Here is a 60,948-nt window from a genome sequence, read left to right on the forward strand (position 1 = left end):
TGCCAGCTGCAGACTGAGATGATAAGGTCTAATGCATTGTCTTCTTCTTCACCTCGTTTAGAGGTTGAGAGTTTCAGAGTTTCACCATTTTGCCATATTCAGCTTGCGCTGCATGTCGGCTGGTCTGTAGAGTGTCAACCATTTTAAGCCGTGGGGCTTCCTGGTCTAACCATTTTAAGCCGTGTAGCTTCAGCTTCACGCTTCCTGGTCTGGTAGAAATTCAACCATTTGCAACATCCGGTTTATACCGTAATCTGCTTGGTCTGAGATTACTTTCGTCAGGAGGGGTTTTATACCTGAGTAGAAAAGGGGGCGTTTCATCATGTTTGTGCTCATCTGGGCGTGGCCACTGACTGAGAACAAGTCAAAATGAAAAACAATCATCTCATCTAGAATGCTAAAATCACATTGTTATCTTCACAAAAGTATTATTATACTTAATCATTCGTTTTATACAACAATTAGATGCAAACCTCATAACTGGGAAGTGTACACCCCCGGAGATACAGTTATGTTGTTCCACCGTCTTTAATGACATCACAATATAGTAACAAATTCGACATGATTGTTCTTTAAGTCCCCACCGACCATTTCCCACATTCTTTGTGGTAGAAATATTGTTCAATTATCCACTTTTGGATGTTGGAGTTTTGGCGGGAAGAATCTCTGTGTTAACAAAGGGGTCCTTTCTCCCAATACTTAATGGCAAGGAAGAGAAAGTCTGCACAGTATTTACGACCAGTCATAAAACTGGCCCCCAGGAGAGGGGTTGTTCAAACCTTTGCCTAGCCGGCATCTTTGATCCTCAGCCCATGAGGGCAAGTCATGACACCATTGAGCAAGTTGAGAATCAACTGTACTAGTTGTTCAGGCTCTGGTCTTGTCCCATCTGGATTACTATCCAGTAATATGGTCAAGTGCAGCAAAGAAAGACCTAGCAAAGCTGCAGCTGACTCAAAACAGACCAGGACACCTTGCCCTTAACTGCACATACAGAACTAACATCAACAACATGCATGCCAGTCTTTCCTGGTTGAAGGTTGATGAGAGATGAATTCCAGATTGTCTGCATAAACAAATAACATTCAGCTCAGACACTCATACATACCCCACAAGTCCAAAACGAATTCACGGCAATGCACAGTATTATACAGAGCCATGATCACATGGAACTCCCTTCCATCTCCAATTACTCAAGCAAACAGAAAAATGACCTTAAAAAAATACATCTTATGGAACAGCGGGGACTGTGAGGGGACTCTCACACAAACAAACACGCACACACAGACACACATTCTTTTTTAGTTGTATTGTTAGTATTCTTTTTTAGTTGTACTGTTTGTATATCGTTGTATTTTAAATGTGTGTGACTCTCCTGGTCTATCAGTGTATCAGTGTTTTGTTACTTGTCATGTTTTGTGTTTTTTGTGGACACCAGGAAGAAAAGCTGCTGCCTCTGCAAAAGCTAATGGGGATCCAAATAAACAAATAAATGTCCATCCGGAAGATCGATAGGAGCAGAGCTTTTTATCGTGTCGTAAATCTGTGGACCCAATCAGCATGTTGCTCTGTCAAGCCCAAAAAAACGATCATAGGCCTTACCTATACATCAATCATTGTGGATATACTTTATGTGAACTGTTATGTATTGAGTTACATGCCCGGCTAGAAGGGGTTAATGGGGATGTGGTTTCGGGGTTACAGTTGACACTGTTGTGAAGTGATCTTACCCGACATGTGAATGTTATGTTGATCCAAAGTTCTTAGGAAAAATGTATAAAAGTTCATCATCTTCAGCTGTCTACTAATTGAGAGATGTTACTGCTCCAGCAGTTGGTGAGTCTGGAGAGGCAGAAGCAGGAGTCATTTCAGTGGAGCTTCCGAGGGGAAGCTGTGAGTTAGCTGGGATGGCTTTATCTGGTTATAACAGAGACCAGCTGGTTGTAATCAGGTTACATGACGTCTTCGCTGCCAGAAAACCAGTTCACAACCAGAAATTGACATCAATAAGACATGATGTGCCATATTTTGCTCGCTGGGTTACTTGTGCAGGTTATAAAAGACCGACATCTTAGTTCATATTACAAGAATCAGACTGTAATTCAATCGTTGCATATAATGGTATTTCTGCACTGGGCTTTCAGAAGTGAGTTTTTCAAAGGCTTTAAAAAGAAGGTTCAAAAGCTCCACAAAAGGACTCATGAGGCAAATGCATATAAAACACGAACTGAAAACAATCTGAAACTGCCACTACGGATGTAGGAATTACATTTGTATCTGAATTTCCCCCTCAGTCCAGATGTTCTTGAGATCAGAGTTGACAGCCAACCATAACTGCCCTGCGGGGCCGGCGCCATAACGAATCAGTTGGACGGGCATTTGATTTCTATAGGCGGGCCCGTTTTTTTCACTGGACCTCCTGTGTGCCTGCTCTTGCGTTAATGGGTGTTAGAATAAAAAGCATAGGCGAGGGTACCCCAACTGGTGTTTTTATTTGGCCCCCACAGTTTTATTTGCCCCCCCTCACCCCAAAACAAATAACAACACTTTTTTGTTTGTTTTTTCATGGTTGGACAGAACATACATGTGATCGTATACAAAGCAAGGTTTGAAATGATTATATTTTACTCAAACATATCTGTTTGGGCTTCTTGCGGTCAATTTGCAGTCTACAAATGATTTGTAATTATGTTCCGGCCACCCGACCATCCGCTCAAGAAAAAAATGTCTGTGACTGAATCTAGTTGAAGGTCCCTGCTATAGGCAGCTCATGAGTTTCACATTTAGGGAAGTTTACAATTTATCCTACCATTTCTATCTGCATGCCAGTTATGATTACACTACATGACCAAAAGTATGTGGACACCTGCTCGTCGAACATCTCATTTCAAAATCATGGGCATTAATATGGAGTTGGTCCCCCCTTTGCTGCTAAAACAGCCTCCACTCTTCTGGGAAGGCTTCACACTAAATGTTGGAACATTGCTGCCGGGATTTGCTTCCATTCAGCACAAGAGCATTAGTGAGGTCGGGCACTGATGTTGGGTGATTAGGCCTGTCTCGCAGTTGGCGTTCCAATTCATCCCAAAGGTGTTCGATGGGGTTGAGGTCAGGGCTCTGTGCAGACCAGTCAAGTTTTTCCACACCGATCTCGACAAATCATTTCTGTATGGACCTCGCTTTGTGCACGAGGGCATTGTCATGCTGAAACAGGAAAGGGCCTTGCTTCCAGATGCAGTTTGGAACTCGGTAGTGAGTGTTGCAACTGAGGAAAGACTATTTTACGCACCACGCTCTTCAGCACTCGGTGATCCTGTTCTATGAACTTGTGTGGCCTACCACTTCGCGGCTGAGCCGTTGTTGCTCCTAGCCATTTCCACTTCACAATAACAGCACTTACAGTTGACCGGGGCAGCGCTAGCAGGGCAGAAATTTGACGAACTGACTTGTTGGAAAGGTGGCATCCTATGACGGTGCCACGTTGAAAGTCACTGAGCTCTTCAGTAAGGCCATTCTACTGCCAATGTTTGTCTATGGAGATTGCATAGCTATGTGCTCGATTTTATACACCTGTCAGCAACGGGTGTGGCTGAAACAGCTGAATCCACTAGAGGGTTCTAGGTATAACCATATACAGGGGGTTCTTTGAAGAACCCTACATAAAGGGTTATAGATAGAACCCTCTGCAAAGGGTTTTACCCAGCACCAAAAATGGTTCCCTTATGGGGACAAATCTGAAGAACCCTGTATGGTTCTACTTAGCACCTTTTTTTCTAAGAGTGTAGGATCTTAATTTGAGACAGTTTGCTATAACAGGAAAATAATCCTGCAGCTACAGGAAATGTTAATTATTATGTGGATTATAATTCATGGACATTTTTGTAGGGGATACTACTTTTTTCATAAGGGAAAATCAAGTCTGAAATTTCAAAGTGGAAATTACACATTTCAGAAGATTTTTTAAATCTCAAATACACTACACGTTTAAAATGTCCTGCATTGCAGGAAAGTTCTCCTGCAACAGGGTGATCAAATTAAGATCCTACATCTGTACAGTATATTGATTTTGCCCAACATGGGACCTTGAACATGTGAAGGGAGGAATGTTTTATTTACAGTGCCTTCAGAAAGTATTCACACCCCTTGACTTTTTCCACATTTTGTTGTGTTACAGCCTGAATTTGAAATGGATTCAATTTAGATTTTTTTGTCACTGGCCTACACACAGTACCCCATAATGTCAAAGTTGAATTATGTTGTTAGAAATTTCTACAAATTAATTTAAAATGAAAAGCTGAAATGTCTTGAGTCAATAGGTATTTAACCCCTTTGTTATGGCAAACCAAAATAAGTTCAGGAGTAACAAGTCACATTATAAGTTGCATGGACTCACTCGGTGTGCAAAATTTGTGTTTAACATGATTTTTGAATGACTACCTAATTTCTGTACACCACACATACAATTATCTGTAAGGTCCCTCAGTCGAGCAGTGAACTTCAAACACAGATTCAACCACAAAGACCAGGGAGATTTTCCAATGCCTCGCAAAGAAGGGCACCTATCGGTAGGAAAAAAAGAAGAAAAAAAGAAGACATTATCCCTTTGAGCATGGTGAAGTTATTAATTACACTTTTGATGGTGTATCAATACACCCAGTCACTACAAAGATACAGGTGTCCTTCCTAACTCAGTTTACAGAGAAGAAGGAAACAGTTCAGGGATTTCACCATGAGGCCACTTCAAAATAGTTACAGAGTTTAATGGCTGTGATAGGAGAAAACCGAGGATGGATCAACAACATTGTAGTTACTCCACAATACTAACCTAATTGACAGAGTGAAAAGAAGGAAGTCTGTACAGAATACAAATATTCCAAAACATGCATCCTGTTTGCAACAAGACACTAAAGTAATACTGCAAAAAAATGTGGCAAAGCAAGTAACATTTTGTCCTGAATACAAAGTGTTATGTTTAGGGCAAATCCAATACAACACATTACTGAGTAACACTCTCCATATTTTCAAGCATAGTGGTGGCTGCATCATGATATGGGTATGCTTGTAATCGTTAAGGGCTGGGGAGTGTTGCAGTATAAAAAATAAACGGAATGGAGCTAAGCACAGGCAAAATCCTAGAGGAAAACCTGGTTCGGTTTGCTTTCCACCAGACACTGGGAGATGAATTCACCTTTCAGCAGGACAATAACATAAAACACAAGGCCAAATCTACACTGGAGTTGCTTACCAAAGACTGTGAATGTTCCTAAGTAGCCGAGTGACCGTTTTGACTTAAATCTTTTTGAAAATCTGTTAGGCCTACTGCTGCTAGGTAGCTCTCTCTCTGCTCTCCCCCTCCCCTCTGTCTGTTCTTGATTGCAGGAGTGAAGTCTGGTGTGCGGGAGTCAGGGTTCCAGCTGCAGCTCATTCACCATAATCACCTCAGCCTTAAAGACCCGGTCAAACTTGCCACTCATCGTCAGATCATAGTCAAGACAACCATGTTAGTCTCGCTGCTGAGTCCACCTGCTTGTTTTCGCTCTTTGTGTTTTTGGCCTGTTCTATTTACATTTCTCCTGTGCCACAGATTATTGGAACCTGACTCCTGCCTCCGCTTCACTCCTGCCACCACCATCCCATTTACCACTACTGGACTTCCCTTTTGGACTCACCCCGGACACTAGGACGTTACGGTACCTCTCCTGCTCAGAACCTGGATCTGTTACCCTCCCTGTAGACCTGGACTTGCTCTTCCCCCCTATTTTTGGAAACCTGGACAATTCTACTTTGTAATAAACCTGTTAAACCTTCTCTGGCTCGGTGTAGTTGTCTGCATTTGGGTTCATATCCAGTTAAATCATGACAAAATCAATGGCAAGAGTGGAAAATGGTTGTCTAGCAATGATCAACAACCAATTTGACAGGACTTGAAGAATTTAAAAATGAATAATGGCCAAATATTGTACAATCCAAGTGTGCAAAGCTCTTAGAGACTTAACGAGAAAGACTCACAGCTGTAATCGCTGCCAAAGTCAATTCTAACATGTATTGACTAAGGGGTGTGAATACTTATGTAAATTAGATATTTCTGTATTTCATTTTCAATCAATTTGCAAAAATGTCTAAAAACATTTTGTATCTTTGTCATTATGGGGTATTGTGTGTAGGTGGGTGAGCGAAAACAAATCCATTTAATCCATTTTTTAATCAGGCTGTAACACAACAAAATGTGGAAGAAGTCATGGGGTATGAATGCTTTCTGAAGGCACTCATATAGCCACGTTAGCCTCACCCTCATGTGGGTGCTAACAAGCTAGCTAGCAGGCATGCTAGGTATTGCTACGTATCAACAGCCATTGTCAGCCAATCCAGTAGGGGTTGGATGCTATGGTGAGCTTCGATTGGTCACTCGCATTGCGATATTGCAGAGGTTTTAAAGTTCAGCTTTCCCCAATATTAGTCAGACCGTTTTCAACTCCCTCGCCCATGCTTACATCGCTCAACGGTCCCCTGCCCACTACGCTTTTCTCGCTTTTGTTAAGTTGCGTCAATTCAAATCTGGTATAGGAACAAAAAGAGGTGAACACACGTCTAAGATTTACTAGTATTTTAATTAATGCAAAACACTTCAATGGTAAATATGATGTTCGTATTTACGGGTCCACTGAAAAACCACGCAGGGCAGACAGGGAACTGAGCCATTGTTATAAGTTCTTTAAATACTCTGACAGAGGTAGTTCCTGCTCCAGGCAGGCCTATCAGAGTAGAGGCTGGGCGTGGTTTAAACTTACCCAACCTATCGTTGGCGCTCAGGCTGGTCCCAGCCCCTTGGCGCTTCACTGTTGCCAGGTGTTAGTTGTTTTGCAACTTGTCTCGAGTCAGCAACCTCAGACATCTTTGTAGCAGAACACATGTCCTTGAGCGGTTTAACAAAGAGGCAGTGTGTGTGCGTGTGAGTCACAAGTCTTATCTTAGCCTACCCCCTAACGGTTCCCCACATTAATCACAGCTTGTTATACACTGCTCAAAAAAAAAAGGGAACACTTAAACAACACAATGTAACTCCAAGTCAATCACACTTCTGTGAAATCAAACTGTCCACTTAGGAAGCAACACTGATTGACAATACATTTCACATGCTGTTGTGCAAATGGAATAGACAACAGGTGGAAATTATAGGCAATTAGCAAGACACCCCCAATAAAGGACTGGTTTTGCAGTTGGTGACCACAGACCACTTCTCAGTTCCTATGCTTCCTGGCTGATGTTTTGGTCACTTTTGAATGCTGGCGGTGCTTTCACTCTAGTGTTAGCATGAGACGGAGTCTACAACCCACACAAGTGGCTCAGGTAGTGCAGCTCATCCAGGATGGCACATCAATGCGAGCTGTGGCAAGAAGGTTTGTTGTGTCTGTCGGCGTAGTGTCCAGAGCATGGAGGCACTACCAGGAGACAGGCCAGTACATCAGGAGATGTGGAGGAGGCCATAGGAGGGCAACAACCCAGCAGCAGGACTGCTACCTCCGCCTTTGTGCAAGGAGGAGCAGGAGGAGCACTGCCAGAGCCCTGCAAAATGACCTCCAGCAGGCCACAAATGTGCATGTGTCTGCTCAAATGGTCAGAAACAGACTCCATGAGGGTGGAATGAGGGCCCGACGTCCACAGGTGGGGGTTGTGCTTACAGCCCAACACCGTGCAGGACGATTGGCATTTGCCAGAGCACACCAAGATTGGCAAATTCGCCACTGGCGCCCTGTGCTCTTCACAGATGAAAGCAGGTTCACACTGAGCACGTGACAGACGTGACAGAGTCTGGAGATGCCGTGGAGAATGTTCTGCTGCCTGCAACATCCTCCAGCATGACCGGTTTGGCGGTGGGTCAGTCATGGTATGGGGTGGTATTTCTTTGGGGGGCCGCACAGCCCTCCATGTGCTTGCCAGAGGTAGCCTGACTGCCATTAGGTACTGAGATGAGATCCTCAGACCCCTTGTGACACCATATGCTGGTGCGGTTGGCCCTGGGTTCCTCCTAATGCAAGACAATGCTAGACCTCATGTGACTGGAGTGTGTCAGCAGTTCCTGCAAGAGGAAGGCATTGATGCTATGGACTGGCCCGCCCGCTCCACAGACCTGAATCCAATTGAGTACATCTGGGACATCGTGTCTCGCTCCATCCACCAACGCCACGTTGCACCACAGACTGTCCAGGAGTTGGCGGATGCTTTAGTCCAGGTCTGGGAGGAGATCGCTCAGGAGACCATCCGCCACCTCATCAGGAGCATGCCCAGGCGTTGTAGGGAGGTCATACAGGCACGTGAAGGCCACACACACTACTGAGCCTCATTGTGACTTGTTTTAAGGACATTACATCAAAGTTGGATCAGCCTGTAGTGTGGTTTTCCACTTTAATTTTGAGGGTGACTCCAAATCCAGACCTCCATGGGTTGATACATTTGATTTCCATTGATAATTTTTGTATGATTTTGTTGTCAGCACATTCAACTATGTAAAGAAAAAAGTGTTTAATAAGATTATTTCATTCATTCAGATCTAGGATGTGTTATTTTAGTGTTCCCTTTATTCTTTTGAGCAGTGTATTAAACAATCTATATCAGTACAGTACAAACCTATTATGTTTAATCATTAATGCTTTCTTATTAAGCTAACAGCACATCTAAAATATAAGAGAATAATTTCCCACACTTTCCTTCGTTGATAGCGAATGGCTTCCGATGTTTCACCGCACGATGCCGCTTCCTAGTGTAAAGGGACCGTAAGCACTCATCGGATTCCTCTCGGCCACACAGATCTAAATACTGTACTGTATATAACTTTCATTGCTCTATGATAAAGAAAGCGACCTACACACTTCCTTAAACCTAAAATGAGTAGGCCAAAATATTGCCTTCTTGCTAGATTGATGAATGCAGCAATAGCTCCACAATACTAACCTAATTGACAGTGTCATGTGTCAGTGTGTAGCAGTAGGACGGAGTCAGGTGCAGGACACAGAACTTAGTCAACGACGTACTTTACTTGTCACAAGTAAATAAACATACAGTGGGGAGAACAAGTATTTGATACACTGCCAATTTTGCAGGTTTTCCTACTTACAAAGCATGTAGAGGTCTGTCATTTTTATCATAGGTACACTTCAACTGTGAGAGACGGAATCTAAAACAAAAATCCAGAAAATCACATTGTATGATTTTTAAGTAATGAATATGCATTTTATTGCATGACATAAGTATTTGATACATCAGAAAAGCAGAACTTAATATTTGGTACAGAAACCTTTGTTTGCAATTACAGAGATCATACGTTTCCTGTAGGTCTTGACCAGGTTTTCACACACTGCAGCAGGGATTTTGGCCCACTCCTCCATACAGACCTTCTCCAGATCCTTCAGGTTTCGGGGTTGTCGCTGGGAAATACGGACTTTCAGCTCCCTCCAAAGATTTTCTATTGGGTTCAGGTCTGGAGACTGGCTAGGCCACTCCAGGACCTTGAGATGCTTCTTACGGAGCCACTCCTTAGTTGCCCTGGCTGTGTGTTTCGGGTCGTTGTCATGCTGGAAAACCCAGCTACGACCCATCTTCAATGCTCTTACCATTCCTCCTCTGGATCATCCAGATGGTCATTGGCAAAGTTCAGACGGGCCTGGACATGCGCTGGCTTGAGCAGGGGGACCTTGCGTGCGCTGCAGGATTTTAATCCATGACGGCGTAGTGTGTTACTAATGGTTTTCTTTGAGACTGTGGTCCCAGCTCTCTTCAGGTCATTGACCAGGTCCTGCCGTGTAGTTCTGGGCTGATCCCTCACCTTCCTCATGATCATTGATGCCCCACGAGGTGAGATCTTGCATGGAGCCCCAGACCAAGGGTGATTGACCGTCATCTTGAACTTCTTCCATTTTCTAATAATTGCGCCAACAGTTGTTGCCTTCTCACCAAGCTGCTTGCCTATTGTCCTGTAGCCCATCCTAGCCTTGTGCAGGTCTACAATTGTATCCCTGATGCCTTACACAGCTCTCTGGTCTTGGCCATTGTGGAGAGGTTGGAGTCTGTTTGATTGAGTGTGTGGACAGGTGTCTTTTATACAGGTAACGAGTTCAAACAGGTGCAGTTAATATAGGTAATGAGTGGAGAACAGGAGGGCTTCTTAAAGAAAAACTAACAGGTCTGTGAGAGCCGGAATTCTTACTAGTTGGTAGGTGATCAAATACTTATTTCATGCAATAAAATGCAAATTAATTACTTAAAAATCATACAATGTCATTCCGTCTGTAGTGTACCTATGATAAAAATTACAGACCTTTACATGCTTTGTAAGTAGGAAAACCTGCAAAATCGGCAGTGTATCAAATACTTGTTCTCCCCACTGTATCTTCTACGCAGGGAAGAAATACCGACTCACATGTCAATGACAACAAAACAACGAACAATCACGCACAACACCATGAGGGAACCAGAGGATAAAATAGGGTGTGTGCAATGTAGACAAAACAAGTAGAACACAGAAACATAGATCGGTGGCAGCTAGTACTCCGGTGACGGCGAACGCCGAAGCAAGGAGGAGGAGCAGCCTCGGCTGAATTCGTGACAGTACCCCCCCTTGACGCGCAGCTCCAGCCATGCGCCGACACCGGCCTCGGGGACGGCCAGGAGGACGCGGAGCAGGGCGAGTTGGATGACGACGGTGGAAATCCCTCAACAGGGAGAGATCGAGGATGTCCCTCCTAGGAACCCAGCACTGTTCCTCCTGACCGTACCCCTACCACTCCACGAGATACTGCAGGCCCCCCACCCGATACCTCGAATCCAGGATGGAACAGACCGAGTACACCGGTGCCCCCTCGATGTCCAGTGGGGGAGGAGGGACCTCCCGCTCCTCAGACTCCTGGAGCGGACCAGCTATCACCGGCCTGAGGAGAGACACATGGAACGAGGGGTTAATACGGTAATCAGGAGGGAGCTGTAACCTATAACAAATCTTGTTTAATCTCCTCAGGACTTTTAAATGGCCCCACGAACCGCCGACCCAGCTTCCGGCAGGGCAGGCAAAGGGGCAGGTTTCGGGTCGAGAGCCAGACCCGGTCCCCCGGTGCATACACCGGGGCCTCACTGCGGTGGCGGTCGGCGCTCGCCTTCTGTCGCCTGATAGCCCGTTGCAGGCGTACATGGGCAGCGTTCCAGGTCTCCTCCGAGCGCCGAAACCATTCATCCACCGCAGGTGCCTCGATCTGGTTCTGATGCCATGGTGCCAGGACCGGCTGATAACCTAGTACACACTGAAATGGAGACAGGTTAGTGGAGGGAGTTTTGGGCCATCTCTGCCCAGGGGATGTAAACCGACCAATCCCCCGGCCCGTCCTGGCAATAGGACCTCAGAAACCTACCCACATCCTGGTTTACTCTCTCCACCTGCCCATTACTCTTGGGGTGAAACCCCGAGGTCAGGCTGATCGAGACCCCCAGATGGTCCATGAACACCCTCCAGACCCTTGATGTGAACTGGGGACCCCGATCAGACACTATATCCTCAGGTACCCCGTAGTGCCGGAAGACGTGAGTGAACAGGGCCTCCGCAGTCTGTAGGGCCGTAGGGAGACCGGGCAAAGGAATGAGATGGCAGGACTTAGAAAACCGATCCACAATGACTAAGATCGTGGTATTCCCTTGTGACGGGGGGAGGTCCGTAACGAAATCCACCGATAGGTGTGACCACGGCCATTGTGGAACGGGTAGGGGTTGTAATTTCCCTCTGGGCAGGTGTCTAGGTGCCTTGCACTGGGCGCACACTGAGCAGGAGGAAACATAAACCCTCACGTCCTTAGCTAAAGTAGGCCACCAGTACTTCCCACTAAGACAGCGCACTGTCCGACCGATGCCAGGATGACCAGAAGAGGGTGATGTATGAGTCCAATAGATCAATCGATCGCGAACATCAGATGGAACGTACACACGACCCTCTGGACACTGGGGGGGGGGAGTGGGCTCCGTGCGTAACGCCACCGGTGCCACCAGACAAGAAGCCGGAAGTATGGGAGTGGGCTCCCTGGACCGCTCCTCTGTGTCATACAGCCTGGACAGAGCGTCTGCCTTAGCATTCTGGGAACCTGGTCTGTACGAGAGGGTGAAAACAAAACGTGTGAAAAACATGGCCCACCTTGCCTGGCGAGGGTTCAGTCTCCTCGCCGCCCGGATGTACTCCAGATTGCGGTGGTCAGTCCAAATGAGGAAAGGGTGTTTTGCCCCCTCAAGCCAATGTCTCCACGCCTTCAGAGCCTTAACAACAGCTAACAGCTCCCGGTCCCCCACATCATAGTTACGCTCCACCGGACTGAGCTTCTTCGAAAAGAAAGCACAGGGGCGGAGCTTTGGTGGCGTACCCGAGCACTGAGACAGCACAGCTCCTATCCCAGCCTCGGACTATGAATGCCAAGGAGGGATCCGGATGAGCCAGCACGGGAGCCGAGGTGAACAGAGCCTTCAGGTGACCAAAAGCCCTGTCCGCCTCAGCTGACCACTGCAGGCGCACCGGTCCCCCTTTCAGCAAGGAGGTAATGGGAGCCACTACCTGACCAAAGCCCCGGATAAACCTCCAGTAGTAGTTGGCAAACCCTAAGAATCGCTGCACTTCCTTAACCGTGGTTGGAGTCGGCCAATTACGCATGGCTGAAATGAGGTCATTTTCCATCTCCACCCCTGACGCGGTCAGGTGGTAGCTTAAGAAGGAGACGGACTGTTGAAAGAACAGACATTTCTCAGCCTTGACGTACAGGTCATGTTCCAACAGTTGACCAAGCACCTTGCGCACCAGGGACACATGCTCGGCTCGTGTAGCGGAGTATATGAGAATATCATCTATATACACCACTACACCGTGCAGGTCCCTGAAAATCTCATCGACAAAGGATTGGAAGACTGAGGGAGCTTTCATCAACCCGTGCGGCATGACGAGGTACTCATAGTGCCCAGAGGTGGTACTAAATGCCGTCTTCCACTCATCCCCTTCCCGGATACGCACCAGGTTGTACGCGCTCCTGAGATCCAATTTGGTGATGAGTGGGCCCCGTGCAATGACTCCGTCATACTAGCAATGAGAGGTAGTGGATAACTGTACTTCACATTTATCTGATTGAGACCTCGATAGTCAATGCACAGGCATAAACCTCCATCCTTCTTCTTCACAAAATAACACAAAATAAACTCGAGGAGGCAGGGGAAGTGGAAGGCCGAATGTATCCCTGTCCCAGAGATTTGGAGACATATGTTTCCATAGCCACCGTCTCTTCCTGTGACAGAGGATACACGTGACTCCGAGGAAGTGCAGCGCCCTCCCAGAGATTTATCGCACAATTCCCCTGTCGATGGGGTGGTAATTGAGTCGCATTCCTTTTACAGAAGGCGAGAGCCAAATCGGCATATTCGGGAGGAATGTGCATAGTGGAGACCTGGTTTGGACTCTCCACCGTAGTTGCACCTATGGAAACACCTACACACCTCCCCGAGCACTGACGGGACCATCCCTTGAGAGCCCTCTGTTGCCACAAAATATTGGGGTCATGAGAGGCAAACCAGGGAAGCCCCAACACCACTGGAAACGCAGGAGAATCGATCAGGAAGAGACTAATTCTCTCCTCATGACCCTCCTGCGTTTTCATCCAGAGTGGAGCTGTGACCTCCCTAATCAGGCCTGACCCTAAAGGGCGACTGTCTAAGGCATGTACAGGGAAGGGCACATCAACAGGCACAATAGGGATCCCTAATCTATGTGCAAATAGACGGTCCATAAAATTCCCAGCTGCACCTGAATCTACGAGCGCTTTATGCTGGGAATGCGGGGAAAACTCAAGAAATTCTACGTGAACACACATGTGCGCAACAGGGAGCTCTGGGTGAGTCGGGTGCCTATTCACCTGGGATGGTCCACCAGTGCCCTGCCTGCTGCCTCGACTCCCTGAGGACCATTTCCAGCACCGACCAGCAGTGTGTCCTCTGCGGCCACAAATGGTGCAGGAAACAGCCCCCCTTCCGGTCACTCTTAGATCAGCACCTCCGAGCTCCATCAGTGTAGGGTCGGAACTGCTGGGGAATGGACTGGACGGACCCTGATCCGGACGTCCGCGGGTGGCCAACAGGTTATCCAGTCGTATCGATAAATCCAACAGCTGGTCCAGGTTAAGGGTGGTGTCCCTGCAGGCCAGCTCCCGACGAACGTCCTCCCGTAGGCTGCATCGGTAATGGTCGATCAGGGCCCTCTCATTCCATCCCGCGCTGGCTGCCAAGGTCCTGAAGTCCAGTGCGAAGTCCTGTGTGCTCCTCTTCCCCTGTCTGAGGTGGAACAACCCTTCCCCCGCCACTCTCCCCTCCAGTGGATGATCAAATACCGCCTGGAAACTGCGGGTGAAATCTTCATAGCGCACCGATGTCATGTCTATTCCTCCCCACTCAGTGTTGGCCCACTCTAGCGCTTTCCCCGACAGACAGGAGATGAGGGCGGACACACTCTCGTATCCCGAGGGAGCCGGGTGGATGGTTGCCAGGTAGAGCTCCACCTGGAGCAGAAACCCCTGGCACCCGGCAGCTGTTCCATCATATGCCCTCGGGAGCGAGAGCCGAATCCCACTGGATCCAGGTGGTGAAGGGTTGGACAGCGGTGTGGGGTGAATAGTAGTGGAAGGAGGTGTAGAAACCCCCCCCCCTCTACCATCGCTCCATAGTCTGTACCACTCGATCCATGGCTGTGCCAAGAGTCTGTAGCATGGTCGAGTGCTGCTGGATGCATTCCTCCACTGATCCTGGAGGAATGGATGTAACTGTAGACTCCATAATGGTGTGTGATTCTGTCCTGCGTCAGTGTGTAGCAGTAGGACGGAGTCAGGCGCAGGACACAGAACTTAGTCAACGACGTACCTTACTTGTCACAAGTAAATAAAAATATCTTCCACGCAGGGAAGAAAATACCGACTCACATGTCAATGACAACAAAACAACGAACAATCACGCACAACACCATGAGGGAACCAGAGGGTAAAATAGGGAAACAAATTATTGTAATTGGAACCAGGTGTGTGCAATATAGACAAAACAAGTAGAACACAGAAACATAGATCGGTGGCAGCTAGTACTCCGGTGACGACGAACGCTGAAGCCTGCCCGAGCAAGGAGGAGGAGCAGCCTTGGCTGAATTCGTGACAGACAGAGGGAAAAGAAGGAAGCCTGTACAGAATAAAAATATTCTAAAACATGCATCCTGTTTGCAACAAGACACTAAAGTAATGCTGCAAAAAATGTGGCAAAGCAAGTAACTTTTTGTCCTGAATACAAAGTGTTATGTTTAGGGAAAATACAATACAACACATTACTGAGTACCACTCTCCATATTTTCAAGCACAGTGGTGGCTGCATCATGTTATGGGGATGCTTGTAATCGTTAAGGACTGGGGAGTGTTTCAGGATAAAAAATAAACGGAATGGAGCTAAGCACAGGCAATATCCTAGAGGAAAACCTGGCTCAGTCTGCTTTCAACCAGACACTGGGAGATGAATTCACCTTTCAGCAGGACAATAACATAAAACACAAGGCCAAATCTACACTGGAGTTGCTTACCAAAGACTGTGAATGTTCCTGAGTGACAGTTTTGACTGAAATCTTTCTGAAAATCTATGGCAAGAGCGGAAAATGGTTGTCTAGCAATGATAAACAACCAATTTGACAGAGCTTGAAGAATTTTGAAAAGAATAATGGGCCACTGTTGCACAATCCAGGTGTGGAAAACTCTTATTAGAGACTTACCCATAAAGACTCACAGCTGTAATCGCTGCCAAAGGTGCTTCTACAAAGTATTGACTCAGGGGTGTGCATACTTATGGAAATTAGATATTTCTGTATTTCATTTTCAATAAATGTGCAAACATTTCTAAAAACATGTTTTCACTTTGTCATTATGGGGTATAGTGTGTAGTTCGGTGAGAGATTTCGTTTCGATTTAATCAGTTTTGAATTCAGGCTGTAACACAACAAAATGTGGAATAAGTCTAGGGGTATGAATGCTTTCTGAAGGCACTGTAGCTATTGCCCAACATCTATACTCCCTGACCTCTCTCACTCCTCACATGCAAAACCGAACACAAATCTGAAAACCAGCAATCTGATCTCCAGCAATGTGTAGTGTAAAGTATAGATCTGATCTAGGGCAATGTGTAGTGTAAAGTATTGATCTGATCTAGGGCAATGTGTAGTGTAAAGTATAGATCTGATCTAGGGCAATGTGTGGGGTGTAGAGTATAGATCTGATCTAGGGCCGGAAAGCATGGAGAAGGGGAAGAACATAATTTACAGATGTAGGATCTTAATTTAATCACCCTGTTATGGGAGAATTTTCCTGCAATGCAGAAAATGTAAAATGTGTAATGTATTTGAAGTTTAAAAAAGCTTCTGAAATTTGTAATTTCCACTTTAACATTTCAGATTGCCCTAATGACAAATATAGCAACCAGTACAAAAAAGTCAATTAATTACAATCCACATAATAATTCACACTTCCTGTTGCTGCAGGATAATTTTCCTGCTGTAGGAAACTGGCTCAAATTAAGATCCTACATCTGTATGTCCAGGACATTGTGTATATTTTTTTGTGAAAACAGCAGGAGAGGAGGTCAACTGCATTCCGGTGAAAAACGTCTAACCATGTCAAATCTTTGTACTTTTTATCGCGAACGCACATCTTGGGAGTGATTCCTCTTGGCACTCGGTGGTGAAATATATATATCCCCATTGCATTTTCACTCTCGAAGTAGTGTTTCCTGTTCTTGAGCCCATGCTGAGACTGTATGGGAAGCACATGGGAGCTAGGAGCTTCAGGTATCTGTAAGATGGAACGATATTTGTTAAAGAATAATAGTCTTTCTCCATTATAATGTACTTTACCTCATTTATGTGAGTGAATTAAATGTACCCTTTTATTACCTAAAAATAAGCCCTGTGGATTTGGCCGTAAATATGTTCTTCATTTTGTTTGTGTATAAATGGGGAGTCCGATGTTCCCGAGGGCTATTATGTCGGTATCTGTTATTAGGGAAAGGGTGGCAGGTAGCCCAACGGTTAGTGTTTGGCCAGTAACCAAAGGGTCACTGGTTTGAATACCCGGGCCACAAGGTGAAAAATCTGTGTATGTGCCCTTGAACAAGGCACTTAACCCAAATCTGCTCCAGGGGTGCCGTAGTACTATGGCTGACCCTGTAAAACAACACATTTCACTGCACCTATCTGTATGTGACAATAAAACATCTATTAGCGTTTGTGACAGAGCGGTTTGTTTTCTTCAAATTTCCTACATCTAAGCTCAAAACTCTGTTTTTCCTGTGTTAGATCTTTCTGTGTTAAAATGTTCCTGTCCTCTTCAAAGATATTTACTCAAAGCTCGAATGATTCCACTTATGAGTGGTGGGAACTGAATGTCAAGTTCCAGACAGTTCAGCCAAGGGTTAACTGGACGTGTTTACAGCACCACCTTGTGTACAAACAGGGGAAGTTACGTTATTTCGACTTTCCTACCAGTACCTTCTCAAAATCAAATCTAAATCTTACATAGAAGGGCATGATCCTTTGGCTGGTGAAGTCAGGAGAAAAAAAGTGTAGAACTACATTTGTTACTTGATTTTCCGGTTAATGTCTCTTGAAGTAAAGGGTTTGTGTTGTGTGTGTGTGACTCGATGACATTAGAACATAAAGCACTTTAAGATAAATCAAGTTTATTAGCATTGCTTTTTACATGGAGGAGGTAGGAACCTGAGGACAGTACTAGAGTACTTGGCTTTGTAGAAAATAGATTGATGTAAGGCAGTTAGACACATATTGCAGCATATATTCACTTGATTATTATACAACCAAGGCATTAGATGAGAGCAGAAGTGTTAAAAATCAGTACCCATAAACAATATGCTTCTGGAATCCTTACACAAACACCCCCCCCCCCCCTCCCCTCACACACACACCTTATATGATAACTTCAATCACCCATTAATGCAGTCACTACAAGCAAGAATCTGTGCATGAAAAGTCTATACACTTGTAGCTCATCATCAGTCCATCTTGGAATCATCTACTCTTCCAGGTCCCAGGTCAGAATCAAATTCAGAATTCCACGTCAATTCTATGGAGTTGCTGAATTTATAAAAGCTTCTGGTGAACTATCAATGGCTGCAGATGACCAGTACGCCATGTGACCCTTGAGTGGCCGTTGGACTTCTGAGCTGGATTGACAGAGTGGAGGGAAAGGTCAGAGGTCAAATTAAACATCAGTTACCTCAAAGCACAGAGGCATAGATTAAGTATCCTATTATGTCTCCATGAGAGGAGGTAAACAGTGATCTGTACATCATATGGATCTGTTAATAGCCAGTTGTTTGGAGTTTAAGATTATTTACAGATCAGATAACCTGTACAATATCTAGCTCAGGTTGGCACAAGTAGGTTAACTACCTGGACAACCAGATGGGTTTGTACTTCTGGAATTATTCCATTGGTTCCCTTGTGCCAGCCAAGCTCAATAAAGCCTAGCTAAAGTATTTGATAGAAAACTAATACTAAAAGCTCAGCTCTGTGGACAGGAGAGATGGATGTGTGTTTAAAGACACATGAGACATCAATCAGGTAGATACCTTGTTTTTTCAGGACATGTCTCCTGGTCAGCCTCCACTGCAGTGGATGATCCCCTGTCTGTGTCTACGTCCGCCTCTCTGTCTGTGTCTCTGTGTCTGTCTGCGGCAGTGTCTGTGTCAGAGCTGTTCTCACTGCCTAGGGCTGATAGCCTGCTGCTCTCCGGAGTCAGGCCCTCTGGGCTGGGGAACTCGCCACTGAGACAGAGGGACACCATGTTAACACACATACTGTACACACACAAACACATACATACAATACATACATCTTAAAGCACACAGACAGGAGATACACACACACACACACACACACACAACTGGATCGTGTGGTCAGATCATGTGGGAGATGGGGAGTACATCTTGCTACTTCCACGAGAACTCAGGACCCTTAACAGACACACAAACACACAATTGCCTGATTTCTCGGTCTTCAGACACTGAGAAAGAACAGATCCTCACTTCACTCTCTTCTCCAGGACTCCAATGTGGGTCTGTCTCTCGTCCAGGGCTGTTTTCAAAGAGTCAATCTCTCGCTGTTTATCCGACAGGTCCCTCTGGAGACGGTGGTTGGTCTCCTCCAGCGTCTCACAGAAGGCCTGTCAGCAAGATTACCACAATAACAGAACCTGTATCGTGTTCATGAGGCACCAAACGGAAGAAAGTGGAATAAAACACGGAGGAGCTACCTAGACTTGTCCGATAAGAAAAGCTCATTTTTGTTTAACGTTAATAACATTTCCCGTCATATGCCCTGATGACCACGACTCTAGTTCTGATGGCTCAGTTGGTTGAAGTATGCTGCTTGCCACACAATTGTTCAATTATTCACAATTGTTCAATTCAATTCAATAACTCCCACAATGGTTGTGCAAGACTAGTGGGTTTGATTCCCACTTGGGCCACATACATTCTGAATATTATTTGTGTTAACTGTATTGCATTGATACAGTGAACATACTACTTGTGTTATTTTCATGGCTTTACATGGCTGGGTAGCCTCGTGGTCTTGAGGTTCTGAGACCATAGCATGGAGCCAGCTAAGTATTTGGTAGGTCTGCTATCTTGATCAGTTCTCTCTAGCAAACTACATTTGTTCTCAATGAGACTAACCTGGATTATTAAAAGGTTAATATTTTTAAAAGTACTGTAGAGACAGCTTACCCTGCTCTCCTCCAGACTGTCAAAGGGGCCTGGCGGGTCATCCAAACAAAGGAACTGTCTGACCGCTTCACTGTGGGGGAAAGGTCAAAGGTCAGAAAGATGACATGGACATCCTCCAAAATAATTAGGATATGTGCACTCACTGCAGATACACTCAAGAGTAGTACCAAACACAAACACACATGCACACACAAACGACACACTTGATTTATCTTGAAAACGACATGTTGTGAGACAACCCTGGATAAAATAAAGGTCAAGAGGAAATACTGTAGTCCACCTGTTGGTGATGTCCCGGTGTGCTATGAGGTTCTGTAGGAAGGCTTGTAGGCCTAACTGTCTCTCCTCCAGAAACTCCATGTCGTAGTTATCTTTGAACCAGCGCTTGGGTGGCAGGGCTAGTCTGAACCTGGGAAAGAACTCATTTAGCTGAGAGAGAGATGGAGGGGGAGAGAGAGAGAGAGAAAGAGAGCAGTTAAATATTTTATTCACATAAATTGCTCCCTCAAATTAGAGGGTGTCAAGTTGATGTCATTGATCTCCTCGTTTGATCTCACCGTTTCCCTCAATTTGGCCCTTGATTTGGCATAATTAAATGAGTCACAGAGAGTCACGCTCATAGAAATAGAATGGCCAGTCCATCTAGTGGAGAAGGTGAAGTGGGAAGGGAATATTCCGAATTGAGCCATGGTGTCTGCTGCAAGGAGCTCACCTTATCATTGAGTCTGGAGAAGTCTGTGTACCTTCTGAAGATCACCCAGTTCTCTTCCTGATTCCTTCTCACCAAGATTTTATACACCTGCAATAAAAAATAGGCCATGTTATTTTTCTATCATATACTGTATGCCAGGGGTCATCAACAGCCGCGGGACAATTTTTTCTTGAGCAGATGGCCACTAGACTGCAAATTGAGCGCAAGAAGCCCAAACAGATATAATGTGTGACTAAAACATAACTTCAAACCTTGTTTACATTTGTATACGATCACGTGTCTCTCTATTATGCGTGGGAATACTTGGGAACAGATGTCTTAAATTAAAATCACTTAGAGATGATTTCCTGGTGTTTTTACAGTATTTTATGTCCAACAATAAAAGAAAGACAAAGAAAGAAAGACACTTGGGGGGCCAAATAAAAATAAATAAAGCCCCACGGGCTGCCAGTTGGGGAACTCTGCTGTATACACACAAAGACATGGATGTAACTAACCACAGCCATAACCCAATGTTTGTTCAGTTGTGTTAAAGGTATACTCTTATCAGACACTTAGTGTATCTCTGTACTCAACTTATCTTTAGATACTATTTTAGTGAGTGTGTTTTAAAACCAAGCCAACTACACATAAAAACACAGTTTCTGATGCCTTTTTTTTTTTTATATACAGTACCAGTCAAAAGTTAGAAAAGCATTCCTCATGAAGCTGGTTGAGAGAATGCCAAGAGTGTGCAAAGCTGTCATCAAGGCAAAGGGGTGGCTCCTTTGAAGAATCTCAAATATAAAATATATTTTGATTTGTTTAACACTTTTTTGGTTACTACATGATTCCATATGTGTTATTCCATAGTTTTGATGTCTTCACTATTATTCTACAATGTAGAAAATAGTACAAATAAAGAAAACCCCTGGAATGAGTAGGTGTGTCCAAACTTTTGACTGGTATTGTATATCTAAAAAGGAGATTGTGGTTGTTAGAATAAAATACAGCTACCATCCCTAACTGAATCATACTCCACATAGTCACTTCCTTGTGACTGGTTGTCTATCTCTGTCCATTTAACAACAGATGCTCATCACACACACACACACACACATTATTTGCTCAGCCTTTTCCACGAATGAGAGCACACATGATAGAGGCATTCAAACAGTCACAAAATCGTATGGAATTCAACCAGATGGGATGAAACATTTGCCTCCAACAGTGACAAAGCTATAACTCTTTCAAACAAAATGCTGCATACTACAGTAACTACCATTTAATAACTGATGGAAACTTGAAACTTGGATGGAATTTTTAAACCAAGTTCCCTGACATCATGTGTGCAGGCTTTTTAGTTCCAGCTAAGTACCACCTGCTTCAACCAATCAAGGGCTTGATGGCTAGTTTAATCAAATAAGGTGTGTTCATAGAACTATAATTAATCAATCCTATGGGTGACTCCTTACCGTGAACTTTGCCCTCTCCTCCATGACCTCATAGCCCAGCAGGGTCGGGGTGAGGGGCCTCTCCCAACTGTCCCCTGGAGTCCCATCCTCCTGGACTGACCCCTGCTCCCCTCCTCTGGATGTCCTGTACCCCTCGGGGCTGGAACACGCCTGGGGGAGGATCGGACAGGCTACTGTGGCCCCCCAGGACCCAGTGGCCTTCACCCAGGGGGTCTTTCCAGGAGAGGAAAAGCCAGCACTAGAGATAATTCCCAATGGGGAGGTCCTCTTGGGCCAGGACGGGGTCCGTTCCATGGGGACAGGCACTGGGACAAAGGGGGTGGCCATCTTATCTCTCTACCCTCTTGAATAATGAAGTGGGAAAAACAGGAGTTTGAGTTGTTACATTGTCATCCATTATCTGTTCAAGAGAGAGAGAGAGAGAGAGAGAGAGAGAGAGAGAGAGAGAGAGAGAGAGAGAGAGAGAGAGAGAGAGAGAGAGAGAGAGTATTTGGATACTCACATGCTGTAGCCTATCCCTGGCTATTTAGAAACGAATTGCTCTGATGTGGAGAAGGAGATGTGGATAATGGACAGACCCGAGAAGATACTCCGCATGCCTGACAGCTGTAGATGATAAAGAAACTAACAAATTCCAGTCAGATTCGCTGAAATCCACGACGTATGCATACCAGATGAAGTTTATGGACAGAACATCTGCATTGTCAATCACTCACTTCCCGCATAATCCTAGTGGAACAAAACGGAAGAATGACTCCTTCCGGGCATGGGCGGACGGGATACGCTAACGTAAACATGATCATGTGCTAATCGTCATGATCATTCCTACCGAGCATATTAGAAAGTTCAGAGTGTGAATATCCGACTCAAAGAGGTTTATTTGTCACTTGCTGTAGCCTACTTTGAGTGTACACAAAATAATTATTTGATCAAAAATAATTACACTTTGGCTAACTTTTCTTTTTTCTCCATTTAGCTAGTTTATGCAAAGACGCACCCCACTGGGCGTGCTGGTTGAATTGACGTTGTTTCCACAACAACCAACGTGGAATAGACGTTGAATTGACGTCTGTACCCAGTGGGACATCTCTGACAATTCAAGGCACTACAGTATGATGCCGCGTTCATATGCTAGTCTGAACTAGGAAACACGGACATTTCCGACATGCCAACTGGTTGTAGTTACACACGTGCCGGCATTAGTTTAGAAACTATGGATGCATACCAATTTTATTTCGTTCCCTCTCACGTAGGCTAGATATAAAAGCGCACTTCTCTTTCACAATCGGTCACAAACAGAATTGGAGCAAAATCCCCTTGTAGAGCAACCCAGGTCCTTCAAAATTCATTGAAAACCATCACGTCATGATACGCAAATATCTGGGAAATTCCCAAATAGATTGGAAATTCTACAATCCGCTTGCTTGAGTTTTCTATCTTGCTCCTCTGTCCTCTCTCAAAAAGCTAAACCCTCAACTCTTACAAATGCATCACCAAAATCACAAACGAAACACACAACTTATTTTTATGATCGTTTTTTGGGGGGATAAACTATCAATGATAAACCAGAAATGGATGTGTTTGGATTAAATGCGGAATACATTTCAGTTGAATGCATTCAGTTGTACAACTGACTAGGTATCACCCTTTCCTCACTGTCAACAATATGTTACATATATTTATTGTCTCTCTGCTGTCACAAAAAAACTGTACTGTCACATGTGGGCGTGTCTAAATCCCTACATGCCAATTTCCCAGCAAAGGCGTTAAAAAATACCGTAAAGTTAAAATATGCGCGCACAACTTGTCTTTTTCATGTTTTACTTTTAATTTTTGTCGCGTTATGAAATATGATGGGATATATTTGCTACTTGACAAGTCAAACCAATTATAGCAAAGTACTTCAGATGGTGCCAGATCGTTGCACAACGATGCAGTCCTTTTTGAAGAGTCAATGAGCTTGTTTTAGTGGTAAGGCTGAAGCAACCGACTGCAGACGAAAGTCGAGGAGGGAAGCTGTGGGAAGTGCATCTGCGCCAGCCAAGTCTCGGGCTGAAAATTGCAGTCGAAACTTCATGACCTTTGATCACATAGTTGTTGTAAAGTTCATGCAGTCGACGTGTAGGCGCAAATCGGACCGTTTTTATCCTTATAATGTATCGCACTTTGAAAGGCGACTTGACAAAAGTGATCCGCTCGAACGAGCCCAATCACAACGCCACAATAACGTTCGGATCCTGAATGTAACTCAAAGAAACCCGGAAGGCTCTTGTCATCCCATCCCTTCACAAAATTACAACAACGGACACCGAAACCACCGCTTTCGTAGCTACCTAAACGTAGAATTCACACCTTGCTGTCCTTAGTTTAATCTGTCAGTTATTTTGTAGCACGCTTCTAGCTAGCTAACTCATGTCGGACTTCTGCAGGGTCGTTAGCTAACAAGTATAAATCAGTCACCGGTTGTTTTGGCGTGGAGTGGTTGTTAGCCCTTAACGTTATTCGTTAGAGAGTTTGACACGTTGAAAGAGGTGGACAGTCTGTACATTTTTTTGAATCAACAATTCAAGTCACTGATTTTTTTTCGACGTCCAGCTGCATTCATTACCACTGGCAGCGCAAACGCATTTCATCAAACCTGCGAGTCAAACGTCATTACGTTAGCTGGCTAGCTACCTTTCAATGGAACATTTATGAATCTGTGCTCGGCTGTGTCAAGCCACCAGGGTCTTTTCGTTGCGTCGTGAACAGGAACTCTCAATTCCGCTTTCTCTTTTAGGCAGAGGAGGACAAGCCTTTTTCAAGAGGTCCTTATTGTAGGTTCACAATAATTATGGAGCAGCAGCACACGGGCTGTGTGAACCTTTGTAGTCTCACGAGCACTCTACCGGTGATTCCCTATCAAAAGCTGACTGACTTGCATTACCTGAGTAAAGGTGGGTTCGGAACCGTGTTCAAGGCACAGCATTGCGATTGGCGGACCACCGTTGCCATCAAGTGTCTGAAATTGGATTCCCCTGTTGGCGAAAGGTATGTTTGTTCAAATCATTTTACTAGATTAAGTATGACTATATGCCATTAGATCTAATCTGACTACAATCAATCATTGCCTTGTCAGATTTGATTAATGTATCGACTAGATAGATCATGACTCAAAGTTCCATTACATTACACATAAGAGTCATTAGACGAAGACGTCTTCTGTACAGGGGAGTTTTGTTAAGAGCCCCGACACTAAATCTGATAATTAACATGCGTTGCTTGCGGTACGGGTTTGGAAGCGTAAGGACATGTATCTTTTATATCAGCTAAAAATAATTTTCAAGAAACAAAAGGTTAAATTGATACACACCTTTTTATAGGGTTGCCACACAGCCACATTTCCATGTTACAGCATTTATTTACGGAAGACCTGTGCTAATTAGTGCTCTGCGTCTCCGAACACTTTGTGTGTAAACGGAAGACAGACGCCACAAACGTATTGTCATTGAAAAATACTGTCAGCTGCAACTGTGTTAAAACAGTGTACAGTAAGTGTGTGTTTAGCATTTGTGAAATTATTTTGATATGATATGAAAGTAGAGGGATTTATGTTTCTAGAACCGTACCCTCAATTGAGAATCGATTCACATTTAGTTGGAGTATTTGGCTGTTTTGCCTTCCAGAGCCAATTCGCCCTTTTAAATAGAAAATGTAAGAGGTCCTTGGACTAAGAAGTAAAGTTAGGCACTCCTATAGTCCAATATTGGGCTAAAGGAGAAGTAGATATTACAAGCCTCTTGGCTATGTGCCGATTTGGATGGAAAACAGTGAAATTAATGTATTTTTCTATCACTCAGAAATGTTTCTTATTTTCTCAATACGCACAAAGATTCAATATGAATATCAATCCCTGTGTCATTTGAATGACTAATGTCAAAATGTAATCTAATCATGACTGTGTTTACAGGGAGAGGAATTGCCTGCTGAAGGAGGCGGAGGTGCTTCACAAGGCCAGGTTCAACTACATCATCCAGATCTTCGGCGTGTGCAACGAGCCCGAGTTCTTCTGTATCGTCACTGAGTACATGAGCAATGGCTCTCTGGATCAGCTGCTTCACGAGGTACACACCGTTAGTATGAACAGTGTACATGTTCAGACAAGGGAGTCGGGACTGAGGCACAATAATCTTGCCATACCAGTCTAGGGTGTTTCATTTTCTTCTCCCACACAACTGTTTCAAAGCAGAGTATAGGCGTAGTCTGCGTTGCAAACTCATTTTGAATGAAGAAGCAGTCATTCAGGCATTGGTATCAGATTGCTATGACTGAAAATGCAAGCGCTGCAATGTTGGCACAATACTTTGCAGTGGCGTTTCCTCTCATTCCCCCTGTGAGCATGGTTGAGAATACATTTGGTAAAAGGTAGATGTTTGAGTTTCCTTTTCCTGTGGACACATTAAATAGCACTAGGCATCGTTTCTTTCTCTCATGCTCCAGTTGACAAGACACATACCACATTATCTAAAGCCTTGTCTGAGTGAGCAAAGACGTGACAAGCCAGGCGTATTAGCGGATGATGAAACCAACGAAGCAGGGTTGAAAATTAAATGTAGGCTATAGGTTTCGGGCCACAACACTTCTGGGAAATCACCACAATACATTCCATTTCACTTTCTCACTCCCTACTTCCCCCCCCCCACACACACATTCTATTTTCCTCTCTCTGCAACTCTTCCCAAGGTCCTTAGTGTACAAGATAAAGTAGTGTACTATGTTTCTGTCCACATTTTGTTACGATACAGCCTTATTCTACAATGGATTAAAAAATATAAAATAATCCTCATCAATCTACACACAATACCCCATAATGACAAAGCGAAAACAGGTTTAGACATTTTTGCTAATTTATAAAAAAAAAAAAAAACATAGCTTATTCAGATATTCAGATCCTTTGCTATGAGACTCGAAATTGAGCTCAGGTGCATCCTTTTTCGTTGATCATCCTTGAGATGTTTCTACAACTTGATTGGAGTCCACCTGTGGTCGAAGGAATTGTCCCTAGAGCTCCAAGACAGGATTGTGTCAAGGCATAGATCTGGGGTAGGGTACCAAAAAATGTCTGCAGCATTGAAAGTCCCTAATAACACAGTGGCCTCCATCATTCTTAAATGGAAGAAGTTTGGAACCACCAAGACTCTTCCTGGAGCTGGACGCCCGGCCAAACTGAGTAATCGGGGGAGAAGGGCCTTCGTCAGGGAGGTGACCAAGAACCCGATGGTCAAGCTGACAGAGCTCCAGAGTTCCTCTGAGGAGACGGGAGAACCTTCCAGAAGGACAACCATCTCTGCAGCACTCCACCAATCAGGCCTTTATAGTAGAGTGGCCAGACGGAAGCCACTCATCAGTAAAAGGCACATGACAGCCTGCTTGGAGTTTGCCAAAAGGCACCTAAAGGACTCTGATTCTCTGGTCTGATGAAACCAAGATTGAACTCTTTGGCCTGAATGCCAAGCGTCACGTCTGGAGGAAACCTGGCACAATCCCTACGGTGAAAAATGGTGGTGGCAGCATCATGCTGTGGGTATGTTTTTCAGCGGCAGGGACTGGGAGATTAGTCAGGATCGAGGGAAAGATGAACGGAGCAAAGTACAGAGAGATCCTTGATGAAAACCTGCTCCAGAACACTCAGGACCTCAGACTGGGGCAAAGGTTCACCTTCCAACAGGACAACAACCCTTGTGAGATTTGTTTATGACAGTTTGCGGTGGAACACGTGAAAATTGCATGTACTTTCAGAATTGTTTGGCGAGTTACTCATAGGTGGGCTGCAAGTAACTGGTAGCTCGCTATCGGCCCGCTGGAGACCCCTGGTGGTCACAATGTGTTTCCTTTCTCTCCTCCCACACTCTGTAGAAGACCCTGTACCCCCTGCTGGCCTGGTCGTTGAGGCTGCGTGTCCTGTATGAGATAGCTCTAGGGGTTAACTTCCTACACAACATGACCCCACCCCTCCTGCACCACGACCTCAAGACACAGAACATTCTGCTCGACGGAGAGTTTCATGTCAAGGTGTGTGTCAACCTCCATCTTACTTAGCAGTTTTGTTATTATATAGTCCCCTGAATCACTGTTAGTCTACACCTGTTGTTTACAAAGCATGTGGCAAATAACATTTGATTTTTGTTTTGCTAAGTTAAGGGCAATTTGTCTTACATTTAATATGACAGTATAGTATTCATGGTTCCAATTAAACTGTTTGGTCCCACTGAAAAAGGGAGCAGGGGAGGATCTAGAATATGAATCAGCTCTCCATCATCCAGGGCAACCCTCCCGCATGAACCAATTTAATCTTAACCTGCCCCAATTAAGCTTCAAGCATTAATTTTTGAATTTCCATGAGAAATAGCCTAGGCCTCCATATTTGAATGAATTTGCTGAGTCTCTGACGATCAATGTCTCCTTGGAGGTCCAGGGTTGTGTTCTGTAGGGAGAAAGTGTTTGAAAACTGAGCGAAACGGGGAGGTACTACCTGTACAAGAACAGATTTTAACTTTTCATTGCAAAACCCAGCTCTCTTAACAGGTTGTTGTCCTTGTTGTATCCAGATAGCAGATTTTGGCCTGTCTAAGTGGCGTCAGCTGTCCATCAGTAAAGGCTCAGGATCCAAGCCACCTGAGATGGGGGGCACCGTCATCTACATGCCCCCCGAGGCGTACGAACCCTCCAAGAGCCGCAGGGCAGACTCCAAACATGACATGTACAGGTGAGCCAACCAGAACCAGGGTTTGAGTTATAGGACATAGCCAGCTGGCCAGATCTGTTTGTGCTTTAGCCGGCTCCTCTGCTATATTCATGACAGTGAACAACCAAGCACCTAAAGCCCGAAGGGGGGAGGGGTGGGGGATGTCTCATGTTCTGACAAACACCACTGCAGCTCGGCCACTTTCCACCACAGATGCGGAAGGCCGACATAGGCGGATGCGGCGGATTGAGACGCACCCTATGCAAAAAAACATATCTCTATCTTAAACTGGCAGATTTTGATGGGGATCTTTTTATTATGTTACTTAGATTGATCAATAGACTCTTAAGGATTAAAGGGAAGATTGCAGCATTAGGTTGCTGTTAAACATTCTGATTTATTTCATCCTTCCAACTAAAAGTCCCAATACGACATATCACTTTACATTTATAGTTTTTATATTTCATCCAAATTTGACGGAAGTCATTTCGGAAAAGTAGTGTAAAGAGCAGGAGTGAAGCCACATAAGGTGAAGACCCACATCATACCAAGTCCTCCTATTGTAAAAATATATATATATTCTGACACTGAATAAAGGCAACTTATCATCTGACCATATCATGCGATTTCTTTATTCTGTATCAGCAAAAAATTGTTGCTCACAATACAGCTCGCAGGCTTTTAGCATAGACCCTTTTACACCCCTGGCTTACCCCTTCTAGCTAACCACTAGCAGCCTTGAAACACATCACTTATCAGCATTTCTCATACTGTTACACAAAATCAAGATAAACAGTACATCACTGGGGCCGAGCTCCCTGCCTTCCAGGACCTCTATACCAGGCGGTGTCAGAGGAAGGCCCTAAAAATGGTCAGACTCCAGCCACCCAAGTCATAGACTGTTCTCTCTGATACCGCACGGCAAGCGGTATCGAGAGCGACAAGTCTAGGACCAAATGGTTCCTGAATAGCTTGTGCCCCCAAGCCATAATATTGCTGAATAGTTCATCAAATGGCTACCAGGACTCTATGCACACTCACTGGACTCTACCCACACATACTGAACTGACACTCCAACATACAAACACACATGCATATTTCTGTGGGGATCCACCTCATCAAATACACAACTAGTTTCTACAACATTCCTAGCATATATTTTTCAAAAGGAGTAGCAGAAGTGTCAGCCAGTGAGAGATTTTTCACATAACTTTAAAGGGGGCTGAACTTCCTGATTTTAGCCTCGGTTTCAATTATCCTCGTTACGAAATGTGACTGAGAACGAGATTTGGTTTTGGAGTCGTGCTTTGATGTGGGTGTCTCGTGTGGGTGTGTGTTGGAACGTGGGAAGCGTTTGTACTTTCACTCTGCCAAAACGGTACACAGTTAGTCCATCACCCTTTTAGATCACTTCAAACAGTCCAACCAGGTCTTGTGTCTGGAAGTAGCCTAAACTAGCTAGCAAGCTAGCCAACAACTTTCGCCAATTACCTTCAGCCGGCCGGTGTGCAACCGTGGCAAAGTTGGTTTACCTTTGGATAGCCTATCTGTGGGGCTAATTTGGGACGTCAATAAATTACACAATGTGAACGGAACAATATTTTTATGTTGCACACCTTTTAGTTGTCTCATTAAATGCTTTCAATATTTGTATATGAATTTCTACAATTTATAGTTGGTTTGAGGTTAAGTAATTGAAATTTGGAGCTATTGACATTAAAAAAATATTGTCCCATGTACATTGTGTAATTTACTGATGGTCCCTAACTAACCCCATAGGGATATCAAATGTCAAATAAAATGTACCATGGGCATTATGATCGGGTTGCATGCAGCTGCACTCCGAATTGATGATTACTTGGGTGCTGTGGGCAGGATTGAAATAAACCCAAGGAAAACTGTTAAGGTACCCTTAATTCCGTGACATAACATTATTTCCTAATTATCTCGCAAATATCCGCTTTGGACGAGACTGACTTTATGACCAAAATTATCCTATTTACACTTTGTAGTCAATTTTTTTATTTAACCAGGTAAGCCAGTTGAGAACAAGTTCTCATTTACAACTGCGACCTGGCCAAGATAAAGCAAAGCAGTATCGATGCCACAGGCCGTTTTCAAAAGGAGAAGTTAGTTATCACGTTCAGTTGCTATTTAATAGAAGATTCTGTATTTCAAGGCAAGTGTAGTATTTAGCCTACGGTAAATCAGTCCACATTCCTCCCGGAGCAAACAGCGAGGAACTTTATGTTGTGTTAATTTCATTGATCTCAGCAAGTGTCTCTAGGGAGCTTGCACTTTCTAGATTAACACCCCCTTAAAGGAACCCCTCGTTTCAGTGAAGATGTCACAAAAGGAAATGCTGAAAAGAGATATGAAACTAGCTCTTCAAGTTCCCCTAACCTGACTGACTGACAGTCACTGGGGCCTCTGGGCAGGTGACTTGAACAGCTGTCATCATGACTGAGTCATTCCGTCACTGGGGAAGTGTGTTGGCCTTTTGTGTAAGACTGAGGAAATGAGATTCATGACTGATCTTAGTATTATTAGACCTCCCTTTAAGGGGAATGCTCATCTGACATAAATGTTTTTTTTCTCCACAGAGGCTGCTATTCTAACTGTGGGCCAAATAATACTTTTTCTTTATGTTCCCATTTTAGTTACGCTATCATTATGTGGGAGGTGCTGGCCAGGAGGATACCATTTGAAGGTAATTTAAGGTGTAGATGTTTTTAGTTTTTTTACTGTTGGAATGCATTGCTTTTACAATGTGTTTTATGGATGTTAATAACCTCACTTTTATGGGATCATATAACTTAATTCAAAATAAATGTCAGCTATACGTACACATTAGATTAGTCAGTGACATATACCAAATTCATGAGCTAACATTTATGGTCCTCTGCATGCTTGAAAATAGGAAAACACAAAGGCCAAATATAGTTGGAGGCATCAGTGGGATTTCCAGCCGGAAGTGATATTACATTAAATCTTCATTCAGAAGTAAAAAACTGAGTGAGCATTTGTTTTTCTGTACAGAGGCGACCAACCCCATGCAGATCATGTTCAGCGTGCTGCGGGGAGCGCGTCCGGACACAGGCCTGGACTGTCTGCCAGGGGACATCCCCAGCAGGGAGACACTCATCAACCTCATGACTTTCGGCTGGACCGCCAACCCCGACGAACGGCACTCCTTCCTCCGTAAGAGACATGACCTCTAACCTTTGACCTCAACTCGTTACCGTCACGTAGGCTGAAGTTGCCCCTAGACACAGATCTCACATCAGTTTGGCGCGTTCCTGCCCCAAATGGTTAAGGTTTGGATTGGGAAAAATATGCTGATCCTGGATCTGTGCCTAAGGGGGACTTCTACCCAGAGCCCAACAAAATACCCTTTCTTCTCAGTAAGAGATCACCCCTAACCTTTCATCTGACCTCACAGTAACCTTTACTGACTCAGACGGATGCCACTCCTCTAACCTTACCTTGTTACTTGGCGCAGAAACTTCCCTTAAGATCAACATGCCTAACTCAATGTTTTGTACAATTATTCCATTGATATCAATGTATTATCTATGTAGGTGTTGTAAGTATACATTTGTCCCTAAAAGCTATAGAGCCATAACCGTCTCCACCTGTCCTGTGCAGAGTGTGTGATGGAGCTGGAGCCAATGCTGAGGAGGTTTGATGAAATCGACATCCTGGAGGCCGTGCTGGAGGTCAAGAAGTCAAAGGTCAGTCAGTAACGAGACTGTCCAGTACACACGTCAACAGGAAAGAGTTTGGCAGGAAACATACAGTCCCAATTCATTCACTATGACTCAAGTGACCTTGTCCCCAGGCTATCACATGACCTCACTGTGTGTATTGCTAAATGTTTTAGTTCCGTTTGTGATAGCCCCAAATTTGATGGCTTCAGACTTGACCAGGGTTTGGAGCATCGTGGCTCATTGATATGTCTTGAGATGGATGACTCAACAAATTACGAACAGAGAGACAAACGGATTACTTCACATTTTTGTAGAAATAATCCACCATCCCCTACTTTCACTTCATTATTTAACATAAAAGGTGGAAAGAAATGCACACAATGATATGCATCGGTTTATAGCAGCATATCATTCTCTCTCTCTCTCTCCCAATTTGATGGCTTCAGACTTGACCAGGGTTTGGAGCATCGTGGCTCATTGATATGTCTTGAGATGGATGACTCACCAAATTACGAACAGAGAGACAAACGGATTACTTCACATTTTTGTAGAAATAATCCACCAACCCCTACTTTCACTTCATTATTCAACATAAGAGGTGGAAAGAAATGCACACAATGATATGCATCGGTTTATAGCAGCATATCATTCTCTCTCTCTCTCTCTCCCCTCCCTCCCTCTCTCTCTCTCCCCTCCCTCCCTCTCTCTCTCTCCCCTCCCTCCCTCTCTCTCTCTCCCCTCCCTCCCTCTCTCTCTCTCCCCTCTCTCTCTCTCTCCCCTCCCTCTCTCTCTCTCTCCCCTCCCTCCCTCTCTCTCTCTCCCCTCCCTCCCTCTCTCTCCCCCCCCCCCCCCTCTCTCTTTCTCTAGCTGATGAGGAGGGCAGGCTGTTACTCTGCCACACCCATGGTGTGTGAGAAAGGGAGGGAGAAGGAGAAGTCTCTGAACATTCTGAAGAACAACCCCAGTCCCTGGCCGCCAGTGAGTATAATGACCGGCTGTCCCCGGCAAAACATTTTTTGGGTCGACAGAGAGTCGTCTGTTCTTTTGACCAATCGATAGGTCGAAATTGTAAAACGTGTATTTTTCATTATATTAACACACCCTATGTGTTTTAATCAAATAGACTACATGCACTGAGCTTGTCAGATGCTTTAAGCGCACTGTTTGATTAAATAATTAAGACACACCAATGTGGCAGTTCATGTTCTTCAATCGCATTCATCGATCTACTCCGCCTGTCTGCAACGAACTTGAAAGTGGAACGTTGTATCAACTGTCAGGCCCAAAGCTTTCCCTAGCGAACTAGCAACATTGTATCAACTATTCTGAGCCCTCAGTTTCCCATGCCAGTGAGCTCCGGACAGACACAGCTGTATTTGCACAAAGTAATCAGGTTTCCACTGGATCAGAGCATTACATTTTTCCCACTAGCACCGAGGCTCGGTGGTTTTCGAAAGGGATAGAGCTGGAAAGATTTCACAAATACATTTGAGGAGCTATTGTCATTCTCAATGGATGTAAAAACAGACTTTGTTTACTTGCTGTTTTTAAGGTGAAGAAATAATTACTTTGCAAAGCTCCACAGCTCATTAGTGGTGGTGAGTTAATACTATCAGACATCCCCAAATGGGCACATTTAGACATTTGCGCGTCGGCCAGGTAGCCTATAGGCCTACTTATATTTGTAATCAGGTCCTTACTCAACATTGACAGGAGCGCTCCAAACAAAAGACAATGAATGAATTGACAACTTGTAAATGGAATGAAATAAACCAAGCCTTGTGTAGCAGGTTGTGAGCTCTGCAAAACAACGTGTCCACTCTGTAACGACTGTAATAATCATATATTGAATGTGTTAACAGAAATTACCTTAACCAAACAAATATTGTAGATTTAGAATTTATGGGGATTAATGGTAAATGTACTACTGGTGATATACTGTATGTAATGGGGAATTGATAGACACTAACAAAGGGCAAACTATTTACACGATTAAGTTATGAAACAATGAATGCAAACGAATTGGCGGGAGAGAGCGCATTCTGGAGAGAGACACGCCTTGTGCATTTTAGCCCCACACTCCTTTTTTTCTTGACGCAACATTTTAAATTATACCCAAGACACATTATCTTCACACATACTGTAGGCCTAAGGAATACTCTCATGAACTGTGGCAGGACCAAAGCAGAAGCCATTTATGGAAAACCAATGCAATTTCACTAATTTATCAAATTGCTTGGTGTGCCAAGGCAAATACCCTCATGGCACGCGTGCCTTACGTTGCCATGGCCTGTCCACGCGTGCCTTACGTTGCCATGGCCTGTCCACGCGTGCCTTACGTTGCCATGGCCTGTCCACGCGTGCCTTACGTTGCCATGGCCTGTCCACGCGTGCCTTACGTTGCCATGGCCTGTCCACGCGTGCCTTACGTTGCCATGGCCTGTCCACGCGTGCCTTACGTTGCCATGGCCTGTCCACGCGTGCCTTACGTTGCCATGGCCTGTCCACGCGTGCCTTACGTTGCCATGGCCTGTCCACGCGTGCCTTACGTTGCCATGGCCTGTCCACGCGTGCCTTACGTTGCCATGGCCTGTCCACGCGTGCCTTACGTTGCCGTGGCCTGTCCACGCGTGCCTTACGTTGCCATGGCCTGTCCACGCGTGCCTTACGTTGCCATGGCCTGTCCACGCGTGCCTTACGTTGCCATGGCCTGTCCACGCGTGATGGCCTGTGCCATCCCCGCAGCCTCCACAATGGATTAGTCCAGGCACCAATCAGACAGGTGTCTTATGTGTCATGAAAAAATATATATATTTGTGACCACTTAACAAAAAAAAATATGTTAACCAACAGCCTGAATACTTTCTGAAGGCACTGTATATATCTGTTTTTTTAGAGCCAGTTTACTCTTATGCGTAGCTGTGCGTGTGCATGTTTTTACCATGCTGTGTCACTGCCATAGGGAAGCTCCACCTCTGGCTCTGGGTCTTGCTCCTCCCAGGACACGGACTTCTCCCAACCAAGCTCCCTCACTAGCACCAATGCTCCGCCTTCTAAAGGTAAATCCGCCCACTTTCCTGGACTGTGATTGACAGCTGTGATTGACAGTTAACTTTTTGCCCTGAAGGGAAATAGTGATTTTCCTGAGTATTAGTCTGTTTCTGCATTGTATACGAGTTGATACCCAGTTCTCTTTGTCTTCTCCCACATCTCTTTCCTTTAGTTAATGAGGAGGAACTTCCTCCCTGTAGAAAAGCCTCCTCTGATTGACACACACCTCTCCTTGTCTCCCCCCAACCCCTCCTCTTCCTCATGCCTCCTAGAAGTGTCCCCCTCGTTGTTCATGCCCCACACCCTGGAGCCTCCGCAGCCCCTCAGAGAGCAGAGCCTGGGGGACAACAACCTCAACTACCCCCAGAGCGCCCGGCCCCTGGACGAGCTCAACATTCCCCTCAAACCGGGCCTGCCTGAAACGGAGTGTGTGACTCACCTGGACAACCTCACCCTGAAGCCACATCCATTACAACCCCAGCCAGGTAACGGAGGTAGAAGTTCAAAATTAAATCACATGACACAACTAACATTACACTCTCCTAGTCTCACTACCTACAGTTGAAGTAGGAAGTTTACATACACTTAGGTTGGAGTCATTAAAACTCATTTTTCAACCACTTCACACATTTCTTGTTAACAAACTATAGTTTTGGCAAGTCTGTTAGGACATCTACTTTGTACATGACACAAGTAATTTTTCCAACAATTGTTTACAGACAGATTATTTAACCTATAATTCACTTTATCACAATTCCAGTGGGTCAGAAGTTTACATACACTAAGTTGACAGTGCCTTTAAACAGCTTGGAAAATTCCAAAAAATTATGTCATGGCTTTAGAAACTTCTGATAGACTAATTGACATCATTTGAGTCAATTGGAGGTGTACCTGTGGATGTATTTCAAGGCCTACCTTCAAACTCAGTGCCTCTTTGCTTGACATCATGGGGAAATCAAAAGAAATCAGCCAAGACCTCAGAAAAATAATTGTAGACCTCCACAAGTCTGGTTCATCCTTGGGAGCAATTTCCAAACGCCTGAAGGTACCACGTTCATCTGTACAAACAATAGTACGCAAGTATAAACACCATGGGACCACGCAGCCGTCATACCGCTCAGGAAGGAGACGCGTTCTGTCTCCTAGAGATTAACGTACTTTGGTGTGCGAAAAGTGCAAATCAATCCCAGAACAACAGCAAAGGACCTTGTGAAGATGCTGGAGGAAACAGGTACAAAAGTATCTATATTCACAGTAAAACAAGTCCTGTATCGACATCACCTGAAAGGCCGCTCAGCAAGAAAGAAGCCACTGCTCCAAAACCGCCATAAAAAAGACAGACTACGGTTTGCAAATGCACATGGGGACAAAGATCGTACTTTTTGGAGAAATGTCCTCTGGTCTGATGAAACAAAAATATAACTATTTGGCCATAATGACCATCTTTATGTTTGGAGGAAAAAGGGGATTGCTTGCAAGCCGAAGAACACCATCCCAACCGTGAAGCACGGGGGTGGCAGTATCATGCTGTGGAGGTGCTTTGCTGCAGGAGGGACTGGTGCACTTTACGAAATGGATGGCATCATGAGGAAGGAAAATTATGTGGATATATTGAAGCAACATCTCAAGACATCAGTCAGGAAGTTAAAGCTTGGTCGCAAATGGGTCTTCCAAATGGACAATAACCCCAAGCATACTTCCAAAGTTGTGGCAAAATGGCTTAAGGACAACAAAGTCAAGGTATTGGAGTGGCCATCACAAAGCCCTGACCTCAATCCTATAGAAAATGTGTGGGCAGAACTGAAAAAGCGTGTGCGAGCAAGGAGGCCTACAAACCTGACTCGGTTAAACCAGCTCTGTCAGGAGGAATGGGCCAAAATTCACCCAACTTATAGTGGGAAGCTTGTGGAAGGCTACCCGAAACATTTGACCCAAGTTAAACAATTTAAAGGCAATGCTACCAAATACTAATTGAGTGTATGTAAACTTCTGACCCACTGGGAATGTGATGAAAGAAATAAAAGCTGAAATAAATAATTCTCTCTACTATTATTCTGACATTTCACATTCTTAAAATAAAGTGGTGATCCTAACTGACCTAAGAGAGGAATTGTTACTAGGATTAAATGTCAGGAATTGTGAAAAACTGAGTTTATAATGAGGGGAAAAGTATTTGATCCCCTGCTGATTTTGTACGTTTGCCCACTGACAAAGAAATGATCAGTCTTTAATTTTAATGGTTGGAGACAGAATAACAACCAAAAAATCAAGAAAAACGCATGTCAAAAATGTTATAAATTGATTTGCATTTTCATCAGAAAACATTCTGGCTCCCAGGTGTCTTTTATACAGGTAACGAGCTGAGATTAGGAGCACACTCTTAAAGGGAGTGCTCCTAATCTCAGTTTGTTACCTGTATAAAAGACACCTGTCCACAGAAGCAATCAATCAATCAAATTCCAAATTCTCCCCCATGGCCAAGACCAAAGAGCTCTCCAAGGATGTCAGGGACAAGATTGTAGACCTACACAAGGCTGGAATGGGTTACAAGACCATCGCCAAGCAGCTTGGTGAGAAGGTGACAACAGTTGGTGCGATTATTCGCAAATGGAAAAAACACAAAAGAACTGTCAATCTCCCTCGGACTGGGGCTCCATGCAAGATCTCACCTCATGGAGTTGCAATGATCATGAGAACGGTGAGGAATCAGCCCAGAACTACATGGGAGGATCTTGTCAATGATCTCAAGGCAGCTGGGACCATAGTCACCAAGAAAACAATTGGTAACACACTATGCCGTGAAGGACTGAAATCCTACAGCGCCCGCAAGGTCCCTCTGCTCAAGAAAGCACATACAGGCCTGTCTGAAGTTTGCCAATGAACATCTGAATGATTCAGAGGAAAACTGGGTGAAAGTCTCTCCCGAGTGGCGCAGTGGTCTAAGGCACTGCATCGCAGTGCTAGCTGTGCCGCTAGAGATCCTGGTTAGAATCCAGGCTCTGTCGTAGCCGGCGGCGACCGGGAGACCCATGGGGCGGCGCACAATTGTCCCAGCGTCGTCCAGGGTAGGAGAGTGAGGGATGTAGCTCAGTTGGTGGAGCATGGCGTTTTGCAACGCCAGGGTTGTGTGTTTGTTTTCCCACGGGGGTTTTGACATTTTTTTTTAAATAAAAAAATAATGTAAGTCGCTCTGGATAAGAGCGTCTGCTAAATGACAAAAAATAAACAAACAAAAGTGTTGTGGTCAGATGAGACCAAATTCGAGCTCTTTGGCATCAACTCAACTCGCCATGTTTGGAGGAGGAGGAATGCTGCCTATGACCCCAAGAACACCATCCCCATTGTCAAACATGGAGGTAGAAACATTATGCTTTGGGGGTGTTTTTCTGCTAAGGAGACAGGTCAACTTCACCGCATCAAAGGGACGATGGACTGGGCCATGTACCGTCAAATCTTGGGTGAGAACCTCCTTCCCTCAGCCAGGACAATGAACCAAAACACACAGCCAAGGCAACAAAGGAGTGGCTCAAGAAGAAGCACATTAAGGACCTCGAGTGGCCTATCCAGTCTCCAGACCTTAATCCCATAGAAAATCTGTGGAGGGAGCTGAAGGTTCGAGTTGCCAAACGTCAGCCTCGAAACCTTAATGACCTGGAGAAGATCTGCAAAATAGGAGTGGAACAAAATCCCTCCTGAGATGTGTGCAAACCTGGTGGCCAACTACAAGAAACGTCTGACCTCTGTGATTGCCACCAAGTACTAAGTCACGTTTTGCAGAGGGGTCAAATACTTATTTCCCTCATTAAAATGCAAATCAGTTCATAACATTTTTGACATTTTTGACAATTTTTTTTGTTATTCTGTCTCTCACTGTTCAAATAACCCTACCATTAAAATTATAGACTGATCATGTCTTTGTTAGTGGGCAAATGTACAAAATCAGCAGGGGATCAAATACTTTTTTCCCTCACTGTAAATACATACATACAGTACCAGTCAAAAGTTTGGACACACCTACTCATTCCAGGGTTTTTCTTTATTTTGGCTATTTTCTACATTGTAGAATAATAGTGAAGACATCAAAATGAAATAACACATATGGAATCATGTAGTAACCAAAAAAGTGTTAAAACAAATCAAAATATATTGTATAATTGAGATTCTTCAATGTAGCCACCCTTTGCCTTGATGACAGCTTTGCACACTCTTGGCATTCTCTCAACCAGCTTCATGAGGTAGTCACCTGGAATGCATTTCAATTAACAGGTGTGCCTTCTTAAAAGTTAATTTGTGGAATTTCTTTCCTTCTTATTGCATTTGAGCCAATCAGTTGTGTTGTGACAAGGTAGGGTTGGTATACAGAAGATAGCTATATTTGGTAAAAGACCAAGTCCATATTATGGCAAGAACAGCTCAAGTAAGCAAAGAGAAACGACAGTCCATCATTACTTTAAGACACGAAGGTCAGTCAATACGGAAGAACTTTGAAAGTTTCTTCAAGTGCAGTCGCAAAAACCATAAAGCGCTATGATGAAACTGGCTCTCATGAGGACCGCCACAGGAAAGGAAGACCCAGAGTTACCTCTGCTGCAGAGGATATGTTCATTAGAGCTGGTGACACAGTCTGTGATTTATTTTGAATTCAAGGCACACTTAACCAGCATGGCTACCACAGCATTCTGCAGCGATACGCCACCCCATCTGGTTTGGGCTTAGTGGGACTATCATTTGTTTTTCAACAGGACAATGACCCAACATACCTCCAGACTGTGTAAGGGCTATTTTACCAAAAAGCAGAGTGATGGAGTGGTGCATCAGATGACCTGGCCTCCACGAACCCCCGACCTCAACCAAAATAAGATGGTTTGGGATGAGTCGGACGGCAGAGTGAAGGAAAAGCAGCCAACAAGTGCTCAGCATATGTGGGAACTCCTTCAAGACTGTTGGAAAAGCATTCCAGGTGAAGCTGGTTGAGAGAATGCCAAGAGTGTGCAAAGCGGTCATCAAGGCAAATGGTGGCTATTTGAAGAATCTCAAATGTAAAATATATTTTGATATTTTTTGGTTACTACATGATTCCATGTGTGTTATTTCATAGTTTTGAAGTGTTCTATTATTCTACAATGTAGACAATAGTAAAAGAAAAACCCTTGAATGAGTAGTTGTTCTAAAACTTTTGACCAGTAGCATGCATACACACACACACACACACACTGAACTAATATATGAACGCAACATGTAAAATGTTGGTCCCATGTTTTATGAGATGAAATAAAAGATCACAAATGTTCCATATGCAAAAAAAGCTTATTTAGCTCAAATTGTGTGCACAAATTTGTTTACATCCCTGTTATTGAGCATTTCCCCTTTGCCAAGATAATCCATCCACCTGACAGGTGTGGCATATCAAGAAGCTGATTAAACTGCCTGATCATTACACAGGCTCACCTTGTGCAGTTTTGTCACACAATACAATGCAATGCCAAAGATGTCTCAAGTTTTGAGGGAGCGTGCAATTGGCATACTGACTGCAGGAATATCCACCAGAGCTGTTGCCAGAGAATGAAATGTTCATTTCTCTACCATAAGCCACCTCAATGTCATTTTAGAGAATTTGGCAATATGTCCTACCGACCTCACAACCGCAGACCATGTGTAACCACCCCAGCCCAGGACCTCCACATCCGGCTTCTTCACCTGCGGGATCGTCTAAGACTAGCCACCCGGACAGCTGATGAAACTTTGGGTTTGTACAACAGAATAATTTCTGCACAAACTGTCAGGAACCGTTTCAGGGAAGCTTATCTGCATGCTCGTTGTCCTCACCAGGGTCTTGACCTGATTGCAGTTCGGCGTTGTTGTAACCGATTTCAGTGGGCAAATGCTTACCTTCGATGGCCACTGGCACGCTGGAGAAGTGTGCTCTTTACGGCTGAATCCCGGTTTCAACTGTACCGGCCAGATGGCAGACAGTGTACAGTGTTCCAGTTCCCGCCAATGTCCAGCAACTTCGCACAGCCATTGAAGAGGAGTGGGACAACATTCCACAGGCCACAATCAACAGCCTGATCAACTCAATGTGAAGGAGCTGTCGTGCTGCATGAGGCAAATGGTGGTCACACCAGATACTGACTGGTTTTCTGATCCACGCCCCTACCTTTTCTTGTGATGTATATGTGACTGTCGTGGAGAATTATCCCTATACTTATTAAAAATCAAAGTTCTTCCAGAGTTTGGTAGAATCAAGATAGACTTTATTACATAACGCAAACAAAAGCTGAACTGGGCTGCAGAGCAACTGAACTACCAACACTTGGCCCTCTGTTTATATACAGTTCTATTCCTACACATTTTACATACTTTTTAGCCTAATCCCTCCCTGTTTAGTTCTTCCACCATTGTCCCCAAATCAACATATTTTGACCGCTCCGCCCAATCTCTTAATTTGACTTCTCCTCCTCCAATGTATTCAGACTTGGAAAAAATAGTGGCAGGACCAAGCTTTCTCATACAAAAAAAACATATCTTATCAGTCAGGAGAAGCCTTGAGATTAGGGAGTGCACACTCATGCAGCCTGTCCCAGTTCACCAGCTTCAGAGATAGGCCCCCTCTGCACAGTCTCCAGCCACAAATACATTTGCACATAAAACATCCCATCAAACCAATATCACATTATAAAACATATCAATCAATGCTTAAAGATGATTTAAACATGGCAGGTCCATAACCCATTCTCAACCATATACATTTTAAAAGACATTCCTAACAGCCATCCTCCCTGGACCTTGAGCAAGAAACCTATGGTTTCTTCTTGTGACTGTGTATGTGGCTATGTGTGTCAGGTCATAGCGCACAAACAAGTGATAACGTTACTTCCGTTGCTACTCCTATCTCTACACAGCTGCACCCTTGGAAGATAGTAAAAGACAGGATGAACTGAAAAACCTGTGGTCATTCTGAGGCTCTTTTGTTTTAACCGTGTGACCGGATTACTCTGAAGCAACAAGAAACAATACAGGTCTATACAGGTCTATCTGTTCCTGAAGTTTATCTCTATCCCATGTCCTTGACTACACGCCCAGACCAGCTGCAAAGAGCTATAGGGAACCATCCTTTCTCAGAAGCACAGCATTTGCACTAAAGAAATGTCTCTACTATTGTTAAGCATATTATAATATATGTAATGGAAAAATACCTATAGAGCCATTTCATCATGGCTCTGTTTTAACCCTTTAATTGGTTGTTAATCCATAAGCATATAGGGCATATAGGCGTTTCATTCTACAACATGCATAATCCATATAATTGGTTTGTTATGTTGTCTAAGTAGTTAACTAAAAATCTCCAATATGACCAACAGATGCATATCTGTATTCCCAGTCATGTGAAAGCCATAGATTAGGGCCTAATGAATTTATTTCAATTGACTGATTTCCTTATATGAACTGTAACTCAGTCAAATCTTTGAAATTGTTGCATTGTATATATTTATTTATTTTGAGTGTACAAAACATAAGGAACACAAGAGACTGGCCAGGTGAATCCAGGGAAAAGCTATGATCCTTATTGATGTCACCAGTTAAATCCACTTCAATCAGTGTAGATCAGGGGTGTCAAACTCATTTTAGCTCAGGGGCCACATGGAGGAAAATCTATTCCCAAGTGGGCCGGACCGGAAAAATCATGGTGTATGTGTATATATATATATATATATATAACTTAAAAACAACAACTTCAGATTGTTTTCTTTGTTCTAATACGATCAACATACAACATAAAGCTGGAGCCTGAGGACAGTGTGTCCAAAATAGTACAAGCACAACATCACTATTAATCATAAAACACGTCAAGTTTATTTGAAAATTCTAAAGAAAAAGAACACAAACACACAATGCCTCAGTGATTAACAGAACTGTTTCACAGATCACAGAACTATATCAGGGTGTCATTTCTCAGGCAGAAATGTAGATAAAAATAATGAAATCCTGTTCCCCAAACAAGTGCAAGAACCACAGAGTCAAGAATAGGTTAAATATACAAATAAAATAAAAACAATTAAAAACAATAGCACATCAACATAAAAACACAAACATAAAGCTGGAGCCTGAGGACAGTGTCCAAAAGCACAACATCACTATTAATCATAAAACACCTCAAGTTATTTGAAAGTTCTGAGGACAAAGAACACACAAACACACAATGCCTCAGTGATTAACAGAACTGTTTCACAGATCACAGAACTATATCAGGGTGTCATTTCTCAGGCAGAAATGTAGATAAAAATAATGAAATCCTGTTCCCCAAACAAGTGCAAGAACCACAGAGTCAAGAATAAGTTAAATATACAAATACAATAAAATAAATTAAAAACAATAGCACATCAACATAAAAACATATAAACATAAATCTGAAAGCGTTGCTCAAACTCCCGTAACAGTCCCGTTATTTTATCTTTGAACCGCTTCATGTCTGCCACATGTTGGGTCGCGCACACATTTTTCAGACAGGGGAAGTGAGCTGCATCACCACCGGCAAGTTGCGTCTCCCACAATGACAGCTTCAACTTGAAAGAATGTATGCTGTCATAATACTGCGTGACAACTTTGTTGCGCCCTTGCAGCTGTTTGTTCAAGTTATTCAGGTGCTCTGTAACATCCACCATAAATGCAAGGTCCTGCATCCATTCTGCGGAATGAAATTCTAACACTGGTTTGCCCTTTTCTTCCATGAACTGTTCAATTTCTTCTCGTAAATCAAAGAAACGCCTCAGCACAGCACCTCGGCTTAACCATCTTACCTCAGTGTGGTATGGCAGGCCATAGATGTGGTCTTTCTCTCTGAGAAGGCTGTCAAACTGACGGTGATTCAGGCTTCTGGATCGGATGAAATTAACAGTTTGGATGACCACCTTCATGACGTTATCCATCTTTAATGACTTGCAACACAAAGCCTCCTGGTGCAAAATACAGTGAAAAGTCAAAAAATCACGTCCTCCATTTGCAGATTGCACTTTCTCTCTGAACTTTGTCACAACGCCTGCTTTTTTCCCGATCATTGAGGGCGCACCATCTGTAGCCAGGCTGACAGCGCGGGACCAGTCCACTCCGACCCTGTCCAGCGCGCCGACGAGTGCGGTAAAAATATCAGCTGCTGTCGTATCTGTCATCGGCACCAACTCCACGAACTCCTCGGTGACGGTCAATGTGTCATCAACTCCGCGGATGAAAATGGCCAGTTGTGCAACATCTGTAATGTCCGTGCTTTCATCAATTGCAACCGAAAACGCAATAAATGACTTTACTTTTTGCTTCAACTGGCTGTCCAAATCCACTGAAAGATCGGAAATCCTGTCTGCAACTGTGTTTCTTGTCAGGCTGATATTTGCAAAAGCATCCGCTTTTCAGGGCACACAATCTCCGCTGCCTTCATCATGCATGTTTTTACAAATTCACCCTCACTAAATGGTTTTGAAGCCATGACCATTTTTCTTGGAACACTCTGCACTCTGCGTCCACTTTTCTCTTTTTTGACAGAGACATATTGGGGCAATGAGGGTGCCAAAGCACATAATGTTAAAAGTAGAAGCCGTAATAAATATCGCGGGCAAAACAAAGTACCTCATTGGCTGCACGTGCTTGACCTACTTGCTCTGCCCCGGTATAAACAGTTTGCTTGCTTAACACAATTGCTATTGCGACATCCAGTGGACACAATTGGAACAGCAGTTTATTTTATTGAAAAATTGCAGCGCATTTTTATACTTTACAAAATAATTATTAATTTTATTATATATATATATATTTTTTTTTTATCATCTCGCGGGCTGGATTAAACCCGTTTGCGGGCCGGATTAAACCCGTTTGCGGGCCTGATCCGGCCCGCGGGCCGGACGTTTGACACCCCTGGTGTAGATGAAGGGGAGGAGACATGTAAAATAAGGATTTTTAAGCCTTGAGACATGGATTGTGTATGTGTACCATTCGGAGGGTGAATGGGCAAGACAAAAGATTTAAGAGCCTTTGAACAGGGTATGGTAGTAGATGCCAGGCGCACCGGTTTGAGTGCGTCAAGAACTGCAACGCTGCTGGGTTTTTCACGCTCAACAGTTTCCCGTGTGTGTCAAGAATGGTCCACCACCCAAAGGACAAGCAGCCAACTTGACATAATTGTGGGAAGCATTTGAGTCAACATGGGCCAGCATCCCTGTGGAACTCTTTCAACAGTTTGTAGAGAATTTAGGCTGTTGTGAGGGCAAAAGGGGAGCACTAAATATTAGGAAGGTAATCCTAATGTTTTGTACACTGTGTGTGTGTGTGTGTGTGTGTGTGAACAGCAGTTGTCCAAGAACAGAGCCTTGAGGAACACTGAAAACGTTGTCCTATCTAAGGTATGTGTTGATGTTCCTCAAGGCTCTGTTCTCAGGCCACTACTGTTCCAATTATGTATATTACCTCTAATCTAATACTTACTTTGGCTTTACCCCCACCCTCTACAGACTTCAACCCACCTTCGGATCCCCCCGACCTCACGCTGGGCCCTGTGGCGCGCTGGATCGCAGCACGGCGCGAGGATATCGTTTCCCAGATGACGGAGGCCTGTCTGAACCAGAGCCTGGATGCCCTGCTGGCGCGCTCTCTCCTGATGCTCGAGGACTACGAGCTGGTGGTGAACCGGGTCACGCGCACCGCCAAGGTACGCCAGCTCCTTGACACCTGCCATCGCCACAGCGAGGACTTCTGCCGTGTGGTGGTCCGCAAGCTCCAGGACAACAAGCAACTGGGCCTGCAGCCGTACCCCCCAGAGCTCAGCTCCCCAGTAGCCGTGCCAAGCCCCAGCTCACCCCCACTCTCTGTGTCCTACAACAACCCTAGGAAATACTAGAACAGAACTTGTCCAGAGAAGACCAGAGACCAGAAAGACTGTAAACTGTTTAAGACTTTTAGCTCATTGAGCTAGGTGGTGGAAGAATTATCTATGGTCTGTTAGTCCTGGGTTATATTCATTAGGCACCAAATGGAAGGAAACAGGGAGGGACTACCTGAATTTGTCCAATAAGATACTTGTTTTCCTTTGCACATTGTTTCGAAACATTTTGTGCACTGAATACGACCCTGGGTTTTGACTGAACTTTGAATTTAGTGGGGAATGGTCAAGCCCAGCTGTTGTTTCACATTGCTCATCATGGTACCTGCTTTCCTGCCCACTCACACAGGACAATACTGTATGTTGCTACTGTTCATCGAACTGAAGGCTACTAGAAATTGAGCGAAAGGACTTGAAGGTAAAGATGCCTTTTGGAAGAACAAAACCATATTGTGTTCACTAAATTTCACCTGTTCTCTGAAAGCAGAGAACGGGTTGGGATTAGCAATCATAATCAAAAACCTGTTAGTATTTGATCCAGGCTTTGAAAAATGATATTATGGATTTTATGTCATTTGTCAGGTAAATAATTTGGTTCTCTTGAAGCATTCCCTATATTCTGAGTGATCAGGGTACAGGCCTGAGTTCTGCTTCTATGCATATTTCTGTTATTGTTGTCCCCCCTTTGCACTGAATGGTTACATCCAGAGAGAGACTGTACATCCAGAGAGAGACTGAATAACATCATACTGATCTAAGGCTCTGGTTTCACTCTTTATTGAGTGGACAGTCTAGACCAGGGGTATTGAGCTCTTGCACTACGAGGTCCGGAGCCTGCTGGTTTTCTGTTCTACCTGATAATTATTTTTAACCACCTGGTGTTCCAGGTCTAAATCAGTCCCTGATTTAAGGGGGAACAATGAAAAAATATAGTGGAACTGGTTTCGAGGTCCAGAGTTGAGTTTGAGGGTTCTAGACTATACAGGTCTTCATGGGCCCGGGTGGGACGCGATTAACGTGACTGAAATTCTGTAGTTGACCCTCAGATCCGGGTCGGGTCTATGTAACTACAGCTGATAGACCCAAGTGGACCTGAATGGATCCGACCACGGCTCTGGATAGCCTAAAACATTTTTATTTTACGGTAATAAGGTGAATCTATTGACTTTTGGAGAGCCTAGCCAACATATAAAGACCCATTTGTTAGCCAGAAAACTTGGCTGATTAACATAATTTTGTCACTCTGGTACAATCGGGTCCAACCTGGTAGGGTATGGGTCCGGTCTACGTATGGTTGTTCTCAGGTCTGTTCGGGTCCAGATCCCCCTTTTAGGTCTGATTTGTCCTTGGACCCGAGAAAACATCCTACTAGACTCATCTGTAGCTATCCAAGTCTGAAAAGGTACTTGACTGGAGTTCTGCCGTTTTGAGGTTAATGTAGCATTGTATTTTGTATTTTACATTGTATTCATTTTTTTACCACTGCCTTTTCAAGACAGATTTGATTTATCTTATAAAAGGAGCTTGCGTTGACATTGACATAGGATGGGCCAAGGCAGAAATGACATCTGAACTTATACCAAGAATAGAGTTAGCATTTGTTTTTGTGGGGAAGAAAATGTTGATCATTTAGCCTTTGTTGAGGCCATATCATATATGATATACATCTCCATACCATTTATTTAGAATGTAGTCAGTGGATTTAGGTATGGCGGATAGATGTAGCTACTGTAGAGTTAATTACATTTTAGTCATTTAGCAGACGCTCTTATCCAGAGCGACTTACAGTTAGTGAGTGCATACATAATTTTTTTATTTTTCATACTGGCCACCCGTGGGAATCGAAACCCACGCTACATCCCTGCCGGCCATTCCCTCCCCTACCCTGGACGACGCTGGGCCAATTGTGCGCCGCCCCATGGGTCTCCCGGTCGCGGCCGGCTACGAAAGAGCCTGGATTCGAACCAGGATCTCTAGTGGCACAGCTACTGCGCCACTCGGGAGATATCCTTGGTCTTTCTCTTGACACGTTTACATATGGGGACAGACACACTACCACTGTAGCCAGAAAGCAGGAAATAAGGTAATGTAGCTCATGTAGATCAGAGTGTACCAGGATCTGTCTGGAGCTATTTTGGTACTCTCCTTGGATCCAATGGTCTCTGTTATGGGCGGTTTTTGTAGACATGTTTTTTGCGATAGAGGTCATGGCCCATACTTGTTTTGGTACAAGACCAGTGAATGGATAGAGCGGGGTTTAGTCATCGAGCCAAGTGCTAAATATAGTAACACGTCCCTAGCAGCTTAGAGCTGTGGTTGGTTATCCTGCACTTTGACAAAAACATTCAGCCTCAGATTCAGCTTTCCCACCTAAAGTTTCCATCATCCAGTGCTTTAAGCCAGGGGAGGGAGATCGCTACAGTAGGAACCGGTCACAGAAGAAGCAGCCAGTGACCCACACTGAAGAGACTGTGGTGTGTGTGTGTATATTTGTCTAAAGTGGGCCAAAGGAAACTGTGTTACGTAGGACACTTAATCCCTTCATGAATTGCATGATCTATCCTCAGTTTTGTCAGCACATGACAGGTCTCAAGTAGCAAAGGGCACTTCCTGGGACACATGACTGGGAATTGAATCATACTGTAGCTTTAATACAAATGAAATCTATATACCATAAAGTAATTACACTTAAAAGTCACAGACAAATTCTCAGCCTTGAGGCTGTAGTTGGAGCAAGCATAGGGGCCAACTAAATCTAGCGCTAGCTAGCTACAATGTACCCTCAATCTGAGCGCTAGCTAGCTACAATGTACCCTCAATCTGAGCGCTATATGTAGCTAGCTACAATGTACCCTCAATCTGAGCGCTATAGGTAGCTAGCTACAATGTACCCTCAATCTGAGCGCTAGCTAGCTACAATGTACCCTCAATCTGAGCGCTATAACTAGCTAGCTACAATGTACCCTCAATCTGAGCACTAGCTAGCTACAATGTACCCTCAATCTGAGCGCTCTAGCTAGCTAGCTACAATGTGAGCGTTATAGCTAGCTACAATGTGAGCACTATAGCTAGCTGTCTACAATGCACACTATCGCCTGTAGAAGCCTCAGCAGGGACCCTGTGTTATGACTGTTTCTCACTGTGGAGCTGTCCTCTGCTAATACATATCCAGAAATGACTAAGTGCCAAAATACACTGTAGTTAAGCAATTTCCTGATTAAAAAACTACTATTTTTCCCGTGGTTACCTCACCATCCTCTATCTTCCTCAGTTTCTGTTTCTCTATGTCAGTGATGTGTGCATGCAATGTGTCTCCACATAGGGAACCGAGAGCGCCACTGAATCAGGGGTGTGGTTTCTAGAGGCCTTACCATCAATGCACTTCCTTAAATGGGTTCTGAAGGCACCGTGGCTAAGTATCATTACCTAGGGTCAGTGCCCTACAATTGTGACCCTTCGGAATTGAGGAGCGCTGGCTGAGGGGTTTTAGGGTATTGTTTTGTATTTATTAATCTAGGTGTTCTTACCTATTTATTTTATTTGTGCTGTTGTAGAATAAACAATGTACATTGTTTGCCCCCCATGACGAGGGTGCTCTTTGTAAGTTTGTTTTCAGCTTTTGTTGAATTAGAATATGTGCTGTGCCAGTGGTGTAGGGTGGCAACAGCCAGGAGAGAAACTTCCAAAATCCTCTGGACTTTTACTGCCTTGTTGTCGATACTGTGCCTCATATTTAAGATTTTGATTATTTTCCACAATTATTTTCTCATATGATATTTGCACAAAACTTGATCAAATTAGATTTGAATGACTTTCCTAGTCATGTTAATATACTTTTGAACAACATGTTGTATAAGTACAACTGTCTTTTTTTTATAGCGTTATTCTATTTATCTTTAGTCAAACTCTTGCATAGTTCTAAACCATTAGATGTCTATGTTAGAAATCATTGCTTCATGCACCAATCAACATTGCCATATTCCTGGTTAGCGTTCTGTTTTATCCATATACTTATGTATGTTTTTCATATAATTAGCAACAATCTATCAAATATCCTGTATACATAGTGTACACTGAGTGTACCAAACATTAGGAACACCTTCCTAATATTGAATTGCACCACCCCTTTTGCCCTCAGAACAGCCTCAATTTGTTGGGGCATGGACTCTACAAGGTGTCGAAAGCGTTCCACATGGATGCTGGCCCATATTGATTCCAATGTTTCCCATAGTTGTGTCAAGTTGGCTGGATGTCCTTTGGGTGGTGGACCATTCTTGATACAGATGGGAAACTGTTGAGGATGGAAAAACCCAGCAGCGTTGCCGTTCTTGACACAAACCGTTGCGCCTGGCACCTAATACCATACCCCGTTCAAAGGCACTTAAATACCCTCTGAGTGGTACACATACACAATCCAGGTCTCAATCGTCTCCAGGCTTAAAAATCCTTCTTTAACCTGTCTCCTCCCTTTCGTCTACACTGATTTTGAAGTGCATTTAACAAGTGACATCAGTAAGGGATCATAGCTTTCACCTGGTCAGTCTGTCATGGCAGGTGTTCTTAATGGTTTGTATACTCAGTGTATAAGTACATATTTTGGCAGAAATAGGATTTACTATTTACTGTACATGTATTGCATGACGTTTTAGATACCGGTACGCTTTATTGCTGTGTCATTAAAGTGTGTAAAATCCTTCCGCCCCTGTTTTTCTCCGATTTTGTTTTTTACTGATTGCCATATTGTGAATCCCTACCATGCATGATTCCTTTAATACTTGAAGACTGCTTGTGGTAAGCGAGATGGTGCAATGCTCTGGCTACCAACAGTCCCTATGCGCCTCAGTCATATACAATAAATTATCACCCTATAATACCCTCCACAATCAGCCTCTGATTATCTTTGCTGCCAAACGTGCTTCCAACAAGTAACTATTAACTGGGGGGTGTGAAGACAATGAAGACGTCTTCGTTTTCTTTTTTTGTAAATTAATTTAGAAACAAATCTATAATGTGTCTTTTACTTTGGAAATGTGGAGCAGGTTGTGTATATAAGTAGGAAATAAATCCAATTTAATAAATGTTTAGATTGAATTTAAAGGCAGCAAAATGTTAAACTGGGCAAGGGGTGTGTAGACTTTCACTAGGCACTGAACTGTAGGCCTCTTTCCCTAATTACCCCACCATACTACTGTTCAGACATGTTGGTGTCATGACCTCCTGTGAACAGTCATGTATAACGTTCCCCTTACGGGCTGTTTGTTTCGTTGTTTGGGAGTCAATAATGGGACTTGAATCCACAACAATATTCTCCAGGGACGTATGGTAAACAGTTTGGTCTGGAACAGTTTCTCAACCGTACTAGTGTAGTGTATCCCACGTTATCAAGACTCCCTCAGGGCAAGAAGAGCGGGGGCTCTCTTTCTGAGTACTGACATCCTCCCAAAATAGAAGGGGAACACGAGTGGGCGTCAGCGCTGGGAAAACAGACATTGTGCTGGCAGGGGCGGCCTGTTCAATAGGGCGATATGGGCGACGCACTGCCAAACGGGAAAAGGAAGGGATTTTTTTTCTAATCAATTATATCACGGCAACAGTAGTTATCAGTGTTGTAATCTATACGTCTGATCTGCCACACTGCCACTAAATGTCGAATCAGGCTAAAGTCGTGCTTCAAATGGCTCCCCCCCCTTTTGGGGCGATTTCAGTCAGGTTGAAAATCGCCCAGAAGTCTGTCATAGACTCCCATGTAAAATCTATTTTTTTCAAATTTCAGAGCCTTCAATACAATCTCAATGGGTGTCTGTGGGCTTGCACTTACGCGCTTTCGTCATACGTTACGTAACCATGAACGTAACTGAGAAAAGAGTGGATTGTTTGAAAGAAGTTCCTTTTTGTCGGCGAACAAATGAAGATAAATTGGCAACGAAACAATTAGGACCTCCCAGACCAAATTTAATAATTCAACAGGTTTCTACTAAAGGCGGAAAGTCCTACACCCGAGGATTTTCCAAAAATTGGTACGAACGAAAAAAGACATTGCCACTCACTCAACTGGATGACGAGGGATACAGGCTAGCTGTCCGCCGCCACAACGATGAGGTTAGTGTTGATAATCACAAGTTTACTGGAGAACCAACTGAGACCAAGTAGAGACTTTGGACAGGGTGGATATGGTGTAATAAAGGCAGTTTATTCAGAGGTAAATATATCTGGAATCGCGTTCACGGACCCGTTCGTCAAACTCTTAGGGAGCTATAAATCAAGCCCCATTACTTACCATATCAGATAAGAGAAATTGCTGCAGCTACATATATTTTACATCCTGGCCCTACATAGTTCACTATTTGCATCACTTACCAAAATATTACATGTGGTCATATATGCTTGGAAAGTGGAGATGCCATAGAACGTCAAAAAAGTAAACATTGCTGGAGACACATTGCCGTTTTGGAGAAGACATCGCGTTTGCTAGCGAAGAGATTTGTTGTGGCAAATGAACTTGGGCTGGGAATTGCCAGGAACCTCACGATAAGATATATGCATCAGCATTGCGAGTCTCATGATTCTATACGTATTGCGATTCGATACTGTGATTTTATTGCGCACCATATGTCTGTTGCAGAGGGATCAGAAAGCCATGAGAACGAGTTTTGATCAGTCATGGAAATAAAAGTGCTGAAAACTAATTGGCTCCCAATGTGAAAAGATTGAGAACAAGCTATGAAGGAACAATAATGTTGTTTTGGTGCAGGTACAGCCAACTAGCGCTAAAATATTGCGATATTGTCAATACAGTATATCGTAAAGTATCACTATGTAACTCGATTTCTTTCACCCCAATCCCTCAAATTAACGGTAAATAACTGAATTGTTTGCCCCACATTTAGCTAAGATGATTAGCTAGCCAGCTAAAATGTTTTATTTAGTTAGCAGTCGCATCTACAATAGTTTACTGTCAATAACATGTCTCCAAAAATGACGTGGTGTCTCCAATTGTGTTGACATTTTACAATTGCAATGCGCATCCATGAGTATCCACTTTCTGTAGCTCAGCTGGTAGAGCATGGTGCTTGTAACGCCAAGGTAGTGGGTTCGATCCCCGGGACCACCCATACACAAAAATGTATGCACGCATGACTGTAAGTCGCTTTGGATAAAAGCGTCTGCTAAATGGCATATTATTATTATTATTATTATTATTATCTGAAGAGAGCCCCGAAACATTGTGTGCAGACATTTTATGCAATAAATGAAGTAGGTTCAATCTAGTAGTTCTGATCTTCTGATTGGTCCTGATGAGTTGGGCGAGGTCCCCTCCAGGCTACTGTCACTGTTGCATTGGCTCTGAGTCGGGTTCTCTGTCTTCAAATGTTCAGCCTGAGAGAGGGGATTTTTGTGTGTGTGTGTGTGTGTGTTTAACAGTGATGATGTGTGTGTGTGTGTGTGTTTAACAGTGATGATGTGTGTGTGTGTGTGTTTGTGTGTGTGTGTGTCCTCAGAGCAAGAACTCGTGAGTTGGAAGAACTGAGAGGCCTATGGCGTGGGTGTTGTCCTTGGCCACCTGCTGACAAGGCTGACAAGATAGGACCCTTTTGTCCATTGTTATTGGATAGGAACAGAACTTATAACCAGCTCCTGACCTAAATAGATCTTAGCACAACATTTTACTCAACATATCATATTCCATATTCACTATAACAAATATATTTACTACGACATTAGCAAGAACCGCCACATCCTCAGCCGGCTAATCCAGTGTGTGAAGTTTTGCGGAGTGTTTGAGTTAGCTTTGCGAGGCAAAGATGAAACTGAGGGCTCCACCAACCCTGGTAAGCCAACACTTTTGAGATCAGTCAATAAATGCTTCTGGTATTGACTTATATGCTGCCCCTGTCTTCATGTTGTTGCTGGACATATCTTTTTTTAAATGTGTGTAGGTCACCTAAATCATCAGAAAAATTGCCCCTCCTGAGAATTTTTTCAGGAGCCGCCACTGTGTGCTGGGATTGACATTGACCGTCCTGTTGCTGCCTCAGCTGTGCGAGCGCCTTCAGTTCTCTTTGACTGACTCAGAAAATTAATCTTGGAGGGATATAACTTGTCAACATTTGAGCATTCACCCTTAGAAGAGGAACATCTCTGATTCTCACAACTGTTGGGACTATTGTTCTCCTACAGTAGGTGCAGTGAATGTATATTTTGCAACTTTTTCTTTAATTCATCATTGGGTTTTATGGGTTGTTTTCCACCCGTGACTTGAATCTCTGTCTAGAAGACCATGGTGATGGAGAATTACCACACTTGTGACGAGAACATTTTGTCCATTTGTACCATTCAATTTCCAATGGCATAGAATCCATCCGTGATCCTGCTGAAGGACTGAGAGAGCATGTGCTCTGGCTCTCCCCAACGGCATCTGCCTCGATGTGGGCATCATGACTGGCTCAGGAATTGTTGTCTCACCTAAAGGTGTCCTCATGGACAGTGGTCCCTATGGGCTATTGCTGGTCATCTGGCCTCTCAGCGGCATCTTTTCGGTGCACTGTGCTACGCAGAGTTGGGAACCACAATCACCAAATCGGGCGCTAGCTACGCCTCCATCCTGGAGTCGTTTGGCGGTTTACTGGCGTTTATCAGGCTGTGGACGTCCAATCCTGCTCCTCGAGCTGGTGTGATGAACTCGATTCAAAGAGCACTCCGTAAACCACGTCCCGGTGGGCAGAGCCAAAAATATGGTATTTTCAGCTGCATACTAAACCGAAAGAAAAAGATGCAAAAACGAGACTTAAGAATGGGAAGCATATATAGCACACATACCGCTTCTAATATATATATATTTTTAGGGGGAAGATCAGCTTTAATATTGCAAATAAATTGTAACTTCCATCAATGTAAATGTCTGCATCACTTCCAATCCCCCATATGTTTTTTTCTCTCACAAATATATATACACTGCTCAAAAAAATTAAGGGAACACTTAAACAACACATCCTAGATCTGAATGAATGAAATAATCTTATTAAATACTTTTTTCTTTACATAGTTGAATGTGCTGACAACAAAATCACACAAAAATTATCAATGGAAATCAAATTTTTCAACCCATGGAGGTCTGGATTTGGAGTCACCCTCAAAATTAAAGTGGAAGACCACACTACAGGCTGATCCAATTTTGATGTAATGTCCTTAAAACAAGTCAAAATGAGGCTCAGTAGTGTGTGTGGCCTCCACGTGCCTGTATGACCTCCCTACAACGCCTGGGCATGCTCCTGATGAGGTGGCGGATGGTCTCCTGAGGGATCTCCTCCCAGACCTGGACTAAAGCATCCGCCAACTCCTGGACAGTCTGTGGTGCAACGTGGCGTTGGTGGATGGAGCGAGACATGATGTCCCAGATGTGCTCAATTGGATTCAGGTCTGGGGAACAGGCGGGCCAGTCCATAGCATCAATGCCTTCCTCTTGCAGGAACTGCTGACACACTCCAGCCACATGAGGTCTAGCATTGTCTTGCATTAGGAGGAACCCAGGGCCAACCGCACCAGCATATGGTCTCACAAGGGGTCTGAGGATCTCATCTCAGTACCTAATGGCAGTCAGGCTACCTCTGGCGAGCACATGGAGGGCTGTGCGGCCCCCTAAAGAAATGCCACCCCACACCATGACTGACCCACCGCCAAACCGGTCATGCTGGAGGATGTTGCAGGCAGCAGAACGTTCTCCACGGCGTCTCCAGACTCTGTCACGTCTGTCACATGTGCTCAGTGTTTGCCAATCTTGGTGTTCTCTGGCAAATGCCAAACGACCTGTGGACGTCGGGCCCTCGTACCACCCTCATTGAGTCTGTTTCTGACCGTTTGAGCAGACACATGCACATTTGTGGCCTGCTGGAGGTCATTTTGCAGGGCTCTGGCAGTGCTCCTCCTGCTCCTCCTTGCACAAAGGCGGAGGTAGCGGTCCTGCTGCTGGGTTGTTGCCCTCCTACGGCCTCCTCCACGTCTCCTGATGTACTGGCCTGTCTCCTGGTAGCGCCTCCATGCTCTGGACACTACGCTGACAGACACAGCAAACCTTCTTGCCACAGCTCGCATTGATGTGCCATCCTGGATGAGCTGCACTACCTGAGCCACTTGTGTGGGTTGTAGACTCCGTCTCATGCTACCACTAGAGTGAAAGCACCGCCAGCATTCAAAAGTGACCAAAACATCAGCCAGGAAGCATAGGAACTGAGAAGTGGTCTGTGGTCACCACCTGCAAAACCAGTCCTTTATTGGGGGTGTCTTGCTAATTGCCTATAATTTCCACCTGTTGTCTAATCCATTTGCACAACAGCATGTGAAACTTATTGTCAATCAGTGTTGGACAGTTTGATTTCACAGAAGTGTGATTGACTTGGAGTTACATTGTGTTGTTTAAGTGTTCCCTTTATTTTTGTGAGCAGTGTATATACATACATACATACACATACATATCCTTAAAAAATATATATTTATCTTTATTACTCTCCAACCCCACCACCCCTTCCCTAATTGGAGTAAACTAGTGAACAACAATGCTTAGGCCTCTACTTCCAGCTTATACATACTATATACATTTTATGGACACAGTTAATTTTACAATCATTCTATTTTGTTGGTTTTTACTCCTGAACTGCCTATAAGACTTCCGCTTCTAAGACTTGCTTTCAACGAGAATGACAGATCTATAACTCACATTTCTTAGGGATTTTTGTCTGGTCCCCCAAAACTTTACATATTGCAGCTTTAATAAATATAATATATTTCAGTAGTAAACAGGGAAACAAGGTGTCCCAGACAGTTCGTAATAGAACATGCCAGAGTGGGGCATCGTTTACTAGGCTACATAAATTATTGGGATCATCTGGTTACCACCATTGTTTGGAGTACATTGAGTTCGTTGACAAAACAGACCATGGACCTCAAAATGGGCCTCAGGATCTCATCACAGTATTTTTGTGCATTCCAATTGCCATCGATAAAATGCAATTGTGTTCGTTGTCCATAACTTATGCCTGCCCATAGCATAACCCCACCGCCAACATGGGGCACTCTGTTCACAACGTTGACATCAGCAAACCGCTCGCCCACAGGACGCCATACACATGGTCTGCGGTTGTGAGGCCGGTTGGACATTCCTGCAGTCAGCATGCCAATTGCACGCTCCCTCAAAACTTGAGACATCTGTGGCATTGTGTTGTGTGACAAAACTGCACATTTTAGAGTGGCTTTTTATTGTCCCCAGCGCAATGTGCACCTGTGTAATGATCATGCTGTTTAATCAGCTTCTTGATATGCCACACCTGTCAGGTGGATGGATTATCTTGGCAAAGGAGAAATGCTCACTAACAGGGATGTAAACAAATTTGTGCACAACATTTCAGAGAAATAAGATTTTTGTGTGTATGGAACATTTCTGGTCACAAAGCATTAACTGGTGGTCTCACAATGTTATGACTTACAAAACATAGCCGAATGGACCAATGTGTATGCTGTAAATTGCATACAGAAGCAATAAGCACATAAAGGATATATTAATTACAATATGAGCTCTCAAACAGGGATTTGATTATTAAAGTGTTTTGTTTTTAATTGCTCAAGGATTACATGTTAATACGCTACTTCATTTAGCTAGGCTTAAGTTACTCAAGGTCAATACACTGTAAAACCATGAAACATGTGACACATTTATAAACTAAACATTAGGCATTTTAATTTGCCAGTAAGTGTTCTCTTGTTATTTCAGCTCATGAAACATGGTACCAACACTTTACATGTTGCGTTTTATATTTTTGTTCAGTGTATTTGTCAAATGTCCGCAGTGGGTCTGTGTAAACTATGCGATTACAGTTGAAGTCGGAAGTTTACATACACCTTAGTCAAATACATTTAAACTCAGTTTTTCACAATTCCTGACATTTAATCCTAGTAAAAATTCCCTGTCTTAGGTCAGTTAGGATCACTACTTTATTTTAAGAATGTAAAATGTCAGAATAATAGCAGAGAGAATGATTTATTCCATCACATTCCCAGTGGGTCAGAAGTTTACATACACTCAATTAGTATTTGGTAGCATTGCCTTTAAATTGTTTAACTTGGGTCAAATGTTTCGGGTAGCCTTCCACAAGCTTCCCACTATAAGTTGGGTGAATTTTGGCCCATTCCTCCTGACAGAGCTGGTGTAACTGAGTCAGGTTTGTAGGCCTCCTTGCTCGCACACGCCTTTTCAGTTCGGCCCACGCATTTTCTATAGGATTAAGGTCAGGGCTTTGTGATGGCCACTCCAATACCTTGACTTTGTTGTCCTTAAGGCATTTTGCCACAACTTTGGAAGTATGCTTGGGGTCATTGTCCATTTGGAAGACCCATTTGCGACCAAGCTTGAACTTCCTGACTGATGCCTTGAGATGTTGCTTCAATATATCCACATAATTTCCCTTCCTCATGATGCCATCTATTTTGTGAAGTGCACCAGTCCCTCCTTACGCAAAGCACCCCCACAGCATGATGCTGCCAACCCCGTGCTTCACGGTTGGGATGGTGTTCTTCGGCTTGCAAGCCACCCCCTTTTTCCTCCAAACATAACGATGGTCATTATGGCCAAACAGTTCTATTTTTGTTTCATCGGACCAGAGGACATTTCTAAAAAAAAGTAAGATCTTTGTCCCCATGTGCAATTGCAAACCGTATTCTGGCTTTTTAATGGCAGTTTTGGAGCAGTGGCTTCTTCCTTGCTGAGTGGCCTTTCAGGTTATGTCGACATAGGACTCGTTTTACTGTGGATATAGATACTTTTGTACCGGTTTCCTCCAGCATCTTCACAAGGTCCTTTGCTGTTGTTCTGGGATTGATTTGCACCTCCTTCCTGAGCGGTATGACAGCTGCCTGGTCCCATGGTGTTTATACTTGCGTACTATTGTTTGTACAGATGAACGTGGTACCTTCAGGCGTTTGGAAATTGCCCCCAAGGATTAACCAATTTTTCTGAGGTCTTGGCTGATTTCTTTTGATTTTCCCATGATGTCAAGCAAAGAGGCACTGAGTTTAAAGGTAGGCCTTGAAATACATCCACAGGTACACCTCCAATTGACTCAAATGATGTCAATTAGCCTATTAGAAGTTTCTAAAGCCATGACAACATTTTCTGGAATTTTCCAAGCTGTTTAAAGGCACTGTCAACTTAGTGTATGTAAACTTCTGATCCACTGGAATTGTGATACAGTGAATTATAAGTGAAATAATCTATCTGTAAACAATTGTTGGAAAAATTACTTGTGTCATGCACAAAGTAGATCGGCATAGCCCTGTCTGGAGTGCCTTTCTACCACATTACCATATACCTGCCTGAAGACATGAGGCCCAAGTTTATAGGCAAATGAAATGGTAAGGATCAGAGCTATACAGGTGCGCAACTTTGGTTGTAGAAGTGGGGGGGCATTATATATATACAGTGAGGGGAAAAAAGTATTTGATCCCCTATTGATTTTGTACGTTTGCCCACTGAAAAATAAATGATCAGTCTATCATTTTAATGGTAGGTTTATTTGAACAGTGAGAGACAGAATAACAACAACAAAATCCAGAAAAACGCATGTCAAACATTTTATAAATTGATTTGCATTTTAATGAGGGAAATAAGTATTTGACCCCTCTGCAAAACATGACTTAGTACTTGATGGCAAAACCCTTGTTGGCAATTACAGAGGTCAGACGTTTCTTGTAGTTGGCCACCAGGTTTGCACACATCTCAGGAGGGATTTTGTCCCACTCCTCTTTGCAGATCTTCTCCAAGTCATTAAGGTTTCGAGCTTGACGTTTGGCAACTCGAACCTTCAGCTCCCTCCACAGATTTGCTATGGGATTAAGGTCTGGAGACTGGCTAGGCCACTCCAGGACCTTAATGTGCTTCTTCTTGAGCCACTCCTTTGTTGCCTTGGCTGTGTGTTTCGGGTCATTGTCATGCTGGAATACCCATCCACTGCCCATTTTCAATGCCCTGGTTGAGGGAAGGAGGTTCTCACCCAAGATTTGACGGTACATGGCCCCGTCCATCGTCCCTTTGATGCGGTGAAGTTGTCCTGTCTCCTTAGCAGAAAAACACCCCCAAAGCATAATGTTTCCACCTCCATGTTTGACGATGGGGATGGTGTTCTTGGGATCATAGGCAGCATTCCTCCTCCTCCAAACACGGCGAGTTGAGTTGATGCCAAAGAGCTCGATTTTGGTCTCATCTGAGCGCAACACTTTTGTTTTGTCATTTAGCAGACGCTCTTATCCAGAGCGACTTACATTATTTTTTTATTTTTTTTCATAACCCCCGTGGGAAACGAACCCACAGCCCTCGCGTTGCAAACGCCATGCTCCACCAACTGAGCTACATTCCTCCTGCCGGCCAAACCCTCCACTACCCTGGATGACGCTGGGCCAATTGTGCACCGCCCCATGGGTCTCCCGGTCATGGCCGGGTACGATAGAGCCTGGATTCGAACCAGGATCTCTAGTGGCACAGCTAGCACTGCGATGCAGTGCCTTAGACCACTGCGCCACTCGGGAGAGACTTTCACCCATTTCTCCTCTGAATCATTCAGATGTTC

The 60,948-nt window shown here is 44.0% G+C and overlaps 2 protein-coding genes across 4 annotated transcripts; one reads left to right on the forward strand and one right to left on the reverse strand.

Moving 5' to 3' along the window:
- Positions 1-17,737: 17,737 nt before the first annotated feature.
- Positions 17,738-41,779, reverse strand: LOC311146416 (sorting nexin-16-like). 2 transcript variants are annotated; one of them, XM_084182922.1, is made up of 8 exons: positions 41,365-41,779; positions 21,991-22,333; positions 20,537-20,623; positions 20,105-20,253; positions 19,825-19,894; positions 19,123-19,259; positions 18,667-18,861; positions 17,738-18,258 (listed from the first exon to the last, which is right to left on the reverse strand). In XM_084182922.1, exons 2-8 carry the CDS (start codon positions 22,315-22,317, stop codon positions 18,159-18,161), a joined length of 1,065 nt encoding a protein of 354 aa, XP_084039048.1. In that variant the 5' UTR covers positions 22,318-22,333; positions 41,365-41,779; the 3' UTR covers positions 17,738-18,158. The 2 variants fall into 2 exon arrangements, with proteins under 2 accessions (XP_084039048.1, XP_084039047.1); XM_084182921.1 differs by lacking the exon at positions 41,365-41,779 and adding an exon at positions 22,493-22,721.
- LOC311146404 (receptor-interacting serine/threonine-protein kinase 2-like) lies at positions 22,862-51,036 on the forward strand. 2 transcript variants are annotated; one of them, XM_084182907.1, is made up of 11 exons: positions 22,862-25,020; positions 25,940-26,093; positions 27,886-28,041; positions 28,578-28,735; positions 31,375-31,424; positions 31,754-31,915; positions 32,363-32,448; positions 33,292-33,402; positions 35,387-35,483; positions 35,748-35,960; positions 45,972-51,036. In XM_084182907.1, the coding sequence occupies exons 1-11, from the start codon at positions 24,824-24,826 to the stop codon at positions 46,355-46,357; spliced, it is 1,770 nt and encodes a 589-aa protein (XP_084039033.1). In that variant the 5' UTR covers positions 22,862-24,823; the 3' UTR covers positions 46,358-51,036. The 2 variants fall into 2 exon arrangements, with proteins under 2 accessions (XP_084039033.1, XP_084039034.1); XM_084182908.1 differs by lacking the exon at positions 45,972-51,036 and adding an exon at positions 45,810-45,861.
- Positions 51,037-60,948: the final 9,912 nt, after the last annotated feature.

Source organism: Coregonus lavaretus, assembly GCF_964263955.1.
Source record: "Coregonus lavaretus genome assembly, chromosome: 19".
Lineage (NCBI taxonomy): Eukaryota > Metazoa > Chordata > Actinopteri > Salmoniformes > Salmonidae > Coregonus > Coregonus lavaretus.

Bases quoted from the DNA above. Each gene is read 5' to 3' on its own strand.
- LOC311146416 (XM_084182922.1), bottom strand. From the start codon at position 22,317: ATGGCCACCCCCTTTGTCCCAGTGCCTGTCCCCATGGAACGGACCCCG. The intron at 20,254-20,536 runs GTGAGCTCCTTG...TCTCTCTCTCAG, and splicing joins TCTCCAGACTCAATGATAAG to CTAAATGAGTTCTTTCCCAG. The intron at 19,260-19,824 runs GTAAGCTGTCTC...TCTTGCTGACAG, and splicing joins ACAGTCTGGAGGAGAGCAGG to GCCTTCTGTGAGACGCTGGA.
- LOC311146404 (XM_084182907.1), top strand. From the start codon at position 24,824: ATGGAGCAGCAGCACACGGGCTGTGTGAACCTTTGTAGTCTCACGAGC. The intron at 28,736-31,374 runs GTGAGCCAACCA...TTCCCATTTTAG, and splicing joins TCCAAACATGACATGTACAG to TTACGCTATCATTATGTGGG. The intron at 31,916-32,362 runs GTAAGAGACATG...TGTCCTGTGCAG, and splicing joins CGAACGGCACTCCTTCCTCC to AGTGTGTGATGGAGCTGGAG.